The sequence below is a fragment of the Cupressus sempervirens genome, chromosome 1 (assembly GCF_028749045.1).
Source record: "Cupressus sempervirens isolate cs-2001-9-10 chromosome 1, ASM2874904v1, whole genome shotgun sequence".
Classification (NCBI taxonomy): domain Eukaryota; kingdom Viridiplantae; phylum Streptophyta; class Pinopsida; order Cupressales; family Cupressaceae; genus Cupressus; species Cupressus sempervirens.
In genome coordinates this window covers 771,069,264-771,141,352 of record NC_143118.1, presented here as the reverse complement: position 1 = coordinate 771,141,352, position 72,089 = coordinate 771,069,264, and the positions used below count along the sequence as shown (strand labels likewise).

Sequence of the window (72,089 nt, the reverse complement as noted above, 5' to 3'; positions counted from 1 at the left end):
AATAACTATGTCCAAAACTATTCACTTGACACTTGATGTCTCTATTACTCAAGATCCACTACATTCTTAATGTTGTAACTCATCTCCTGAATGACTCAGCATACTCTATTTACTTGGCTCATGAGTGACCTGACACTAACTATCTACTTGGCACATATTGTGCTTAACACTAACTATGTATATTACTTAACATGTATTGTCTGGCAACTAATGTTCAACATGCTTTGATCACTCGGCTCGCACTGATTACTCAGCTTGCTCTAATCACTCAACGTACACTATAAATATGACTTAGTGTGTTGTCACTTATTTGTCAAAACCAATCTGAGATTAATATGTCTTCTTCTATTGATCCACCTCTTGTACATTATGAAAAGTCTTTGATGACTATTAAGTTTTTTCCTAAGCTTATTGTTAAGGGTAACCCTGCAAACCCCTTAAATTATTTAATTGATCAAGATTTTTTTGCTCATTCTTATCACACTCAAAATAATCCTCAACCTATTGTTCCTATCTCTCTACCACCTTCTCAACCTATTCTTCTTCAAGCACCTCAATTACCAACTACTTCCTTCAAAGAGTATGATTTTGTGGAGCAATTGCAAGCTACCCATGCTAATATTTCTCTTTGGGAATTAATGCAAACTTTACATACTTACCATGAAGTTTTGCCAAAGGCTTTATCTACTCTTCCAGTTCCATTACCTAATGCAAATACCATTAATTCCTTTTTGGATTATATGTACACTATGTCATATGTTTCTCCTATTGTCTTCACTAAAGATGGTCTTCCTCCTCTAGAGATTTAGAATAGGTACAATGCTCTTATGGTTATTGTGTCTATTAATAGAAGTACCATAAATTGTACTTTAATTGATAATGGTTCAGGATTGAATGTTTGTAGCATGGACATGTTAAAAGATATACAAACTGATCTTTCAACTATTTAGCCTGATTATGTGTCTATTCTTGGATTTGATAACATTTCTAGACATACTTTTGGGATTATAACATTGCCCATTAAGGTTGGTCTTGTCATCTTAGAAAGCTCTATGCATGTCATGCCTAACCCACTAAACTATAACTGGCTCTTAGGAAGACCTTGGTTGCATGTTATGCATGTTGTTTCTTCTACACTTCATAGGAAGGTCCATTTTGTTCATAATAACCTCATGTATACTATTCATGTGGATGATGATCCTAATCCTTGTTTAAATGTTGAATATGCTCAAACTTCTTATACATAAGATACTACAAAAGTAGAAACTAAGGAAGAATTGACTAAGAATGAAAACCCTTCTTCTTCTCTTTTAGAGGATGATTGGGGGACTTTGGATTTTAATCCTACATTTATTGGAGAATATAAGGTATTGGTTTTATCCTTTATGAAGAAAAAAATAATCAACCTAAAAAATATATCTACTACACTTACAGGTGAGTTGAAAAATACATACGTATGTGCTTCTACTAAAGAAATTGTAGAAACTATTAAGCTTGACTCTTATGACATACATACTTATTAAGCACCTTTAATTCTTGAAAACATGGTTGATTGTTATGGTCTAAGATACACTATGGTGAAGAAATCTATATATAATGGAAAAGGTTGTGGGAAATTTGAACAAGGAATACAAGTTTCTTTGGATAGTAGTTTTCCTAAACATTCATTTGAATTGGGATACAATCCTTACAATAAACCTTCATTATTACCTTTGAATGTTAATCACATTTGCAATAGATCCCTTAAACTAATTAACCTCGATCTTTTGGACTTTGCCAAGAAAACTGAAATTGATGTTTTTCTTGATAATGAAGCTCTGATGGATTTTTTAGGAGTTTATGATAATCTTGCTTATTTTCATCATAAGAAGTGAAGGCTATATTGTTTAAACATTGATGGCTATTTTTGAGAAGATACAAACTATGAGAGTACATATGATGAAACTTTCCCTCTTGAAGATCATATGAAAAGTAATTTGCTCATAATAGAAATTGTGGATGTTCAAATGGATTTTATGGATTCTTAAAAAGTAGTTAAAATTAGAAAATGCTTAATGCGTGACAAAATTTTAGATTTGGATGTGTTAATAGTTTGGAGACTCCAAACACATGGAACTTACTATGATTGCTATGTAAGTAAGGGTCATGTTTGGGTTGCATTAAAATATAAGATTGACCATGATCCATATTATAAGGATGATTTAATATCTGAAAAATGTCTACAACAACTCCCAGTTACAAGTGTAGACATTTCAAGCATGCTAATGTAGACAATGAACATGAGCTCTCAACTGAATTTGGATTTCCATGTGGTGAGGATGAAAGTGAACATGACATAACATACTCGTCATCATTCATTACTAACTTACCAAATACACAACATGAGCTAGATATCATCAAAGAAACAATGCAAATAACACTCTTACTTCTTGGCCAGAGCTCGATCCTTCTCCAGTAAATGAATACAATACTGAAGGACATTTGGACATGGCTTTTCCCACACTTTTCCCAAATGGTGTTGCATTACCAATGCAGCCTCACTATCGACAAGTTAAGATGCATGAATATGTGTTGCACTTAATGAGATACCATGATAATATATTTGGCATCCACCCAAGGTTCTATTATTTTGTACTAAATCTAATGATGTAACATCGAACTCAAGGAATCTCTTCTATGTTTGTCAAGAAAAATCTAGAGGACTCCATCCCAACCACCATTGAAAACCTTCGTTTGCACATACAACAGATGCCCAACGCTTAATTGCCGAAGAATTGATGCACTTCAGATCTTCCTTGAGGGGAACACATGCATATTGGAGTAAACATCATGGTGAACTTACGAATATGATCAACTAGTTAGGAACCCCTATTTTGTTCTCCACATTTAGTGTTGCAGATACTAAATGGCCTAAATTGCAATGACTTTTTCCAACTGGCATTCCATTGATGTTCCGAACCAATAAAGAACATACAAACAACATTATTAATAACCCACATACAACTTCCCTATTCTTGCATGAAAGGTTCACAATATTTCGTGAAGAAGATATAGAAAAACTCTTTCATGTGATAGATTACTGGTATAGATATGAATGGCAACATCGAGGATCGGGACATATACATGGATTCATTTTGATTCCTGGAGCACTTGACATGGAAAAACTTGATTGGCATAATCATGCAGAGGTAGAGCAAGTGAGGAAATTCTTTGACAAATATGTGAGTGCATGGAATCCCTGCACTCCATCTTGTAGAAACAACACACAACATCAATCATTACAAGAAGATCCTTGCTTGTTGGAAACAAAGACCATCTTCTCTAAAGATGTGCATATTGACTATAAGGAGTTAATCAACCGTGTTCAACAACATACACAATGTACTGAAGCAACATGCCTATAGAAATGAGGTAATAATTTGGAGTGTCGCTACAAAGCCCCTTGGTTAGAAAGTGCTGGTTCATCATTGTCTTGTGATGAGTCTGGAAAAAATACATATGCTCCAGCTCGTAATGATGATAGGTTGAATATACACAACCGAGATATGATTTCAATATGGAGGGCCAATATGGATTGCCAACCAGTTGTATCAAAGTTGCTTGTTCTTAAATATATAGCAAAATACATAGCAAAGGCAAAAAGGAACTCGAAGAGTTGTATTGATATGCTATCACGCATATGCAAGCAACAAGTGGGTGAAGACCATGCACTATTAGCATATCATAAATGTATGTCTGAGACCATTGTAGATCATGATATTGGAGCACAAGAGACATGCCATATGCTACAAAAGCTACCACTTATTATTAGTAGTCGCTCTTTTATAACACTAAATGTTGGACGTAAAGTTTTACATCGAATTAACAAAAATCTAGGTGATAATACATTAATAGTGAGTTATCTATACTCTTACATAAAATGACCCATTGAGATGGAGCTAATATCATTGATTGAAACTGCAAGATCATTTTCATTTTTATCTACTTGTAAAGGGTGCAAATGGAAGGTTAGAAAGCATAAAGCAATTGTCAACATTTTTCCTCATTTTTATAGTACCCCTGACAAGGAATCTAAACACTTTGAGACTTTTTGTTGGAGTGAGCTACTTTTGTACAAGCATTATTGTAGCATCATTGTAGATATAGGTCTCACTAAAGATGACATTGTTACAAATTGGAAACAACTACAATTAAAAAACTATCGCGTCTAGCATGTGGACTGCCTAATAATTACGAAGCCTAACCCTAAAGAGGATTTAAATGATACAAATGAGATGGATCCAAGAAATACAAGTGGCCTAGATGAATGGGAGTTGTTATCACAGATGGGAGTTTCTGGTGGTGAGAACTTGAATGCCCTTGAAATACTTGGTCGACGTGACTTTGATAATAGCAACAATTGGGATGAATGTTCTTTACGTCCCCACTTGCAAAATAGTGTAGAGCATTTCATAAGTACAAAAAAGACATCCCAAATGGGTGACCACTCCGTATTACAAGAGCATGCTCTACTATATCCATTTACTCCCAAACAAGAACTAGCACTTGCAACTATAAAAGAACATTACAATGATAGTCCCTCAAAACAACCCCTCTGCATGATCATACAAGGAATGGCAGGCACAGGCAAATCATACTTGATACATTGCATCTGACATGCAATTTGGGTTTTAGCATCTAAAAATAAAAGTCCACTCCTTACTGTTGCCCCTACAGGAGTTTCATCATTCAACATACATGCCTCAACCATACATGCTACCCTTAGAATACCAATAAGAGAAATGTACCCACTACCTGGACAATCACTACTAGTCTTTTAGGAAGAAATGAGACATGTGCAATACCTCCTTATTGATGAATTTAGCTTTGTAGGGCCAAAATTTCTTTTGAAAATAGATAGTAGATTGCGTGAAGCTTTCTCGCATCAACAAAAAAAAATGCTTTGGTGGTACATCTATAATTCTTGTTGGTGACTTAGCACAACTACCCCTTGTCATGGATAAACCAATATATGCAGCACACTCACATGCCAAATACCTTTGGGATAAATTTAGGACGGTTATCACATTGACAACCATATTTTGCCAACAAGGTGACACTCAAACTCAAATCGACTTTTGTCATGTATTGTACAATATGCAAAATGCATATCCAACTGAACAAGATTGGGAATTACTTATGCAACGTACAAATAAAACAATATCTGTTTCTAAACAAAGAGCATTTGATTAGTCAATGCACCTTTACTCTACAAACAATTTAGTTGGGCTACACAATCAAAAAATGCTTAAACTACTCAATCTTCCAATTGCACTTAGTATTTGTAATGACCCTCACTATAAAGGCCACAGAAACCCTCAAACTGAAATTAGGAATTTTGTCAAACACTTGGCGTGTAACAGTAACAATCTTCAGAATATGGTAATTTCAGATTTGATACTTTCAGAATATAATCACAGAATTACAATATATATAAAGCCATTGAACTATATTTCAATTACAATGCTATAAATTCTGAAATTATTTTATTACCAATTCTGGACTGATTATTACAATGACTGTATGACAGCAAATTTACCCAAAAATTGACATATATTTTAGAATGCAAGAACCTGGTTTGAAGAACTATGGAAGAACACCACGTTTTGCTGCAGATCGTTGATGAAGACCTCCAACCGCACCCCCAAACTATCCTTAATTTGCTGCTGCTGCCCAAACTAGCAGGGCCGTACCAGGCCGTACCTGTACGGCTGCTGAAATAAAATAATATTAGGGTTTTGGGATCCCCAAATGCAAGGAAAATGGGCGCCTAGGGTTAGGTAGTAACCCTATAAAACCATAAAAAATAACTCCAAGGGGTTGAGGAGATATGAGCAATTATGTGGTTCCGAACCCTGCTTTGCCAATTCTGAAAATGCACTTATTCTGTCTTCAAACTCTTGTCAAATGCTTCTCCAATGATAGGGCAAATATGAAATCCTTATTCCAACCAAAAACAAACTCTAACAACGAATTCTCAATAAGCTCCAATGAGATGGCTGAATACCAACTCCAATTATGCAACAATTCAGGTGATATTTCACACCCTCAAAGTTGCCAATCCAAGGGAGTGATTCGTTCCCAAAGATCGAATAATTTGCAGATCCAAAGTCCACAAATGTCTTCACAATGAAGAAGTAGAAGAGTTCTCCAATCCAAGCATGTCCAAATGAGAGGCCCAGCCCTCTATTTATTCACTTTTTTAAGAAGTTGCTAGAACTTCTAGAAACATCCTTTATAATTTCTCATTATAATGCACTTTTTTATAATAAAGTAATAAAATAAAAAGTGCAACTCAAATTAAAATTATAACATGTGGGCCCCAATATCACATAATGATAAAATATAACCTCTTAACACTTCTTCAAGAGCAAGATATGACTATCTGATCCGCAGAATTGACTCTGTTTCCACACCATTTGCCTACGAGAGTCTAGAATAGGCAAATCCATGATCAATGCCATGTCGAACTAAAGAGGGGACATTACAGTCCACCCCTCCTGAAATTGCTTGGCCTCAAGCAATCTCAACGCCGGGTGCTACAAAATAGCCTCCCCCTCCCAAGTAGCATCCTCAACAGGTAAATCTTTCCACTTAACCAAGTATTCTCTGATCACCCTTCTACGAAGCTTCTTTTCTCTGCTCTCCAGGATGGATTCTGGTACTAAAATCAATTTTCCCTCATCGTCTAAAGGAGGTAATACTGCAGAAGGCACCACATTCTGACCCAACGCCTTCTTGAGGCGTGACACATGAAACACATTATGCACTTTGCTGTCTGCGGGAAGCTCCAACTCATAAGCCACTTCACCAACTCGCCTGATAATCCTGAATGGTCCATAATAGCGTGGCTTAAGTTTCTCTGCCCCACTCTTCTTAAGAGTAGATTGCCTGTATGGCTGCAACATGAGGTAAACCATATCATCTACCTCAAAACTACGCTCAGTTCTCTTCTGGTCTGCATACTACTTCTGCTGGTTCTGAGCTCTTGCAATATTGTCTTTGAGGGTAGCAACTATATCCTTACTCTCCTGTAATAATTCACCTGCACTGGGTACCCGGCTGTCGCTCAACAACAAATCCAAGAAACTAGGTGCTTCATAACCGTAAAGTGCCATGAAGGGTGTCATCTGTATAGTCATATGATATGTAGTATTGTAACAATACTCGCAGAGATATATCCATCTAACCCAAGCTCGCTGTTGAGCTGCCACATAATTCCTTAAATACCCTTCCACCCATTTGTTCACAATTTCTGTCTGACCATCGGTTTGTGGCTGATAGCTAGTGCTGGGTGTAAGCTCCGTGCCACATAACCGGAATACCTCCTGCCAAAAGTGACTCATGAAACGGCTATCCCTATCACTCACAATGTTCTGAGGCAAGCCGTGCAATCTGAAAACCTCCCGAAAGAAAACCTCTGCCACCTAAGCTGCTGAATGTGTAGTGGTGATAGGAAAGAAATGAGCATATTTCGTTAATCTATCTACCACCACATAAATACAATCTCATCCTTGTACCTTGGGCAAACCTGTGATAAAGTCCATGGAGATGCATTCCCACTTCCTGTCGGGAATCGGAAGTGGCTGTAGGAGCCCTGCCGGATAGCTGTGTTCTTGTTTGTTTTGCTGGCAAACAAGACACTCTCGAACATACTGCAAAACATCAGCTTTCAACCCCTTCCAAGTGAACCGCTCTCGAACTAACTTGTAAGTCTTGAAGTACCCAGGATGGCCTGCTGTCGGTGAGTCGTGAAGTGCTCTCATAATCAGTTGCTTAACCTTCGATCCTGGGACCAGGTAAATCCTGTTCTTGTAAATGATCAAATCATCCACAAGTGTGTATCTGGTATCAATCACTATTCCCTCTACTATATCGGAGGCCCATGTATCCCTGACATACTCTGCTATAATCAAGTGTCGCCAATCCTCTAATATCTGAACCATAAGAGTGAGGTGTGGCCTTCGAGATAGAGCATCTGCAACAACATTCTGAGTTCCCTTGACATATGAGATGTTGAAATCATATGCCTGCAACTTACTTACCCACTTTTGTTGGCGATCATTCAGGTCCTGCTGTCCCAAGAAATGCCTCTGACTGTTATGATCAGTTTTAATACAAAACTTGCTACCCACAAGATATTGTCTGAATTTGGCCAAAGCATGCATGATGGCCAACATCTCCTTATCATATATACTGAATGAACGCTCAGGGCCTCTGAGCTTCCTGCTCTCATAAGCTATGGGGTGCTTATTCTGCATAAGTACAGTACCTACTCCCTCTCCAGATGCATCACATTGAAGCTCAAATGGCTTCGTGAAATCAGGTAATGCTAGAACTGGGCATGTAGTCATTATCTCCTTAAATCTCATAAAACAGTCCTGTGCCTTCTGAGTCCACACGAATTCCCCTTTTTTCAGTAAATCTATCATGGGAGCTGCATGTTGTGAGTAGCCACTGACAAACCTGCGATAAAAACCACATAAACCAAGGAACCCCCTCAACTATGTAAGGTTCTCTGGTGGAGGCCAATCAACAATGGCGCGAATCTTTTCAGGATCCATCCGCACTCCCTCTGCACTAATGATGTGTCCTAAATATAACAGCTCGGTCATCCCTAAGTCACATTTGGACTCCTTTGCATACAAGGACTCCTTCTGTAGAATGCTCAACACCGTCTCCAAATGCTCTAGATGCTCCTGCCATGATCGGCTATAGATCAAAATGTCATCAAAAAACACCAGCACGAATTTCCTCAACTGATGGTGGAAAACTCTATTCATAGTGGACTGGAAAGTGGCAGGTGCATTGGTCAGACCGAAAGGCATGACTACAAACTCAAAGTGCCCACAATGACATCTGAAAGCAGTTTTCTCAATATCCTGTTCACGGACTCTGATCTGGTGATATCCTGATCTCAAATCAATTTTCGTGAAATAACAGGCCCCATGCAATTCATCTATCAACTCATCAATGCGAGGAATAGGATACTTGTTCTTAATGGTTCTCTTATTTAATGCCCTGTAATCAATACACATCTGAAGCGTTCCATCCTTCTTTTTTACCAAAACAACAGAAGATGCAAAAGGTGACTTACTAGGTCGGATGTGCCCCATAGCTAGCAACTACTCAATGGTCCTTTCGATCTCATCCTTGAGTCGCTTTGGATGTCGATATGGTGTGATCATGATAGGTTTAGCACCTTCCTCCAGTTCAATAATATGCTCAATACCTCTGTCCGGTGGCCTGCCTGGTGGAATCTCACTGAATACCTTTTCGTACTTAATCCTCAACTTCTGAATATCAGGATGATATTCCACCTTATGTTGCTCCTCCTGTGTAGGTATCAAAGTACAAACTGCTGCCCACTCTATATCATTATGCCTAGTTAATCTCTCCAGCCGCCTAAATGAGATAGTCCTGATGTCTCCATTACGGATAGCCTTTAGCACATGAATCCTACCATTCATTTCGAATTGTATCTCCATATCCTCTAATCTCAGGGTAACCACCTTCAATGAATGTAGCCACTGCATCCCAAGTACTATGTCCATGTCACCCATGTTGACCACATGATAATCCGCCTTAAACTCATAGTTGTTCAAGCACAAAGGTAAGTCTCGTACCATCCTGTCACAACGAAGAGTGTATCCATCAGCTACCTTGACTCTTAGTCCTTCGAACTCCTCAGTAATGAGTCCACGCTTCTCTACAAATCGTGCATCAATGAAATTATGCGTGGCACCTGTGTCCAACAATGTAATAACCTTCTGTCCAGCCAAGACTCCCCGAAGTCTGAAAGATCCCTCTCTCTGGATACTAGACGGTCGTGCTTCCTGTAAATGTAGCTCTGTTTCCTGCCTTTGCCCTGCACTGTCTATCTCCTGCTCTCCCTCTGCTTCATCAGGATCCTCATCATGATGTTCTGAACCATCTAAATCTGAGCCTTCGTAATAAGCCCACATTGTCCGGTTGGCCTTCCCTTTTGGCCTCATAGGACAGTCATGGCCGTACTCATACGGGCCTTTGCAATAGAAGCATAGCTTCTTCCTACGCAAGTCATTAAGTGTCTCCTTGTCCAGCCTCTTACTTTCTTCCTTAGGTAGCTGTGCCTCTCTATGAAAGGGTTTCCTGTCCTTATCTTTTCCTGAAGGGAAACTCTTTGCCTGAAATTTATTTTTAGAAGCTGAAGAGGAATCCATGTCACGAGCTTTCTTAATGGCTTCCTGCAAAGTGGGAGGGTTGAGAGCTTTAACCCACCCTCTCAACGGATCAACTAACCCATCCATAAATAAAACCGATAGCCTTCGTTCAGATACATCTGTTACTAACACTGCAAGTTTCTGAAACTCTGAAATGTATGTTTCCAATGAGCCCCACTGTTTAAGCTGGGCTAATTCCTTGAAATGGAGTTCTGGATCTTTCTTATCAAAACGTTCAATCAGTCTCTCCGTAAACTCCACATATGAGGTAATGTGTGCATGACCCATAGTGATCATACCATGATGCCACCATTCGTGTGCTAACCCATCCAGGTGAATTGCTGCATACTTAATAGCTTCTTCCTCAGACATAGGATTCAATTGAAAGTATGTGTCAAGCTTTTGAACCCAAGCTCTTGCTGTAGACTTCCCCGAGCCATCATAATATGGTAACTGTAGTTTTCCTACTTTCTTTCGTAGCTCATAGTTCTGAGTCCTGTCTTGTCCACGGGGCATATGCTTCATCCGCACATCCATATACTCTCTAAAGGTGATTGCAGCTGTAAAATATGGTCCTCCTGCTTCCCAATCTCTCCTTAGTTGATCCTGTATGTCAGTGATCTGGGGTTCTGGTACCGGCTGCTCTGGAGCTCTAGGAAGGAACGTAGGAATCATAGGCCTCGAACTTACTGTCCGAGCTTGCTGGGGCGCATGATCAAAATTGTTCCCAATTTGTTCGCCTCCATTATGTCTCTCATCCTGATTATTCCCATTCTGATTGTGACCATTCTGATTATTTCCTCCACCTATGTTAGCGTTCAACCCCATTTGTCGAGCCATCATCTGCATCATAAGCTCCATTCTCTGATTCTGTTCTTGTGCTCTTTGTTCGGCTAATCGCTGTCCTTGTGCCAGGGTGTCTAATAACTGTAAAAATCTTTCCTCTTGCGGATCTGGACTGGCATTCCCGCCTCTATCCATATTGTAGTCGTAGTCTTGATCAAAAAATACCTCCCCTGTGTCTGTATGACTGGATTCTATGTCCACATGGATAGATGAGCTAGACTGTTCGCTCTACAGGTCAGAAATCCTATCTTGTCTTGCTTTGGTATTGCGAAAATTATAAGGCCTTTGTCGCATGCTCTGATTTTAGTGTTTTGACATTTCGTCAAACACTTTCCCTCCTATCCAGCTGTTCCAAATTCCCTATAAGACCTCCACAGGATGGCAGGACTTATAGCTCTGATACCACTGTAATGACCCTCACTATAAAGGCCACAGAAACCCTCAAACTGAACTTAGGAATTTTGTCAAACACTTGGCGTGTAACAGTAACAATATTCAGAATATGGTAATTTCAGATTTGATACTTTCAGAATATAATCACAGAATTACAATATATATAAAGCCATTGAACTATATTTCAATTACAATGCTATAAATTCTGAAATTATTTTATTACCAATTCTGGACTGATTATTACAATGACTGTATGACAGCAAATTTACCCAAAAATTGACATATATTTCAGAATGCAAGAACCTGGTTTGAAGAACTATGGAAGAACACCACGTTTTGCTGCAGATCGTTGATGAAGACCTCCAACCACACCCCCAAACTATCCTTAATTTGCAGTTAGTAACCGTTACACCAAAAGCTCGGACTGTTAGTAAACGACACCTCCCCGCATTAAGGGGGCAACCCCAGGATAGCCTCGCTGGCGAGGACCCCGGACACGTGGTAGCGACAAACCGCATGGACAGACCTACGTCACCTTCCGTTAGGGGTCCACTCTGGGGACATCACAGCCCACCACGCTCCGCGGGTCTCGACCTCGAGACCTTCGGCTCTGATACCAAGTTAGTAACCGTTACACCAAAAGCCCGGACTGTTAGTAAACGGCACCTCCCCGCGTTAAGGGGGCAACCCCAGGATAGCCTTGCTGGCGAGGACCCCGGACACGTGGTAGCGACAAACCGCACGGACAGACCTACGTCACCTTCCGTTAGGGGCCCACTCTGGGGACATCACAGTATTGCAGTAAAAACACACTTACAACCAAACCTCGATAGTGATGTCAATCGACTTCCAAATGAACTATAGCTATGTAAAGGCCAAAGAATAATGTTAACGACAAACCTTTGGATTCAGATGGGCCTTGTAAATGGATCACTTGGGGAGGTGGTAGATATTGTGTACACACCCGGTTGTAAGTCCCCTGACCTACCTCTATATGTGGTTGTCCGATTCGATAATTATAATGGCCCACCTTGGGACCAAGGTGATCCAAATAGTTTACCTATAACACCTATAACCTTAGGTAATTATAGACAGGTCCCACTATCTATGTCATGGGCACTCACCATACACAAATCCCAATGATTACCACTTCAAAGAACAATAATTGATATTGGTACAACAAAATGACAAGCTCTAACTTTTACATCTATATCAAGAGTTAAAACACTCGACAACTTGCGTATAGAGCCACCATTCTCCTTTGATCGATATGCAAGAATGAAAGATAATCCATATACCATTATTAGAAAAAAGAAAGAGTCTTGATTGCAACAACTCCTCATATAGAGTGGACAGGTAACAAATGTAGTGCTTTCCTCTAATTAAATTTACTATGTCTCTGTGTACTTCATCAATCTTGACATTGGTACATGTATGCATTTAGATATCATTGTTTGCTAATGTAACAACTAATTTTGTTATAGTTATGATGAAAAGATACCATATATTATTAGTTGGATCCTCTACTCACAACTCACTTTGTATTTTCAAATATTATAGTTTATTTATGTGATTTCCTACAAACTTTAAGGATGCATAATGTCCATGTTTCCAATTGCACCATGAAGACTAAGGATACGTTTTGTCTATAATGGATGGGAAAACGTGTCATCGTTGAATATATCATTGATTGCATAAGCTATTCTAGCGGATGCACCTCGAAGTCCGTTGTTGTCAATAAGTGCAAGAACACCCCAATTCTATAGGCGTCATGTGTATTACATTGTCGATATCTATTATGTTTCTTTGTGATGAAATTGAATAATAAATATGCATTCTTTGTGGGAGAAACTATTGTTATCATTCTTTTACTTGTACCTCCTAGTCATAACTCACTTTGTAATTACAAATATTCTAGTTTATTTATGTGATTTTAAAAACGTTACACTTTAGTATCTTATCTTCACATGTACATTTTTTGGTATGCACGTGTTTAATAAACTAATTGATGGAAAAAATAAATGAAAATCAAACAAAAAAGAATGATCTTTATGCAATGTTTATACACATGTTATTATTCATCATAATTTTTAGTTGATGAAAAATATATAAAACTAATTGTATATTCTAATTTATTTCCTTTCTTGACTTTTCAAATATTTTGTATTGAGTGGTTCTTATTAGTTCTTGCCTCGGCAGGATACTATAGCATCCATTGCATGCTATTTTTATTTTCAGCTGTCCAATAGCAATTCAGAATTTTCAGCAACATGTACATTTCAGTAATGTTTCTAACTTTTTTGAATTTAAAAATCTTTTTTCAAAATCCTTTTTCTTTTTTCTGATTGGTAGATAGAATGAATAGTCATTGTGTTGGATACCTTTTCCAAACAATATTTTGAACAAAATATTCTTTTTTCAACAAGCAATCTACTTGGTTACATCAGTGCTACTATTTCCAGCTAATTTTGCAAGATTTTTAACCCTACGGAGGCCAATGGTCAGTGTGCATAATTAATGCATTCTTCAAGAAAAATCTCTCCTCAATAAATGCAGCTAAAGAGTTAGGAAGTTTAATTTAATAACAGAATTCTGGAACACTCAAGACATGAGTCTTGTTCACAGATAAGAGTGAGAAAGTTTTTTTCATAAATCATTCTTCATTTGGATGCATATTAATCACAACATTATTATTTTCAGTTTGACTTTTGTTAGGGTTTGCCTAAGGTTTTAAGGGTTGTGAAGAAAATATTAAGGCATGGCTCTTGTGCTATCTTCAACTTAGAAAGTTTAAATTGGTCCATGGTTCCAATTTTGTTGCCTCTTGTGACTACAGGAGTGAAAGACAAAGATAGACAGAAGTTTTGAAATCTACTTGAAATGAGGATCATTTCAATCAGATGTGATAGAACACGATAGTCTTTGAGTTTAGGTATGGCTGGTTCTGTAATTTTATGTTGTCCCCCAATTTATTGTTAAATCATTGAATAGAATCACCCAAAATTATTTTTCCATGCATGAATTGAATAGATGACTACACTCTGGACTAGAATAATTAGGTGATTTTTACATAAAGATGGTCCCCGTGGGAACCTTCTTTGATTGGGTTTATGCCATGTTATCATTTATGGTTTTACTAGATGTGATATCTTGTTAGAATTGTGAGTGGTCTAGCAATGTCTATTGCAGCCAGTATGGGTATTGTGGAAACACAACAGATTACTGTGGAGAAGGTTGCAGGGAAGGTCCTTGTACTACTAAGAGTTCTAATTCTTCCTTGGGGGAATTTAATATTCTCAATGACACCAAAACTAGAGATCTCTTGAACATTATTCTCTCTTGTGCCTTGGAAAGCTGTGAGGGTAAGGATTTCTATACATTTAAAGTACATGAGGGGAGAGTACCAGTAATTAGAATAGTAGTAGTGACAATAGTAGCAATTTTTTCCTCATTCCACTACATAAGAGACCTGGAAGGAGGTTTGCAGCAACGGCTATGTATTTTCTATGGCTCTCTCTGGTAAACTATTGATTATCAATTCTTTGCATTTATCTTTCTTACTATTTCTATTGCCCCTAATGCACTGTTCTTTGAGTAATTTGCAAGAAATGAGTACGGAATTGTGTTTGTAAGATGCATTTCAGGATTATTTGTGCTTGATGTTAGGAAGAAGGGAATTATATTTGGGTTTGAACATAGAGCTCGTAGGAATATCATTAATGCAACGAAAAGAAATGACTTGTAAAAACTAAATTAAAAACTTAAAGAGTACGCTTAATTCTCTCAACTCTCAAGGTAGGTGGGTTTTCTTTGTGCAGTAAACATATTATCTATTGGTACATTATGGTGCAAGTAGCTTCTTTGTAGGATTTTTTTATTTTGTAAATGTTTATCCTACATTTTTTTCTTGATCTTCTCTGACTATGTTGGGTTAAAAGGTTTTGAGTTGAAGTCTTAGATCTTACACTGTCATTTTTGACTTGTTCATGTCTAATTTCTTTACAATTGTATGAAACTCAGGGTTATGAATTAATCAATGCCAGCAAAGCATAAATTAAAGAAATTAAATAATTTATTTTGATCCCTATCACAATTATTGTTTTCTTTTCCTAGCCTAAAATAACTCAACATATTTTAAATTTGAGTCCATTATAAAAGACCAATCAAGCGTTCAACTCACTATTTACCTAACATTTTGACTATATTCTAATTATACAACCGCAAGTACTAGACGCTATGCGTCTTTGTTAGAATATAATTGTATGGATGTTACTATCTTCAATTTTTTTGTTCCTCTTATACATTTGTTATATGAAATTAAAAATATGAATGCAACTAATGTTTTTTTTTTCTTACATGCCTTTCATGTCGTATTAAATGCTTGACATTACCTTATATATACTTTCAGCTTTTGTCACTATCAGCGTACCCCTTGCTCCTTCGGTTGCAAGTGCTAATTTATAAAGTGTGATTGATGTTTGAAAAACAAGACCTTAAAATAGTTTGTCTCTTAGGGTTCATTGAAGTCCCTTGAAATTCAATAATCCAGTGGTGGCATGAGTGAATTAGGACAGCTTCTATCATGAACAAGTGTGTGCAGTCATGTCGATCAATGGATTCACGATCCAGTAACGTACATTTGACTTCAACACAAAGTGCGCATGTCGGCAAAACTTCCGGGCACTGCCGGCGGCCATACAGCTTGCCGTGAAAATTTCCCGGCGACCGGAGAAACCATCGCTTTCAACTCACGCCCGGCGCATGCGATGCACGGCATTGACCGTAAGACTTAGCTTGACCCCACATTTAACCCGGGCTGAAATTAAACCTTCACCTTGGTTAAACTAGGGTTGTACAGTCCTTTGAAAATTTCTTCCCATAATTGCATCCAGAAAGGTCTGTGAATGGATTTTTGAGCGAAAGGTGTGTTACGGATCGGGTCAAGGGTTCGAATTTCGAATTGCGGTGAAAACGGCATAAATTTCTGGTCACGCAGGTTTTTTCAAACGATTCTTTTCCTCAATTTTTAGTTTTGACCAGCGAGCAGAACGCTCAGTAAAGGCGGCGGAAATATATGAGGTGTTCGCCTATCTATGGTTTTCGCACCAATTTTAACGAGGAAAAATTGAAGGATTTATTTTCTTTTTTGAAGAAATAAATTTTGTACGAATAATTGCGCTGCTCGATTCATGCATCGTAGTGTGTGAAGTCGTTTTTAGGCGGCTTGAAGAAATGCTATACGTGTTTGTGGCATTACGGATGTTCAAAGCTAAATTTTCTGGAAATTTACGGTTCGTTTTGAGCATTTCGTCTTTTCCCCTACCTCCCACTTTCTCTGTTAGTTCTCAATGAATACGATTATCCGTCAAGGAAAATTACAGCTTTACAAAGGCCAGAAAAATAATTGTCGATGCTGTTCCACCGAAATTTTCTGAGAATTTATGGTTCGTCTTTTGCATCTAATTTCGGTTTTTTGTGTTAAAGAGATTTTTCCTGGAAAACTCCGGATTAAATTTTCCCTGTCACTTTAGTTGTTAAAGTTATGGGTTCCGAAAGATTAAGGTTCGTTTTGTATGTAGTGTCTATTTTGTTTTTGTAGGCTTTTTTTCTTTTCTAACTGAGAATTACTTATGTCTGTTCGTTTCAGCTACGTGAGCTCTCAATTTTACGAGAATATCAGGTTCTTTTCTTCCATATGCTGCCTTAATTTGTTTTTAGAGAATTTACAAAAGAACAAATTACTTGTTTATGTGCTATAGCTTGTGAAAGCCCAATTTTCCTAGAATTTTCGGGCGGTTCATGCATTTACTCTTTGTATTATTTGTGTCAAAACAGTTATCCCCAAAAACGGCTCATTTCCTGAACATTCTGCCCATTCTACTCCTTTTACGGTTCGTTTTGGGCTTGAAATTTTCCTTACTTAGCAAAGAAACTCTTTCAGTTTTTTCATATATAAAGAAAGTTGCACAGCAGGTATTTTAAGCTAGCTTTACCGAAGCTTTGTTACATTAATGGTTTCAGTTTGCATAGTTTGGGCTTTAAAAACCTTGAAGCAATGATTTGAACGGTCCAATCTACGTTTACAATTTCTTTTCAGTGCTCTGTATATCGTTATATGGTTTTGAAAATTTTGGTGCACAGAAATGTGTTTCACTGCTTTGTTGCATGAGTCCAGTTTATATATCTTGGAAAGCTTTTGATTTAGGTATATAATCTCATTAGTTCATTCGTTTATTTAGCGGTTTCAACTTTCGTGTCATATTTTACAGATACTGTCCGTGAAATTAATATTGTTTCTTTCTCAACAGTTTGGAAGAGTCCGGATATTTAGTACAGATGTTGTAAGACTTATTTTCGTTCAACCTGCACAAATATTTTGAACAGTGAATATTTGAACTTGGAAGGCCTCGCCTGCTTTGAATTTATGCCTTTATCTGATAATTTTGGTTTTCGGATTCTTTTATTGAAAAGTGGACGGTTCATTTCTAACAGTAAATTTAAAAAAAAAGGAATTGACCCTTTAATAATGAAGTTTTGTGTTGCCTTTACCGTTTTCTTACCCGCAAAGCAGTATCTCCCGACTCTAGGTGAGAGATTGTATCATTATTTTTAGCTTGACTTGCAGGATCTTGCAAATAAATAATCTGCTAGTATCTCATAGGAATATGCTAATAATTTTGATGAAAGTATCATCACGCTTTTCTAAAAAAATATGAACTCTTTCAGTGTTAACTTAGAAATTATAACCATTTCATTCTCCTCTTTTTTGTTGCCAAGTCTTGGATAACAAAAGCGAAAAGGTTGCAGTTCCACAGATGGGAAACTTGTGTTTTGAAAATGAATTTGCAATTTCACAAAAGGAAAATTGTACATCATAAAAAATAAGAGCAAAATGCTTGTGCCTGATGTGAAAATGTTTGTCTTACTTGTAAAATGTAAATAGGTAGCGAAATCAATCTTGGAATTTGGCAAGATACTTTCTTTCATTCAACTTTGTAGTTACTTTTAAGTTGAGCTGGATATTTCAACCTTTATTGGTTTAAAACATACCACTGCCTCTATTGGATGAATTTACCATGCTTGAAGTTTTGCAGTTTCTCAAAATTACAAGTTTGCATTTGCATGCAGATGTGTACGTCCCAATTTTATGTTCCCTACAGGAATTCTGTTGCAGGCTCTTGCACATCTAGGGCTGATAGTTTTTAATCCCCATTTGACAATTATGGTGAAATTTGGTTTGTCTTTACAGGATGATGGAAAACCTATATAAATCCCTCGAGGATATGTTTGTTCAAGGTAGAAATTCCTGGTCAGGTCATTATCTTACTTTTCAGGTTGACTGTTCAGAAAAAATATTGTACATGAGTATTAATTCATTACAGTTGCCGCAATTGAGAAGTTTTATGCGGGTCATGTGAAAAAAATTTGATTTTTGAACTGTTGAGATATAGGGCTCAAGGGCAAGCCTATACTTGGTAAGTTAGCAAAGTCTAAGCGCAGTTGTGGAGAAATTCCCCAAGTTGGGTTTTACACCAGTAGGAAGTTGGGTTGTGCACCTAATTGCTAAAGGAAATGCGTAAGCCCTGTAAACAGTAAAATCCCAGTAGTTTCACATGTTCAACCCTGCAAGAGGGTTTCTTATACCTGGTTAGGAGTGGGCTCTAAGTCTACTGAATGTTAGTTGGGTATAAAATAGATAAGGAAGCTATTTTTGTATTCCATGGAAGAGAGTGTCATGGGTGAGGAAGATGCAGCTGGGGATGGTAACAGAGATTGTCAGTATCCTAAGAAATTTTGGAGATCTGCTTCATGGTCCTCCTCATGTTCTGCACGTCTAACACTAGAACCTGTAAACTGTAGTAATATACATCCATCTGGGCAGATTGCAGAAAGGACATCAACTGCATTGCAAGGGCCCTGCATCCCTCTCACTCCCCGGTCACAGCAGACTATCAAGGCCAGGTCATGTCTACCACCTTTGCAGCCTCTTTCAATCACAAGAAGGTTTTTGGAAGAATGGCCTGAAGCAGGATCGGATGACATTGGAGAATGGCCATATTGTTCAACACCTAGGGGTAAAAAAGATTCTGGTAAGCTACTAAATGGTCCAGACATCACGATTGACTTGGGATCAGTTCAAAGGAATGTTGAGCCAACAGAGTTAAAGCAAAAAAGGGATAGAATTGCATTCTTTGATAAGGAATGTTCAAGGGTTGCTGAGCATGTCTATCTGGGCAGTGATGCAGTTGCTAAAAACAGAGAGGTTCTCCGTCAGAATGGTATAACACATGTGTTAAATTGTGTCGGTTTTGTTTGTCCAGAGTATTTTAAACCAGATCTAGTGTACAAGACACTGTGGTTGCAAGACAGCCCTTGTGAAGATATCACAAGCATACTATATGATGTGTTTGATTACTTTGAGGAAGTAAGAGAACAGGAAGGGAGAGTGTTTGTGCATTGTTGCCAAGGAGTTTCTCGATCAACCTCCCTGGTAATTGCATATCTCATGTGGAGAAAAGGTCAGAGCTTTGAAGATGCTTTTCAGTATGTTAAAGCAGCCCGAGGTATCACAAATCCTAACATTGGCTTTGCTAGCCAGTTATCACAGTGCCAGAAGAGAGTACATGCCGCACCAATGAGTCCAAGCTCTTTGCTAAGGATGTACAGAATGGCCCCTCATTCTTCATATGCACCCCTACATTTGGTTCCAAAATCAATCAACACTCCTGGTCCAGATGCATTGGATTCTAGAGGTGCTTTTATTATACAAATACCTTCTGCAATCTATGTCTGGATAGGAAACAGTTGCAATCCTTTCATGAAAAGGATGGCTGAGGTTGCTGCTTCGCAAGTTGTAAAATACGAGAGAGCTCAGGGTGCAATAGTCTTTGTAAATGAAGGGCATGAAAATAGTGAGTTCTTAGATGCTCTTTCAAAAGCCCCTCATTTATTAGATGACCATGATAAATCAGAGAGTACTACATCAGAAGATAATTTACAAGGATTTTGTTCTGGTAAAGATCAGGTTGATGCAACACATGGAGTCAGTGTTGGAGACAAGAGGGTAGAATCATATGATATAGATTTTGAGCTCTTTGGAAGAGCAATAGCAGGAGGTGTTGTTCCTCCATTTTCATTCCCAGGAACAGAAATTGAAACACATCTGCCAGCAAGAGAAACTGGCTGGGATAAGTTGCGGCGCAAATTTGGTTCTGGCAGTGTGAAGGAGCTTGTTACAGCGTCCAATACAATAGGTGATACAGCTGCTTCAGAATTGGATGGACAAAATGATGACAAAGCTTCTCATGGAGATAGAGAACTGTTGTCACCAGGTCCCATAAAACCTTCATTATCTCCCTGTCTTTCTCCTATGTCAACATTTTCAGATTCTAGAATTAATTCAAAGTCTCCATCACCATCACCTTCACTTTCCCCTTACCCTTCACCATCTAGTCTTTCATTTACTCTATCACCAAGTTCTTCGGCCTGGTCCCCATTTTCGTCATCTCAGTCACCATCTCCTGTCTCAAATTTATGGGAACCATCTGTCAGAAGTAGAACCATCACACCCTCTGAGATTATTGCAAAGCCAGTGTCATCTCAAGCCAAGGGTCCTCAGTTCTCTTTAGCACAACGCAGAGGAAACAATTCACCATCTTTAGATATACCAGCATTAATCAAGGTTTCAAGTAGTATACGAATAGGACCTTGGATTTCTTCTGATATCCCTCAAGAAAAAGGCAACAAGGCAATTGTGTCAGATTTTCAATTTAAAGTATTTGATGAAATTTCTCATGATTCAAATGGAGAGAAACAAGAGAAAAATCTGGAAGATCATGAACCTACTGAAATCAAAGATGTTTGTCATGATGAAAAATACAGGGGGCAGAAGCAGTTTCAGAATTCAACCATCCAAGCTTCATTACCTGAAAAAGATTTCTATGATTCTTCCTCAGAATGTGGGTCATCCTGTATATCAAGATGGGAAAAGAAGAATGTCCATAAGTGCACGAGTCCTGTATTGTACAAGTTGCCCAATATGGAAATGTTTGATGTCTTTAATGCAAATGATCTTGATCATAGAGCACTGTTCATTTTACTGGCACCAAGAAAGACATGTGAAGATATGAAGTTTTCTACTGTACTGTATCTGTGGGTTGGTTCTGATTTGGTTTTGGACAGCAGATTAGATAGAACTCTGACAATAGAGAGAGACTGGGACAAAGTTGGTCATGACTTCCTCAAGCAAATGGGTCTCTCACTGGATATTCCTATCAGGGTATGCATTGGTATTTCATAATTTACATGATGATAATAAATGGGTATCCACATTTTTTTTCTGTTGTTGCTTCTATTAAATAGGTTTGTGGTCCTTTCATGAGAAATAAAATTGCCACCAAACCATCAGGGAGGCTGTCCTTCCACCTACATAAAAATTATGAAGTAGTCATATAAATAATTACATAAATAGGTGGCTATCAAGCAATTATCAAAATTGGATCATAAAGAAAACAGCAAATAGCTATTATATAATCAACAAGAAGAAAAATGGTGATTTTTATCTTTTGCAATAATCTTAAGCCTAAGGCTATATCTAATAAGATCATGTATGAAGGGTCATTGCTACTCTCAAAATTTTATGATCTGGTCTGGTGTATACCAGCTTGAGAAATATAATTTTTAAAACAATTCCTCCCAATTTAGAACCAAGGAAGATTCATTTGGTATCAACAAATTACTCAGTAAACAGTAACATCTCAGAATGTATTAAGTTCGCTTACTTAATCAGCTCAACATCCATTAAATATTCAGGAACAAGACAAAGTGTATGTAATAAGCATATCTTTCTCAGACTAACAGAAGAATACAGATCAAATTACATGAATTTCTACCATCCAGAAAGCTTTTTCAGAGGCTTTGAAAGTAATGATATTTGTTTATCAACAGCATTTAGTAATATTCATACTCCAAATAGAATATCAAAGAATCATAAAGATGTAATCTACAGCAACTGTAAAAAAATAATTGCGAATAGCCACTTAAGATCTCTTAAATTATATTCAGATCTTACAGAAGCTTTTCAAAGTGCTTGAGCAAGCTTGAGCGGGAAGCAGATAATGAGCTCCTGGAAGTGGAACTTATGGTTCAGATATCAATAGACTGTTCTCACACCAGCTGGTACCCATAACATGTCAGCTTCCTTAATAAGCAGGATATGAGTGCCACTGTCAGCAGTGTTTATCTTCCTTGTGCATACAACAAAACCATCTGTGCTGTACAGGAAAGGTGGAGTGTGCTTGCCACTGTAGGATTAGTTTGCCACTTTTGACTTTGTGTTGTACCCTGTCTGGTGTAGGGCTATGTTCTACCACCAATCCGATATCCAAGTTTGTGTCTGAATATCAGGAGCATTCTTGCAATGCCAAAACACTGGAAAATACTTCGATGCCTTGATCAACAACGCATGCCTACACATATATAGGCTCACGTCTGGCAAGTCGGCAAGAATAAACTGACCAAAAAGAAAAACAGCATGACTTAAAATAAAGATTAAAAATAAGAATAGTATGTTGGTCCACAAGCGATTTATTAAAATGAATAATAATTACATTTATTTATAATTTATAATTGCAATAATTATTTGACTGGCAAAGAAACAGGTTCATCATAGTACCATTCCAAATTGCTTGACCTAGGTTGGAATGTTAAAAATCTCCACCACCTTCCATGTTGTATCGTCAAAGTGAAGTCCTTTCCAGTTCTCCAAATGCTTAAGAACGGCCTTGTTTCTTAACCTCTTCTCTTTGACATCCAGTACTGTGTCAAGTTTGAAGATCAATTTTCCCTCTTGGAGTTAGGTTGTTCTTGTGTAGGAGTGACTTGCTATCAAAGGGCCTTCTTAAGGCACAGAACATGAAATGTATTGTGAATTTTTTTGTCAAATGGAAATTCCAGCTCAAAGCTACTGCACCAACCTTCCTTACAATCTTATAGGGTTTATAAAAATGAGGTTTAAACTTCTCAGCTCCGCCCCCTTTGATAGAGGGATTTCCTATAGCATTGTAACCAGTGTTCGATGGGTACGTGCCCCCTAAACCTGAGGTTCCCAGGTATGGGGATGTTCTTGGGATGTGGGGATGACGCCCCCAAGTTTCCAACGGTGGTGCCCAAAAACTTTAGTCGCTGCCAAGGTTGGGAGGATGTCCAGATGTTCCTAGGGTGCTGAGGAGGACGCCCAAGTGTCCCTCAAGTGTTCCAGGGAGGCCTGGGCGCCTCCTGCAGTGGCAGCTTATCATTGCTGTGTCAAAAGTTTTCGAAGTATAAACTCGCTGTTTGGAGGGCAGAAATTTTTATATAAAATATAGCATTTAAGTATCTTATACTTTATAAGTTATATTTTATAGAAATACTGTCGGGATGTTTCAGAGTGGTTTTAGATCGCTTGGTGTTAAATGGAGGTTTGAGATTTTCAAAAATTCCAGACTTGTCCAAAATTTAGGAATCAACAATCCTCCCTCAATGTTTATCTTCCACAACTTTTCTTGAGTTTCCAAGATAAATTCAATTTTGAAACAAGGATTTTCCGAGGATTCTAATTTATTTCAGCACAAGTATCTTGACTCGAACTCCACATCCTTTACTAGCTTTGCCCAGCTCTCACTCATATCCCTGACTAACTTGACTACCTAGCGAGCCAAAGTTACTCAAACTCATTTGTAAGACTCAAGACTTGAAAACTACCACTAAACTAAGACTTCTTGGGACAATTACCCCATTGAACGAAGAAATTTGCTACACTCCGGGGTATTGAGTATTCTAATTTCTAATTAGTAATTGGATTATGTTCATTGTTCAATGTTCAAGTATTTACTATTTAGTATTTAGTATTTGGCATTTGCAATTTACCATTTTACTTCTTAATAAAATTGTCTTATACATCTTTTCATAACTAGCTTTTCAAGTACCATATGCATAGAATGTAGTATTATATACCACTCCCCTCCACTCCAAAACAAATAAAATAAATAAATAAATGTATAAACTAAAAAAAACAAAATTTGAGGCCCTTTGTCCCCCTGACCTGGATACCTGTTCCTGATGGTGGTGTAATTGTAGTTGTAACCCCAAAGGTTAATTTGGCAAGTGTCAGCAAATAGCTTTTGCTGATTTTGGGATTGCTGCAAATTTTTCTTGAAGACTTCCAAAATATCCTTATTTTTCTGTACCACATCCTTTCCACAAAGCACTGTACTATCAGCCGAAATCAAATCCATAAATGAAGTAGCATCATTAGTGGAGTTTGTAGCTGCAATATAAATCTTTATCTCTGGGCTTTAATTCTGTTATAGTCAACTTCAGCTGAAAAGGATGTCTATGATAATTGCAAGGTCACTGGGAGACGGGGAGACTTTGAGGTCTCCGGTACTAGAATGACAATTTTTCAAAAATAGGAGATGGGGTACTTGGAGACGGCAATTTTTTTTTTAATAGTTTAAAGAGTCTAATACTAAATACAAAATAGTGATATTGTAAAACTAAAAGACTAAAGTAAATAATAATAGTAATGTCACATTAATATAGAGTCAAATATTTCAGAACTCATATAATCGCATTACTATATCTCTCAGTCATACTTGTTTTCCAAATATTGCATATGATCATTATCATATCAGATTGATAATCTCTGAGATTATTATTACATATTCAAATTTTAAATTCAAAAAAGTATAGTTTCATGCAAAATTGCCGATATGAAAACAAAAATGAACAAACTTAGTGCAATAAAAAAAAACCAGAAATCTATCTACTACTAGTATGTTGATGGTACTGTCATCTACTCCTCAAGGTTGTGATCATCCATCTCAAGGTCTTCGGCTATCATGCTCTCCAAAAAATCATTTAAATTGTCATTGGTCTTAATTTTTGCAGTAAAAAAATTTAAAATGAGGGCTAAAATACATAAAATAATTTAATATTATATTTTACATTTATTTTTATCTGGAGACTCTGTGGATACCTCAATTTTTGGATTAGGAGATTGGGAGATTTCAGGGGACTTTGTCATGAAGTCTCCAACCTTTTTTGAGGTCTCTGGAAATGCGATAAGTCTCTGAGACGTGTCTCTGTCTCCTAGACATGTCTTTTATGGGGGAGATAGGTCTCACCGTAACCATGGATAATTGTAATAAATGCTAGAGGCATTCTACAATGGCAGAAAGGTTGGGTGTGATGTCATGAGTGTGTTAATTTTAACAATAATTTTTTTATCTTAAATTTGACAACCATCTACATGTCAAAATTTCAATATTTATTATAAACATAATATACTTTTAAAAATAATTTAATATTTACTAAAATTTTAAGTTTATAGTCAAAAAATTTAGCAATAAAAATAAAACCTTAAGTCAATATTAAAAAACAAATATAAATATTTTTTGAGAGGGTGCTTTCTTTCCTCTGCGGCGTGGGAAGAACTTTTGGGTTCTGGTGAGTCGGGTTTTTGGTGTTTAGCTTGGAGATTAAGTATTTTAGTCCGAGCATGGGGCATTCGGAAGCCCTTGGGGCTCAGATTTTGACTGAGGATCTGGATATGGCTGATACATCTTTTCAAATGCAAGGAGGGGCTAAAGGCCAGATGGACAATAACACATCTGGAGAGAACGTGGCTTCATCAAAAGGTTCTATCCGAATTAAGAAGATGAATGGGTGTTTGGAGAGATCTGATGATCGACCAGTGTTGGTTATTCAATTGGAGCAAGTTTTAGAAGATGTGGAATATTGGGGCAAGCATGCACTCATATGCAAGTTCTTGGGTCTCCGACTCCCTCTACCTGTGCTGGAATCATGGGCGCATCGGACTTGGAATCCAGAAGGGGATATGGAAATTCTACTGGCGGCTAACAATTATTTTATGGTTATTTTCTCATGCATGTCGGACAAGAACAAAGTATTCGAAGGAGGCCCATACTTCTTTAACCAAGTTGGGTTATTCATCAAACCTTGGCACACTGGATTCAATTCTGCTGAGGAGACCCCGTCTCGGGTCCCTGTGTGGATTCGGCTTCCACGTCTGCCACTGAAATTTTGGAGAGAGGATATTCTTCATACGATATCTCTTCTGCTTGGGAACCCAATTGGGTCTGCCACCCAAACACAGGTTCGAAAGGTAATTTCATATGCACGAATATGTGTGGAGGTTGATCTTACTAATCCGCTACCTGATTCTGTGGAAATTTGCTTAGGTCATTGTTCATGGATTCAGCAGTTGGACTATGAGACTCTACCCTTTAGGTGTAGGATTTGTTGTGAGTATGGGCACTTGCAACGCAAATGCCCCCGAAATAAATTTTCTCAATCATCAACAACCACGATGCCGACCCCTAAGGATGACAAGGGTAAAACCCCTATGCCAGCTGGTCCCTCTGGGGATAAGGAGGGTTTTATTCCAGTGAAGCCGCACAATAAAGGAAAGGGGCAGAAGAGAACTTGGACGAATAGAGAAGGTGATGACACCTTCAACAGGTTTAATGTGCTAGAGACCTTGACACAAGATGAAGGTTTACCTATTGTGACATCTCTAGGTGATGGCTCTTTTTTGGAACCCCAGCTAGAGGAAGTTGAGAATCTAGTCCAAATTCCTGAGGAAATACAAGGCCAGTCAGTTGGTGCAGATGAATTGGTTCAGAAGTTAGGTTGTGATACTCTTGGTGGTTCACATCCCCGTGACGGTCCAAATATCATAGCCTCTACCCATCCTGGCAAAAAAGGAGTGACCGACAACACAAAAGGCTCCAAAGCTACATCCGTATTGGGCTTACAGCAAAAGCCCTTTAAAAAGGGAACCTCAGAGAAATCTGCTAAGAGTGGAAGGAAAACGGATCAAGAGAAAGTTAAGATGATGCGTGAGACGTTGGTTGAAGCGGGGTTTGTGAAGCCCATTGACTCCCACTTCGCGCAATCTTCTAAATGATTGTTATTTCATGGAATGTTAGGGGGTTGAACAGTATCCCTAGACAAAAGGCTGTTCGTAGATTGATTGATTCTCACTCTCTAGATGTTTTTTTCATTCAGGAAACTAAACTTTCAGTTGACGAATTGAATAGTTGTGGGCCAAAGTTATGGCCCCATGGTAGCTGGCAGGCAGTAGGAGCTCAAGAGAGCTCAGGCGGTCTTGCTCGTCTTTGGAATCCTAAGAAGGTGACTCCCCTGTGGTGGATTGCGAGCAGATCCTCCATCTCTTTTATGGCTTCTCACTTTGAGACAGGTGACAAGTGCTTGTTTTCCAATATTTATGCTCCTATTGATTTAGTTGGCAAATCTCTTATGTGGTCACATATTATATTTGTCCGATCTTTAGACCCTTTCCTTCCTTGGATTGTTGCTGGAGATTTTAATGCGGTTACTAATCTTGAGGAAAAGAGGGGCAGGATTTCTTGATTGGGTCCTTCTTCTAGTATGCTTAGAGACAATATTAGTTCTTTGAACCTTATTGATGTTAAACCTGCTTCTAGTATATTCACCTGAAATAACAGAAGAAGTGGGATGGAGGCTATCTCTGAAAGGCTTGATAGGTTCCTGGTATCTTGTTTTTGGATGAATTTTAGATGGGCCACCAGTTCAGAAATTCTTGATTGGAGAGGCTCTGACCACTGGCCTATCAGGCTCTTTGTCTCTCCTTTCAAGACTTCTAAGAATCCCTCTTTCAAGTTTCAGCTGATGTGGTTGAGGGATCCTTCCCTTCAGAATCTCATGATAGCCTGGTGGTATGAGGGCAAGCCCCTTCACGGTACTTCCATGTACACCTTTGAGAAGAGGCTTCAGCATGTGAAATTCAGGCTGAAACAGTGGAATAAACAATGTTTTGGGAACCTTCAAGAGCATTTAAGAAGAGCCCAGGCTAGGCTGGACAGTGTCACTCGCCAGATCAGAGACCATGGAATGATTCCTGATTTAATGTCTGAAGAATCCTCAGCTCTGAGGGAGATTGAAGAATGGAAGCTTCGTGAGGAAATATTCCAGAAACAAAAGTCTCGGGTGGATTGGTTGCAAGAAGGAGATAGAAACACTGCTTTCTTCCACAACACTGTTAAAGCTCGTAGGTTTGGAAATTCCATTACTTCTCTTGTTTCTTCTTCTGGAGATCATCTCTCTTCCAGGGAGGCAATTTCTTTAGAGGCCACTAATTACTTCTCTCAGCTCTTCTCCAAGGAGGAACCTATTTCTTTGGTGGAGACAAGGGCTATTTTAGATTGCATTCCTCATCTTGTGTCTAGCAGTATGAATAGAGATCTGTTAAAACCTGTTAGGCTTGAAGAACTAGAGAAGGTGGTATTTGGTATGAAGAAAGGTAAAGCCCTAGGCCTAGATGGATTTCCCATTGAATTTTTCCAGGAGTTTTGGGAGATTATTAAATTTGATCTTCTAGAAGTTGTTCAAGAATCATATCAAAATAAACAAATGCTCAAATCCTTGAATGCTACTTTCCTGACTCTCATCCCCAAGATTGATGGAGCTAACAGTTTGGATCAATTCAGACCTATCGCTTTATGCAATGTCACGTACAAAATTATCACAAAATTAATTGCTGAAAGGCTTAAACCTTTTCTTGCCTCTTTGATTTCTGAGGAACAAGGAGGTTATGTTGGTGGTAGACAGATTCTTTATGGACTGGTTATTGCTTCGGAAGCTATTCATTCTATGGCCACATCCAAGGAAAAGGCTATGTTTATTAAGCTGGATTTGGCTAAAGCTTACGACCGAGTTAGTTGGGAGTTCCTTGGTCGTGTGCTTCTTGCTTTTGGATTTGATATGGAATGGGTGGATTGGGTTCTCAATTGTGTGAATTCCACATCCTTTTCAGTCCTTATTAATGGAGAACCTACTAATCTATTCTCTGCTTCTCGGGGGCTTTGGCAGGGGGATCCTATCTCTCCATATCTATTTATCATTATGGCAGAGGCTCTGGGCAGATTTATAAAATCTCAAGCAGAAAAGGGAGTTGTTCATGGCTGGAAGTGGCACAATGATTTTCCAGCATACACGCACCTCTAGTTTGTGGATGATATTGGATTGATGGGTTTGGCTACCATAAATGAAGCAAGGAACTTCAGAGCAATTTTGGATACTTATTTGAAAGCTTCTGGACAACAAATTAATGAAGGTAAATCATCTATTTATTTCTTTAATACTCCTCAGTCAATTCAGGTCAGGATTGCTAGAATTCTCAAGTTTCAGGTTACTTCCCTTCCTTTGATTTATCTTGGAGTTCCACTAGCTCTAGGTACTCAGCTGAAAGATTATTGGCAAGGTCTGTTGGACAAATTTCGTAGCAAGGTGAGTCACTCGACTCATAGATGGCTCTCCTCGGCTGGAAGAGTCACCCTCCTCAAGATTGTGATTTAGGCTCTTCCCATTTATAGGTGTCTGGTGCAAACTCCTCCCATTGGAGTTATGAAAGATTTTGATGCTTTGTCGCGACAATTCCTTTGGTCAAGCAATCTCCTCTCTTCCAAATGGAGCTTGGTCAAGTGGGACACTGTTTGCCTACCTAAGTTTGCGGGGGGATTAGGCCTTAAATGTATGGCTCTTGCTGTCAAGGCTCTGGCGGCTAAGTTATATTGGAGATGGTGCAAGAATCAAGATCGCGGTTGGGCTAAAATTCTGGCCCATAAGTATTTCCCAGGAGGGGATCTTCAGGATATTCCTAGACTGGAGCTGGATGGTAAGGGATCCTTTATTTGGGACACTCTTAAAGAGGTGCTCCTCTCATCAAGGACGACCTCTTCTGGATATGTAATGAGGGATCGAGTGTGTTATTCTGGCAAGACTCTTGGGATGGCTATCCTCCCATTCTCTCCAGCCATCCTCATCTTCAACCTCTATGTCTGATTTTTTCAGCTGCAGGATGGACCAAAGTTGTTCACTTCAAAACTATGAAGAGATATGGTTCGATGATTGTGGCTAGTTGGAAAGATCCTCAGGATTGGCCCCCGGGGGGCTCCTCGAAGATTCAAGTTGAGTTGGCCAATCTTCTCTCTCTTAGGCTGTGCAGTTCTTCTAAGGACAAAGATATCCTCGCTTGGGGTCCCAGCCCTAAAGGTATTTACAGTGTGGCCCAGGGGTATGCTCGGCTGGATAGTCAGTGTAATGAAATCCAAGAAATTCCCTGGTGGCGGAAGGTTTGGAATAGATTCTCATGGCCTAAATGTAATTTTTTTCTTTGGCTGGTTGCTCAAAAAAAGTGCCTTACTTGGGATAACCTCCAGAGAAGAGGATTTCAAGGTCCTTCGCTCTGTCCCCTCTGTAGGATGCAGGGAGAAGATCTTTCTCATTTATTCTTCTTATGCCCTCTCTCTAGAGAAATTTGGCATAAGTGGTGGAAGGCATGGTGTCATGGATGTATTCATGCTGAATCTCTTCTTGAGTTTTGGGATAGCCTAGGTAGACCCCCTTCGAAAACTTCATTCCTCCAGGTGGCCTGGGCTGCTGGACCTTCTTTCATTCTTTGGAATCTTTGGCTGGAGCGTAATCGTCGGATTTTTTGTAACTCCAGCCTGGGAGTCACTAAATTGTGGCAGGTGATCTTGAGCAGGCTTCAGGAAACCATCTATGCTAAATGTGATATGACGGAGCCAGTGGATCTTGATGACTTCAAGATAGTTAAGAATTTGGGATTGGTGGACAAAGGGTTGGGTAGTAGAAGCAATAAGAGATCTTAGCCTCTAAAAAGAAGAGTGTGTAGGACAGGGAGATGGAGACCTCCACCAGACGGTGTCCTAAAGATTAACACCGATGGCTCCTCTCATGGGAATCCTGGACAGGCTGGTGTGGGAGGGATTGGGAGAGATGCAGATGGCAAGATTTGTTTCATATTCTCTGTTCACAAAGGAGTTCATTCCAATAACGTGATGGAGGCCTTAGCCATTAAGGTAGCTATGGAGCGCACTTGCTCTCTTGGATGGAGGAGAATAGTGTGTGAATCAGACTCTCAGATTGTTGTGGACATGATAAGTAACCAGAGAATTGAGGACTGTAACTGGCATATTGCCTCTCTTGGTAGAGAGATTCTTCACTTGAGTAGCTTTGTAGATGAGATCTCATTTTGTCATATTCCCAGGGAATGGAATGGGGTTGCTGATGTCTTGGCTAAATGGGCTTCGGAGAAAGGAGCTGTTTGGGATATTTCCAATAGGAATGATCTTCCTGCTGATTATGTGGGGATTTTCGAGCATTTAGTGGAAAAAGATAGAACTTAATGGTTTTTGGGTAGTGGTTTGATGGATTGGGCCTGAGGCCTTTGTAATTTGGCTTTTTCTGAATAAATTTTTACCCCTTTCTCCAACAAAAATATAAATATTTTTGAGTGTAGAAAATTAAATTTCAATATTTAATAATTGATATTCATTGACATTTCTTAAGATACATTTATTCAAGATATCTATACTAGTATTAAATACAAAGACGTGTCATTCATCATGTGTTAAGTCATGGAAATACAAAGAGTTGTATTTGTAATAAAGAGTTGGGAATTTCAAGAGACCTTCTGTTGTAAAGTAAAGAGTCTCTCTTGTGTTATATATATTGCATCTAGCAAAAAGCATTGTACCCTCAAATTTCTTTATCAATAAAATAATATTTTGTTGTGTGTGGCTGGGTTTTTCCCTTCATTCTCGAAGTGTTTTCTTAGGATATTTCTATGTGTCTCTTGTATCTTTTGACTTCTCATTTTTGTTGAAACCCCAAAGGTTAATTTGGCAAGTGTCAACAAATAGCTTTTGCTGATTTTGGGATTGCTGCAAATTTTTCTTGAAGACTTCCAAAATATCCTTATTTTGCTGTACCACATTCTTTCCACAAAGCACTATACTGTTAAGCGAAAGCAAATTCATAAATGAAGTAGCATAGTTTTGAAAGTTTTATGAGTGTCATATCCGGTCAGATTCTTGGTAAAAGAAAAGTTGTATTTCACGAATATGAGTTATTTTTAAAACCCTTTTGTGAAGAAAATCAACATCTAGAATATGGAAATTGAGCAAATAGTGTGCTAGAAGACATTCAAGTAGAGAAAATTGATCTAGATGTTTGTGTGATTGATCAAACACATGATCATAAGGATCTTCCATCTAGTAAAGACCACAGTGTACCTGATGATTTATCAAAGGCTAAACAAAAGTCGAAAACTGAAGATTGCTCTTAATGAAGCAGAGCTAGTAAGTATTGCCCATAAGGATGATGCATTTGATACAGGTATGAAGTATAAGCAGCATACCGAGATAAGTGTCCTTGAAAACTCTATGATGATATTTGTTGAGAATATGCTTAGTAAAATGCTTTTCAGTTTACATCATAATTCTTTTGAGGATTTTTCTTCTATGCATACTGCTCAAATGAGTGAAGCAAGGGATCAGATGTTTGGAATAAATGATAATGAAATTTATTTCTTTTCAAATGATCCTGTTGGTAAGGCAAAGGTAAAATCTAATCTTAAACAAGTGATGAAGGAAAAACACATGTATGTTTATCACAAGGTTGTAGAAGAAAGTAGATGCACTCAAGCATTAGGTTTCCTTGGTCAATATTTGGATGAGTATTTGAAGAGTACTTATGACAGGTTGTTCTATGAATTTGGCTCAAAAAGCTAATTGTGCAAAGGAAGGATATAATACCATGATCAGAAAGGACAAGTTATCGCAGGTTCAGAATCAAGTATTTGATAGAGGAAAGGAATAATATTAACTTTTCACCTTGCATCATGTTAAGCATGGATGCTTGGTATGCTCCTCCAAAGATAGTTGGAATCTCATTATGCCCACAAGGAGTATATGTTCCCAATTAGAGCCACTGTTGGAGCCCAAATTTTTGCAAAATTTAGGCTCTCCATTTAAGAAACAATGTTGGAGACTTGGTTAAATATAATCATTGATGTCCTAATGAGTTTAGTGATAAGATATTTATATATAGAAATATTATATAAATGTTTGACAAGTGAAATTATAAAAGAAAGAGTATTAAATGAATTATCATTGAATAAGCTATGACATGGAAATTTGAATCCATATTACAAGCGAACTAGTTCATATCTACATACAATTCAGCACTATGCAAGTACCCCATATTAAGCATGTCACGCAAATCTTCCAAATCATTATCTAGTATGCAAAAGAATATTTCAGACCAGAAGGATATAGATTCATGAATAAATTTGTTTGAGCAGTTCAGGTCTTATGGAGGTATCTATTTATTGGATGTAGATGAATTCAACCTTCTATGAGGTTGAATGATAAAGCACATCCCTATGAATGAAAATATCCCAAAATTTAAATGCTCTCCAATCTGCATGAGCTAGATTAGATGGGAAGTGTTTATATTGATGCCTTTAAATTGTAGCTTGGGCAAGAGACGAAACATAAAAAATGTAACAAGTGGATTTGAAAACTTGACAAAGACTATTTTTCAGTTTACACGATGCCTGAAGTAATTGTTGGTTGAATAAAGCTACTGGAATTTGTTCTTGAAACACGTCAGAAGGTCAAAACGAACAGAAAAGTATGAACAATAACACATAAATAATTGATATGCTACATATTCCACAGACTACATCAGTATTAAAACTAACCTTAAAGAAGTGAGTAATGAAGCATATACTTGCGTGCACTAATATCAATGATCATCTTGTTGCCGTTGAAGATACATGGCATATGGAGTATCCATAAGAAGTAATGAAGTAATTATCAGTGAATTGGCTCTTACAAGAGGACCCGATAGTAACAATATAGATGGAAGCCACACAAATCGTTACCATGATAACTGATATGGAATATAAACCTTGAATCACTGCTTAGAAATAGTTAACTCTAGTACTGTTAGAGTTGGAAGCCACTGGAGGAAGACGCTAAAGGAAGCATATATTCATTCCGGAAAATTCTGTTAAAGGGAAGAAATAAGTTTGTTTCGAAGGGAAGAAAAGAAGATTGCTATGGAAGTATGCAATGGGAAGAAACATAAAAACGGAGGCCAAAAATAAATTGGCATGCCTAAATTAATTCCTTGGTACTCAATATCTTCAGTGATATGGGAGGACCAGCCATGCCTTTGGGAAATGGTTATGTTCGTTTTTGCCAAGAGGGACGATGATGTATGGGTGTTATGTGTTGCAAGAGGCCTATGGTTTGATGCATTGAGTCTGTACGGGGAAAATTAACAACAATAGTGGAAATAAGTCAAGCCCGTTAAGCTAGGCCAATGGAGGAAGTAAATAATGCAACAATAGAACAAGCAAATACTGAAGACCGTGAAGTGATAAATTATTCAAAGGATTCGAAATATCAAGCCCGTAGACAAAGCAATGGAGCAATGAAGCTTGTCCACACACACCTAGACCCTGAACAAGCCAGACATGGAATTCAATTCATTTATCTTCGTTTATTTCTAACTTTTCTTTCTTTGTTTGCAGGCAGTGAAGTGTGAGTGTTGTTTATAGCACCATGAACGATGAAGGAGATTTTGGTGCCCACTGCTTAGCATGTTGAGCATGAAGTCCATAAAGTTATGCATCGGGAGAGGAACGATTTATGCAAAATTCGAATGAGTGCTTCCTTGGAAGAAGTCCACTGCATTCATGGAATTGTTATTGGAGATGATTAGTGTTCAAGCTGCATATAAAGATGTTGTGTGTTCTAAAATGAATTGAGGTCCGATAACCATTGAAAATGCATATTAATAGTAAATCATCGGCTATTGAATTTATGAAGCGACGAAAATGCGCATCTTTTAAATTCTCGGGAGCCTTCAGAATTGAGGGATATATTTTTTCTAAACAAGACATATCAAGTATATGTCATTCTAGCAAACAAGGAAGAGGAAGCACCTGGGAGCAAGTTAGGATTTCACGGAAAAAACCTTTCTGCACAAAATGCCCACCTTGGAGATATACATGCCCATATTTCCGGATACTACGTAATGTTTTTTTTTTTGATTAGTTATTCAGTTTGTTGAATAAGTCAGAAATGCTATAATGTGCTCTAAGCCGACCTTGCTAATTATTGTTATTTGTTAAGTTCTCAGTTCATTATTATTTCAAAGCTGTTGCAATTAGGTACGGTGAAGGGGTTTGCCTTTCTGATTACAGTTTTCCATCTATGGATAAATATGAAATGTAAAAAACAAGAGAGACCTCACACAATTTCTAATTTTTTTTTTGCATACAAAAGCTATATAGGCATTCCTGATATAATATATTTTTTCATTGGCAAAGATTGAATATTGAACTAAGTCCATGGATTTTGGATCTTTAAATAAATTTTTGTATGTGACTTTGAGACCGAATTGTAGTGAATTGATCATCAGTAATGATTTTCTTCATTGCATTTTTATTTCAGACATAACCAATAAGAATATTTATTTATTTGCAAGCTTTAGAGTCTAAAATTTTATATAGTTTCATCCTTTATGAACATTTTTAAATTCTGTAAATAATTTAAATATCAGACAAGTAGATTGGATCATTTATACCATTTTAAACTTGAGTATCATAGATATAGTGAAATATTAAAGTGTTTAAAATTGAAGTTAAAGCGCAATTTGGACTAGTTTAAAATTGTATATATACATTTGATCCGTCGCATCTTGACTATTAAATTGATTATAGTTGAAGTGTGTAGAATTTTATAAAGTTGTAAGTTATAATATTGACTCTATGGCCCTTAAAATTTTGACACTGGTCTTTATATTGCTCATGATTCATAATCTATATGCTTATTTCATCTTTCCTTTGAAAATTAATATATTCATTTACTTCAATAATTTGCAATTATCCTTCGTTTCAAATACTCTATAATTATTTATTTTGTTTTCAATTCAGAATCTACCAGCTTGAAGCTTTTACTTTCAGAAGTCATCATTAAAGTTACAAAGTTAGCATTATTACAAAATTTTCTGCACTATTGTGCAAATTGAAAGTTTTCTATATTTCTTGCCCTCTAGGAAACTTTGTTGCATTCATATTCAAATTGATCTGCTATAAGCATCTTGGACCCAAGTGTTTTGTCCAAGATTAGGTGCACCGGCCTTAGTTTTGCAGAGCCAGAAGTGTAGGGGATTTGGATCATATCAATCAATTCCATTATGTTGGTCCTTTACTGTTTGGAATCCCAGCATCGAGTTGGCCAGACTCATAGGATTTCAATCTGTGGTTTTGAGAACCAACACACCTCACAGGGTTTTCAAATTTCTATTTTATTATTACCAGTTCTTTTTACCAAATATCTTATGTTTTTTTATTCTCTTCATTACAATGCTCTTTTCATTGACTAGCTCTAAAGTCAATGGTAACCCTAGTCAATATGTATGTGCTGGTTTCTCACAATCACCCTTTCGAAACATAATCCAAAGTCTCAAGCTGAGTAAGGATTTAAAACACTCATGTCTATAATTGTTCCTTCCAGAATTTTTTTGGACCAAGATTTAATTTCCTTCACTGTTATCCTGTGTCAAGTTTTAGTCTGGACTGAAACTTGCAAGAAGCTCCGAGGTTCAACATTATGCTTTTTGCATTATGCACTTCTCAACTGCATTTTCCATGTAAAATTTCTCCCTTTGATTTGTCTTTTTCCTTGCTGCAAACAGGATGTACTAAAGGGTAGGGATTTGTTTTGTAATTATGAGAAGCAGTAATACTCTTCAAATCTGGGTGTGCCCTTTCTGAATGTTGGGTGAAATAAATTGTAATATGTAATAAAAACGGCATGTATAGAACATTGAGACATAATATATTGCTTAAACCCCAAATTATCAAAAAAAGGTGATTGGGTGTTGGATGGTTTACTTGTATATACTACAGTTGTATTGATTGGATTTCTTTCTTGAAGTGAACTATATACTGCACTCCATTTCTATTCTCTAGGATTTTATCCTTGCACTTGTAGGTGCTATTCCAAGTACAAAAATGCTTGTAAAATAAGTTCATGGCTATGGAGAGATCTTTACCTTATTCCTTTTGCTTTCTTCTTATGTTGTATTTCAGATGGTTAGAGATGGGGAAGAGCCAGAAGAATTTTGGGGGCACTTCAATAACTGTTGAGGTTGGTTATATGTATTGAAAGTTTATAAGGAAGCTGCATAGTTCAGAGAAATTAGGATCTTGTACAAGTAAATGTTTATTTAGTTGGTTTGGATTTTGCCTACAGCCATCTTTCTCATAAGGTACATTCGAATTGCAGTTTAAATTTGTTTTCTAATAATGTTTTTTTTCTCCCTCAGTGTGGTGCATGTGAAATCACATTATCTCAAGTGTTTTCTGTTTTAGTCAGAAAGATTGAATCATGCTATGGTCTTTGGTGATGCTAATTGTTTTAATATTCACTAAATCTTCTTTCATGATGGCAGCAACTCATTCACCAGGAGTTAATAAGTGTACATAAGATGCAGTCTACTACAACTGCTTGTCTAAAGGAGTGGTAATCAATATGGTCTTACCAGAAGGATTTGTATTTTTGGTGAGTTGTTTTACCGTGTAAGACAATAATTGATCACCCACTCATTACACTTTACAATCTTTAGTACATTATATGTAGCTGATAACTTGGGTGACCATTGTAATCAGTGTCTCATCTTAAGCTAGATTACAACCAGATGGATTAAATTTTCTTGTTTATTTATTTTTCACTTAAGTCAAGATATTTGTTCAGAGCTTCATGGTTTGCCAAAGGCAATTGAAACAAGAGAGGTTTTTTAAATAGCTTCCTTTGTTTCTTCTGCCTGATTTCGTCATCAGTCAAACTAAATACTGAAGGAGGAAATTTTGGTCAATAACAAGGGGCACCTTATTTTTCTTTAAATTGTTGTGCTCTTGATATCCAAGAGAACAGGAAGCAAGTGACTTCAAAACAATTAAAACTGAAATTTGAATTGTATCATCTGTTTCATTTAGCTAGCTTCATTAGCTTCTTGTTTGAAACAAATGGAGTTAAGTATTCTACATCAGGTGAGCTGTTTCAGTCTACAGCTACCTTTGACTCCCAAAAAGAGCTATTTTACAGAAACATTGTCAAAATCATGTGAATCAAACACCAGGTTTATTAAATGTAAATATTTGAAACTTTTCTGCGGTTACTCAGAACTTTGCAGTGTGGTTATAAGATTTTTCTAGTTCCTTAAATTGTTGAATGAGTTAGAAGACAAATATGGAGAATCGATTGATGATTGGATGCATAGTTTTCTTTTCTCTATCTTGCATGCTACAAAACACTTTCAACCTTTTAAGCAGAAAATTTGATAGAAATATAATTGTGGATTCCTACTATAGAGTCATAGACTGAAGACTACATTGTATGAGGAGAATTCTTGCAATTGGCTTGAAGTTAGTGGTCTTTAAATATGTTTTTTAATGATATATATTTGTTTTAGAGTCTTTATATAGTATAGTTCAAGTGTAGGGATTGCTAGACTTAATTCCCTGGTTCTTGATACAAACCAAGGAGTTTGTGATCAACAAACTACAAATGGGTTCAAACTAACCATATTTGCAAATTACGATCAACAAACTACAAATGGTATGAACCAAGGATTTTGCCACATATTGCCACACTTATCTATTAAAATCAATGAGCTTTATCTAAACATTGAGAAGTAGAAACTATGCAAAATGCTGAAATAACACACAAAGATCCACCATATTTCAATGAAATTAGATTTCTAGTCTCTTCATCATCATAAACAAGTCTTTGCATCTCTAGCGATCTCTCTTGATACTCAACATCATTCAACTTTCAATTGATTGTGATGGTTTTAATTTCCAAACTGCTTCATCTTCACAAATGTCCTTCCTTCTTGGAATTCTTGGTCATCTTCATATAATCCATCCTCATTTTGGAAATTTTCTGCTTGGATATTTTCTTGCCTTGATCTTCTTGTAGCCATCAAGCAATCCTTATGTTGATCTTGGATTCTCAAGGGATATTAAAGATTATGATAGCATTCTTTATTTGTTTGTTTCCTTAGATATCTTGATTGTCTTTACACTTCATTTTATCTAATATTTTCATTATCTTGGAATCTTGCATGGCATTCTTGGCCTTGATGTCTTTGGATCTTCTTGTCATTGTAAATTCTACCATTTGAAAATTTGATTCTTTCTCCTTCCTCAACTTAAACCCTTCCTTTCCTTCGCATTGTTATTGATATTACAAAGTAATTGGTAAAATACTAGCTTGTTAGTAACAAAGACTGAGAGGTCGATATATACAAAAGAATGAGCGATGTTTCCTTAGGAAACGATTGTAAAGAATAGAAACATTCTATTATTCTAGCTATTAGAAAACTAACAGTTAACTACAAGCTAACTAAATATTAGAAACATTTTAATGTTTACAATAGAATACAAATAGATAACCATAAAATAATAATAGATAATAATAGAAGCTGTCTATTATCGTAATACCCTCCCTTAATTGTTAATTTATCCACTACACGCAATTGTCCTCTAAATTTGGCAAATTTGTTTGGACCAAGTGGCTTGGTGACAATGTTCGCAGTTTGATCTGCTTTAGGAACATACTACAAGTCTATTGTCCTGTCTTTAACTAGCTGTCATTTGTACTGACAATGAACATCCACATGCTTGGTTCGTTCATGGAAGACTGAATTTCGTGCTAACTTGATAATGCCTTCGTTATCAACAAACAAAGTGGTTGGTTGTGCTGGTTACATTTGCATATCCTCAAGCATCCGATGAGCGAATCAACTTCACAATCTACTTTGACTGTCCCTCTATTTTCAGCCTTTGTAAAGAGAAACTGCCTGCTGCTTCTTATTGGTCCATGTGATGACACCCCAAATTGAACACATATCTAGAAGTTGAATTTTTATCATCAATAAAGCCTGTCTAATTTGAATCTGTGAACCCACTAAGTCTAGGATTAGAACTCCAAGAGTAAAGAAGTCCATAATCTGGAGTGCCCTTCACATAACGAAGCACACACTTTGTTGCCATCCAATGATCAACCTTGGGAATTGTCATAAAGCGTGAGATGTAGCTGATTGCGGAGCTAATATCAGGCCTAGTAGCATAGAGGTAGATAAGGTTGCCTACTAGTTGCCTATATTTAGTATTATCAATAGGAGGAGAAACAAACTTGGTTGATATGAGACCTTTTTCAATGGGTGTAGATGCAGGCTTGCAATCCTGCATATGGAATTTGTCTAACAGAGCCCTAACATATTTGGACTGTGAGATGAATATACCAGAAGACTGTTGCCAAACCTCAACACCCAAGCAATAATGCATGAGCCCAAGGTTAGTCATATCAAAAGATTGGCATAAATTATGTTTGATTCCTTGAATCAAAGATGCTGAACTGCCAGTGATGATCAACTCATCCACATAAATAACGAGAAGGATGATGTCACTATTAGTAGTCTTGATGTACAAAATTGAGTTTGGTACTTATCAATTTTCATGTACCATGCCCTAGGGGCCTGCGTCAAGCCATAAAGAGCTTTCACTAATCTGATAACCTGATGTTCTTTACTAGTAACCTTGAAACTAGGAGGCTACATCATATAGACCTCTTCTTGTAGGTCACCATTCAAGAAAGCACTCTTGATGTCCATCTAATGGACCTTTTAGCAAAACTGTGCTACCATGGCTAGGACTAATCTGATGGTGCTCATTTGTGCAGTAGGAGCGAAGGGCTCCTCATAATCAATGCCTTGACGTTGAGGAAAGCCCTTTGCAACTAAACGAGTTTTGTACTTATCAAAAGTACTATCAAATTTGTATTTGATTTTGTAAACTCATTTGTAGCCAATTGGTTTCTTCCCTGGTGGAAGATCACAAAGGACCTAGGTGGTATTCTTCAATAGGCTCCGGTTTTCAAATGTCAAGGCCTATTCCTACTTTGGGATTTCTTTAGCCTTAGAATATGTTTAAGGCTCAATCACACTATGACTGTTGGTCGTAAGAGCAAAATTAACTGACTTTGTAGGTTAGCTCTTTTTCCAAGCAGTTCTCCCATCAATGAGGTCATCATCTCCAAGATCAAGTGTCTTAGCCCGCCACTTAGGCCGGAAAGGAGAATGACCAACATTAGTATCAGGAGATGCTCTATGACCATGTTCCTCACCAGAAGAATCTAGATGAAACTCTAGTGAAGCATCTACAAATCTGGGTGATCCTGTAGGAGAAGGTGGAGGTGTCTGTATAGGGATCACTGGTATAGCTAGAGCTTCAGGAGCCCTCCCATCAGGTGAACGTATTGGAAGCTTAACTCCCAAATCATGAGCCTTCATAGGCTGTTTTGCTGGATCAAGAACAAGAGAAACATGCATGAATGATCCTCACTTCTCATTAACAAGTACATCATGATTGTACAGGAGATGAGATGTCTCAATGTCAATCAAGCAGTAGGTTTTGTGAAGACTACTGTATCCAACAAGCATGAGTTTCTGAGTCTTGGCATCCGACTTGGTGTGTGATGCATTAGAGATCTAAACAAAAGCAAGAGAGCCAAAAACTGTCGGGTGATTGATTCTAGGCTTATCAGTTGACCAGGCCTCTTCCAAAGTCTTACCTTTGACCGCTATTGTAGGTGACCAGTTCAAAAGATAAACTACATTGTTAAATGCTTCTGCCCAAAACTTCTTTGGAACATGTCTGTGTTCGAGCGTGAATCGAGCCATCTCGGTGATTGTTCTGTTTCGACGTTCAACTACACTATTCTGTTGTGGTGTGTGGGGTGTGGTTAACTGGCATTTAATGCTATACTCTTTTTCAACTAAAGGTTTAAACTTCTGAAATACAGTAAATGTATCTGATTTCTTTTTAAGAAAATATACCCACATTTTCCTACTGAAATCATCAACAAACAACATAAAATAGTTGGACCCAAGAACAAGAGTGGCCATAGGGCTGCAGATAGCGGCATGAACAAGCTAAAGTACTTGAGGAGCTCACCATGAATCACCACTGGTGAAAGGTGTGCAATGTTGCTTCCTAACCTAGCATGCATCACAAACTCCAAGCTGTTGAGTTTGAATCTCTGGCAAACTGAGGACAAGTGCTTATTGAGAAAGCTAAGAGAGATAATGCACATTTAGTTGCCCATACCATTGATGCCAAAGTGTCCTGACAGAAGACTGCCGAGTAGTCATAACTAAGTCCTGAGAATCACCTGAATCAATAAGTGGGAAAAGACCATTATCCTCAAGCCTTACTGAAATAGTACACTAAGTTGCCCTATTAGTGATGGTACACTGATGTGAACTGAAGGTGACATCCAACTGTGAAGAGTGTTGCAACAACTGACTGATTGAGAGTAGATTTAGTTTCATCCCTGGAATGTAGTACACATTGAGGAAAATGAGATTCCTCCCAGTAGATTGAATTTGAATGTTGCCTTTGCCAACAACAGTGTACTCTTCTTTGCCACAAAAAATAATCGAATCTGAATAATGCGGGTAGTCAATGAACCAGTCTTGGCAATGGGCAAAATGATGAGAGGCACCTGGATCAATGTATTAGGTAGATGACTTAACATGATTTAGAATTTTTTTAGCCATGAGGGCGTAAAAGATAGATTTTGTCTGCTTAGTGTGCTTTGCATTGTTTTCTTTGGGCTGTGAACCTGATTGCTTAGATGGGGCAGCTAAGTGTTTTCAACATTCAACCTCCATGTGACCATACTTGTGGCAATAATTGCATTGAATGTTCTTTTTTTTGGAGCCTTCTGAAGTTGGAGCAGAAGACTTCTGCTGAGAAGACTGTTGAAACTCGCCTTTATCCTTCTGAAAGGATTTAGCAGCAAAGGCTTGCTTTGTGGAGGTGGAGCTAGAACTACTACCTAACTGTTGGTTCCACTGATCTTGCTGAAGCAAAAGTGTGCAGAGATTTGTTAACTTTAGATCAACACCAGTAGAAATGATGTTGAGAGTCTCGATAAAATATTCAAAGGACTTGGGCAAACTTTTGAGGGTTATGACCACATCCTCCATCTTGTGTCCAATAGCAAGCAACTGAATGAATTTCCTATATCCTATTCACGTGTTCCTGGAGCGATTTTTGCTCATCCATTATAATAGAAAATAGGGTGTTCTTGAGAAAGAAGGTTCTTCTTTTGTCAAAAGTCTCATGAAATTTCTTGAGATGCTCCCATATCTTGGCAGTTGTTTTGCCAGATGAAATCTGAGGGAGTTGGTCATTAGCTACGGATAATTTGAGAAGCATCACCGCCTCTCGATTATTTAGGTCCCATGTATCCTTGGAATTTTAAGATGTTTTTCACTTAAACGTTGGAATTTCCATCATCTTTTCTTTATTTTTTCTTCATTTTTGGTACTTTTATCATCAAAATTTTACTATCTCACACAAGGATTTCATACTTGGATTTTTTCGTTCTTTAGTCTTGGAATTCCTTAAGATTTCCTAGTTTCTCGTTACCTAACCACTTAGGGTTTTGAACCTTCTTATTCTAGGGCAGAAATTTTATATTCTCAAGGACAAATTAGCTTCATATGTTAGGAAATTTCACATGGAGAGGGATTAGCAGGTCAGTATATTCCAGTGTTACACCGATGCAGGGGTGTGGGGGGGTGTCAGAACGAGTTTCAGGGGCAGTAGAAAAAAGGGCCTCAATTTGGGGACAATGAATGGTAGGGGGGAGGTTGCATAGTATACATATATGACTGAAAATGCTAATTATGAAATGATACTTCAATATAACATACCAAATATAATTGAATATAGAAAATTGAAATGCAATTCATGAACCATAAGTTCAAACTTGAAACTTGAAATTTCATAACCATTACCAATGACCATTGAACTTAGTAACGTACTCATAGTAAAACTTTTAAGCATAATAATGATAATGATAAATGAAAAATATAAACCATACATAATACCATGTAAGTCAATCATTGACTATCAAATGACAAAGATGAAAGATTCAAAATTCATTGTTCAAATATTATATATGATAAAAATGCTCATGATGACAATGAGCCAAGTAGCATGAAATAGTGAAATGAAATAATGTAGCATGACCATATTAAAGTGAGTACAATCAACAAAATGTCAATAATGAGAATGTAACGGTGGGAGCTCTCTAATCATCCCCTATACCAAATTCCTTATTACTAGCCAAAGTCCTTATTACTAGGACTACAAGATTCCTCATGGGGTAAGATCCTGATCGTCCAAAGGAACACCAACGAGCTCGATATTGGCTTCTGCTACATTGTCATCCTTGTCAACCTGAGCCAAATCCTTTGGCTCTACATCCCATCATGCAACTGGGTTCTCCTTGTACTTGCGTGTCTTGCGATCTTTGAACTGCAAGAAACTATGTACATCAACAAACATCTCGGCTCTCTTAGAGGCAAGTTTGTTCCTATAAACAAAGTGGACGAAGCTATAGGTGGATGAGTTCCTGTTTGCGGCTGAGGAGCTAGAGACTTGAGATACCAAAGTTGAAAGTTACAACTTACAAATAGATCTTCGTACAATTTGTGACAAATGATAAATGATAAATGAATGAATCTTAAATCAGTAAAGTAAAACTTTTAAAGTTAAGATTATAAAGGGGTAGAACTACAAACTTGAGAAAGCAATCAGATGGCTAGTGAGGTTACCTTTGACTTTTGTGGTCCATGACATTTCCACCACAAAATAGGGTTCTTTTGTGCCATAGTTTTGAGATCCACCTTTGCAATATCTGAGTATCCTACAATTTACAAGTTTACAACATAAAATCAAAATAAGTTATAACTTATAAGTAATAATTAAAAGAACTTAGAACAACAAATCAAGAATTAAGGATTACCTGTAAGATTGGAAAATTCTGACCACTAGGTGCGAATACTAACAGTTAGCATCATACATCCTGGCAATGAACCAAAAGAACCCATTCTTCACCTCATCATCTTGAAGTGGTGTGACTCTACCTGGCTTGGGCATGTACCTCTTCATGTTCAATGCATAGGCAGGCATGTGCAAAGGAGTGTTCAACTTCTCCCTCATGCGGTGAATGATAGGTTGGATGTGCTCCATATAGAATGCTAGAGTGGGGTCTCTCTCATGCATAACAACCCTCATCTATCCAAGCATGGAATCAATGCACTCATAAACCTCTCCAAATCTACATCTCCATATCTAATCACTTGAAACACTAGAGTAATGATGGAAACTATGTATTTTGCATCACTCCAAAACTGATCGTTCTTCACTGTCTCCTTCACCCTCTTCCCTTGCTCTATTCTAGACTTGAGGCATCGATTCCATTCTTGTGTCATAACCATGAGTTGCAATGGCTCTTGCAATTCAACCATTCTCTCCAAGAGAATATAATATTAGGCATATCTGGTCTCAAATGGTTTCAACAACTACTTCTTTGCGAAGTCTCTGAAAAGTGCATGTGATGTATGGTAATTGCAGATAAACATCTGCACCTCTCTCCCATCATTAACCGCGTATCTAATCTAGTCAATTTTCCCCATGTCTTTGAGTGCATTGTTCATGGCATGCACACAACATGGAGTCCACCAAATATGCCTATAGGTTGCCTCAACAAGCCTCCCTGTAGCTTTGCATGTGTTGCATCTGTCACAACTTGGACTACATTTTGTGGCCTAGTCTCCTCAATGGATTCCTAAGCACATGAAAGTGAAAATCAGCATCTTTACGATGCCTTGAACTGTCAACTGCCCTAAAAAAGTATCGGTCCTTGGTGCATGTGACCATAATTTTGATGAGTGGACAATGATTAATGTCCATCCACCCATCCATGATAATGTTGCAGCTTGACTCCATCCAACATGCTTTCATTTGCTCCATCAAGATCCCAACCTTGTCATAGGCCTTATCCAACACCGTGGTCCTCAACTTGTACCTTGTGGCAAATATGATTGCCCTCCCTCTTTCACTACCATGGACATCATCCTCACAAAATAGGGAGATCGAACCACATGGGTAGGAATGCCATTGGCAAAGAAGAAAGCATCTATGACATCATCTAATTGCTCCCTTGTGTGCATGTTAACTAATTGAGCAATGGGGTTACTAACACTAGGACTTGCACTTGCTTTCTATTTCCCCCTGCTGCTATCCCTTGATGAACTGTGTGTAGGTGAGGAAAAGGATGGTGTAGGTGATATAGTCCTAGCTCTTTGATGCAAGCTAGGTGTAGATGTATCTCATTGAACTTGCAACTGCTGTATATTTTGTACCTGTTGCCTAGCAGCCAAAGATTTAGGCACTGGGACTGCAGTATCATCATGAATGCCGCATATTTTGTTCACTTCAATTCTGTAGTTCACGTTCTCAAAGTTTACCAAGAATAGGCATGAGTTCACACCATAACCAGTCCAAAAAAGGTGTGCATTAAATCTTGTAATGCTGCCAAACCATTTTGCGCCACACTTATTACACTTCCATTTCTGTGTGCCACCACCTGTAGTTGTAGGGCGTGTAATTCTCATTAGCAAATTGTTTAAGAGAGGATTTTGGATCATAAAGATCCCTAGCAAACTCTACCTAAATTTGTGAAGGGCAATCAATAGAAGGCACCCCTGGGGCAACATAAGGAGGCTTTTCCTCAAATTGGGCATCTACATCAGTCCCATGATCACTTCCCTTAGGCTTAGGCATCATATTCAGATGCACTTCCCTCATAAATTTTGATGTCTTTTACACTTTGATTGGATCTGGATGCCATTTAGAAAACTGCATTTTAGGAATCATGATACATTTCAGCCTAAGTAATCAATAATAAGTTAAAAAAATATTAAAACAAACTAATTTCAGCCTACTTAAAACTTAAGAAATTTGAAAAATAGTAAGCTAAATATGTTTCAGCCTATTTTAATAACAAAAAATTAATATAAAAATCATAGAACAATATTAATAATAAAAATAAAAACAGTAACAGTAACACTGAAGTTTAGAAATATCTAATATCAACAAGATTCAAGAATGAAACATTTGAAACTTAATTTTTAAATGCAAAGCTGAAAGTAAATACTAAATATAAGTTGATTTCTAGAACAAAAAAATAGTAAAATAAAAAAAACCCACCTTGAATTTGATGAAGCACTTGCAAAATCAAATCTTGTTGCTCCTCTTGATCTCCCTTTTAAAATCATTCACTAAGATCTCACAAACTCCAACAACCTCTCTTTCTCACTTTGCTCCTTGTTGCTCAAAAACAATGAAATGGAAATGTGAAATGCAAATGAGGTGTATTGGCCTTATTAAGCCTTGAAAGAGACCTCATAGGACCCACACCCAATCAAGGTTCCCATGCTAAAAAACCAACACCAAAAACTTTATTTACTTATACTATTTGACCATGTCGCTGGATGCACCCCATGTGTACCCCCACACTTGGAAAGCACCTGCATACGGTTCGGGTGCGCCAACCATGATTCGACGACAGTTGTGGAGTGTGATGTATGCGCACCTAGTGCGAGCAGGTTTTACCTCGGGTGCACACACCTAGCTAACATTGGAATATTCCTAAGTTACCGGTACGGGTACGGGCACGGATACGAATACGTGGGTATGGTACGTGGGTACGGCAACTTTTTGGGAAGGGGGTTTGGGTACGTCTGTACAAATATATATATATATATATATATATATATATATATATATATACATACATATGCATTTGTACAACTTGAAAAGTAGAAACAAAAGTTACAAAACTAAAAACATATAAAAATCATAAATATATATTATATATCTGTGCATGTATACAGGGTTACAGCTTGAAAAGTAGAAACAAAACTACCATAAATATTGCAGTAGCACATTTATAATGATTTACTTGAAGTCTAGTTTCATATTAATTTGCCAAAAATTGAATGTTATGATAGATATATCATATATCTGTATCGAATTCATTGTGCATTGGTTAAACTGTCAGAATATTACAATTAGACTGATTAGTAATCAGCATCATATGGGTCATCAAGAAAATCAAGATCAGTGGAACCACATGCAGCCCTAGTTTCACTTCCACAGCTAGAAGCACATTGGCTATTTGCCTCCACAGAGGGTAAAGATGGTGTGTTAACTGAAAAGTCCAGATCTGTTCTCTCAGGATCTACATCCCACAACATTGTGCGCCCTTCCTTTTACAGACTTTGTTTATAAGTAAGAAAGCGCAAGTTGGAATGCACATAAACCAATTCTTCTGCCTTACTTGCTGCCAATCGATTGCGTTTCACTGAGTGAATAAAGGAGTATGTACTCCAATTTCTCTCAGTTGAAGAAGAACTAGCAACCTATTGAACATTTGTCACAATGTTAGAGAGTTGCAACTATAAAAATAACTTTACTTCTGACATTAACAGACTAACAACGTTAGAGAAGTGGAACAAAAATTAAGAAACATACCTGTGATAGAAGTTTTATTGCAAGAGTTTGAAGGTGCGGTGCTGTATGGCCATTAAGGTATCACCAAGCATGAGCTTCCTTTCTGTACTTGTCACGGATAGCAGCAACACTTTGACCGTTAGAGGATACAAAATCAACAAACTTAGTTGTAACTAAATCCTCCATTGCATGATCACGAAAGAGTCTACTAAGTGCTGTCCTACATCCATCACTTACTTCTCCATCTGTGTATGGTGGTACCCTTGTTGGCTGAGAAAGAATTTCATCACTATAAAATTTTGGAGTCAATGCAAATGCAAGAAGATGTAATGGGGTGGTCATTTTGTTCCACCGTTCAACACAAATTGACTTAACTTCTTTGAAGAAAGTTTTTTTCAGGATCTTTCTCTTTTTTATTGATGACGTCTCTTATTAACTCAAAAGTTTTTTCAGGATCTTTCTCTTTTTTATTGATGACGTCTCTTATTAACTCAATCATTGAGTCAATGCCATCGTATGCCATTCCCAAACATGGGTGATCCATGTCAGCAAAACGGATCATGCTCATGATGGGCTCGGTGAAACTAAGAAGATATTCCACTCTTTCTCACTACGTGTCTTCTAGGATCATTTTCTTTACATTTGTTGCCCTTTCCGTATTGGATTGCCTCCATTGAGTCCAACTTTGACCAATAACCATGCCAGCAAGTGCCTCTCGCACCAACACAAGTCACCTCAAGACAATTGTGTTGGATGCAAATCGAGTCTCAGCAACCTATTCAAGAATTAAAAATCAAAATTAAAATACGAAGAAATCATTATCACATTTAAAAAGTAAATTCATATTAGTAGTAAAATGTAGAATTGAAAATTTGAAGTGTTTCGATTACCTTCAGCAATTCCAACTCTGAAAATGATCTAAAAATGGCTTGTGACATGTTATGGTTTGTGATGAACATCTGAATCTCTTCAGCCTCAGCATAGACTTGTTTGATCCAATCTATTTTCTTACCCAACTTTTGTAGCATTAGGTTGAGAGAGCGGACAGCACAAGGTGTCCAATAGATGTGTTAAAAACGTCTCTCAATCAACAAGCCTGCAGCTCGACAGTTCTTTGCATTGTCTGTAACAACTTGGACAACATTTTCAGGACCCACATCTTCAATGCATTGTATAAGGATATCAGCAATAAATTGTGCATCCTTCACCTCTCCCTCACAATCCACAGCCTTTAGAAACATTGCCCCTTTGGGGCACACTGCAATCACATTTATCAATGGTCGATTTTTGGTATCCTTCCACCCATCAAAAATAATTGATACCCCTGTTTGTTTCCATGAATTTCTAATGGGAGCCAATGCATTGTTTATGTTTTTGACCTCACTTGCTAGTAAGGTGGTGCGTACTTTCTCATAACCTGGCCCTATCCACCCTTGCGGAGCCTCATTTGCTTTTCTCAACATATCCTGCCAATATGGTGAGCGTACAACATTGAATGCCAAACCGTTTGCATAGATACATCTTCCAACAGCTTCATCTGCAATCTCCCTAGCATCATTGTTGAATGCTTTCTCCAATGGTCCCTTATTTCTCTTCTCAGCAATAGGTTCTTCTTCAATTATGTTCAAGAACGGGTGGTTCTCTACTATGATATCAGGAAAGTCACTATGAGATGGAGAAGGTGGGGGCCTTGCACTACTTCCTTTTCGTTTCAACAATGGATGGTTTGTGGCATGTCCCACTCTTGCCTCTGCTTTCTCTTGCTCTCAAATGAATCTTGTTATTTGTTGAGGCGACAATCCTTTTGTATCCGATCCTTCACATGCTTTGATACCCATTTGAGGAATGGCACATAAATGGGCTTTCACACGGCTATAGGAGCTAGTTTTCTCCACATGGCATAAATTGCATTCCCAAACAAATGTTCCACCTCCTTTTACTTGGCTTTTATCATGACATATTTCCATAATGGTGAATTGGGATCGGTCTTGAATTTGGGTCGAGCAGTAGAAGAAGCTAACATTATCCTGTCTACAAGAACCAACAAGTTAAAAATAAAAAATGTTATTAAATAATTAAATAATAGTAAATACAATATTAAATATAAAAATAAACAAATTCAATTTCTATTTGAACATTAAAAAACAAAATAATAAATATATATTAACAATTTAACATTATAACAAATATTATAATTTATTATATAAATATTAAATTAATAAACATTAAATAATAAAATAAAAAATACATTATTAACATTTATTATTTAATACTCTAGACATTATATAATATAATATATAAAATTTTAAAAAATCTTGGAAAACCTTCTATATCAATAATATATTAAAGTTATAAACTATATATAGTATTTAAAACTTTAAAAGTTTATAACTTCAAATAAATTTTTAAAAAATTAAAATAAACATAAACATATGAAACAATAATATATTAATAGTTTATAATATTAATATATTATTGTTTCATATGTTTATGTTTATTTTAATTTTGTTTAGAAGTTTATAACATAATGATAAAAGTTTAAAACATACATATGTTAATATAAAATAAACTATACTTAAAACTTTGTTTAAAAGTTTATAACCTTAAATAAATTGAAAAAAGATAAAAATAAACATACCTTCAGCCTGAAGGCAGAGCTTTGGCGCCAGTCGACTCCCCCTGCTCACGAGCTTCCGTCATCCCAGTTGCTGCTGCTGCCAGTCCTCTCCCGTCGTCGTCCCAGTTGCTGCTGCCGGCAATTTTTTATTGCAGTCTGTTGCAGTTTCTTTTCGTTCTGCGCCGCGGTTGTTGTCAATTCGCGTTAGGGTTTTTACTACGGTACAAACGAGTTAAAAACAAAGATTAACCAAATGCCGACCTGAAATATTGTGGTCAAACTGCCACGTTACCCTTCAAATCGAGTTAAAAACAAAGAAAAATCAGATGCCGACCCTAAATATCTTAGTCAAATTGCCATGTTAACATTCAAATCGCCGCATCATCCAAAAACATTTGGATTCATTGCAAAAAAAGTAGAAATCGAACCCTGTTCGATTCCACAGCGTATTTCAGACGTATTTGATTCCGATACGTACCGTACCTGTATATGAAGGCAAAAGGGGAAGTACTGGTAACGTAGATATTCCCTTTGATGAGGATTCTATAACTTAATTGTGGACTTTACTTCTCCAACTAAGGATTTTTCGTTTCTTACTTTGAAGTTCCTTGTCCCACTAAGGACAATTTGAAATTCCTTATTTTTATAGGGACTTTGAGGTGTCATGGATCTTTTATCTTTTTATCCTACCTCAAGAATTGAAGGGGAAATTTGACCTAGAGTTGAGTCAAACCCGGATTTTATGATTGGGATTCAGTCCTCGGAGAATTCACCATTCCAAACCTCAACCTATGAACTCTTGATTTTACTCTCCCATTCTCAAGAGCCAGGAGACTAAGAAACTCGAAAAATGTTGCCATACTAAGGACAACTAAAGGCAACACTAACCTAGAAAGTAGAATAAAGTGGGGGTACCAATTTGCAATGAGGTGTGTTTACAGCACAACACATACGACACTTTTTAAGGAAATCCTATTTTTACAATGTATTCAATTACATACATTTTGTATTTCTCTTGTTAGGAACAGGTATCCTCCAAATTATTTCTTGGAATTAGTGGTGCAACATTCTGCATAGCTCTGATTATTTTATAGTTTGTAAAATTAGATTTGACTTCCATATCCTTTCAGTACTTGTACTCTCTAGAGACCCTCACAGTAAATTCTATGCCTAAGTCGCCAGTCCTGGTAAAGTGATGGTTATTGGTGTGTGCGCTTGTGCGTGTATAAACTGTAATATTCAATAGTCAATCTAACTATAAGTGACCCGCAGGCTCGCATTTTCACAGTTTACAAAAATATAGAGAATGTAAAAAAATCATATAACTTCCACATCCAACATCCTTTTTATTATTGAATCAACACTTAAAGCATAGAAAGGATTTATCCATTATAGCCTGTTGGCTCTCTTCCTGACTGGTCATCCTCCCTAAATTGATTTATGAGAAAAGCAAAAATTACTATCAGAAGGATGTAAAAGCACATTACAGTAACTTTTTAATTCAAAATGAAACATATTGGCATTAATTTATAGTAAAACGCGGAGTAAACACAAGATGAGAAAGTGGAAACACTCATGATTTTGTAATGCTGTGCTCTGCAAATCTCAAAATAAATGTACAGTGGTTCAAGGAAACCTGCTGCAAAGATTAGATGGCTTACTCTTTCAGAAGTAATACATAAAGAAATGACAAATAAGATCTAGATTCATACAAACCCAAATTGAGACCAGAAATCGTATGGGGTCAATATTGCAGAGCATGGTAAGATAGTTCTATGATAGTATTGTATTCTCAGGGCTTAGCAATCTCTATCTATGCATCTACAGTCTTGACTATTAGTCTATTACACTCCACCAGTTCCTGTTGATAGTTACAACTTTGCTATCACTAAGGGTAAATATTAAATTCGGTAGATGTGATCACATTTGTATGTTAACTATCTTTCCAGTACTTAGATAAGCTACTGTTTTCCTTTTGTTGGGAATCTCAAGAACCATACATTCATTGCTCCAGCTTTCATTTTAGACTGCATTGCAAGACCTTTTGTAGAGTTCAATCCTGCTTTCGTTGCTATGATGCTATCCCATACTTTTCAAGTTTAAGATATCTTATCTGCGTTGAGCGAAGTCAGTGTATCATACATTTGTTAAGTTGAATTTCCAAATCTTGTTCGAATCTAGTTGTTTTATTTCCCATGATTCTGTGACCCTTTCAATGCTACCACATAATGGTTCGGATGAACAACTTTATTTGCGCTATCAGCTAAGTAGTCTTCACAGCTTCTAGTGCAACCCACAATTATCATGAAGGCAACAGAATCAAGTATTAGACAAATATGATTGATCTATAAATTAGCAGTGTCCCACAGCTCTAGAATGATGGTATCAATTGAAGCATGTTTCACTTCTGTCATCCAGGCAGAGCATCAGTTTTCACAGGGTCCCAGTGATTAGCACATTATCTAAGTTATATAAAAAAGTAGTTCACAATGATCACTTGTACTAGATGTGTTTATTTACCTATTCACTTAATAGTCTTGTTTGTTATCAGTGCAACCTTTGCTTTTCACAATCTATTCTGCTTTCAAGTTAAAAGATATCAAATTGTTTCATAAACATTGTCTGTGTAGTATTATTCTTGATCAGTCCTTATGATCCAATTCGTTTGCTTCTCTTAGGTGGTTGTGTTGAGCATACAGCTATACTGAGAGGGTGGGGGAGGGGGGTTTGAGTCAATATTCACCAATTTCGAGTTGCCTAAACATCAATTCCCGCTACTAACTTTTCCAAGCTCACATCCAATCTCAAACCCAAATCATTAGTAGCATCTCTAGTCTTTCCTATATTATGAACCAACTAATCGAACAATATGCGTTCATGCAATTGAACACCAGATTTATGTGGAGACCCAAAAGGGAAAAACCACAGTGAGAACATCTTCTTCAATCTACTGCCCAAGTCGAGCCTTAGAAAGATATAATGAAGAACTTACAATATGAAGTAAGCACCAGCCACTGGAGACACCAATAATGAATTGCATATGCAGGCACTAACCTACAGGAGCACCAATCCCCTAATCCAAGTTCTGAGCGTCAACTCAGCATGTGTAACACTAATTTCATAAAAAATATAAGAGATATTTAACGCGGACCTTCAATGCCGGATACTTAGCTTCTTCCTGATCTAATCAACTTCAAAACAGTTGTGCATATGGTCTTTAGATGAAACTGCACATACTGATCGTGCTACTCATTTAGCATCATCCACATGCTCGCACCTCAACTTGACAGTCTCCCTAGGAATAAACCTGGATCAACATTATATGTGCATTACAATTATTATTACATCCACATGTCCTAGAATATAATTGCAATATCCGCAAGGCCACAAACGCGTTACCCGACATCAGTGCAGAACATCAACACAGTCAGCCAACTAGCACAGTGAACTCTTTGTCACTTCTTTTTGTCTGTTGATATTCTGCCTCTGAAACTGTGGGAGACAATACTTCGTATGCAGCTCTGCTTTACTTCCAAACTGCAAGCCATAACTCTCAACCGTGGTATAATGTGGAGCTAAACACCATGTCAGTGCATCTGAGTGCACATGCTGTTTCTGAATGGTAGCCCTTACAAACATACCGCAGATCCATTTAGACAACAACACATGATAAACACTTAGGAGCAGCTAATATGGGGGCATAATGATAACATTAAGAGAATATTAAACATACATGACTCGTCTTTGTGGAACTCAGATGCTTTGATATATGGTGACAGGTTTTTGCAATCTCCTGAATGCCTTGACATGCATGACAACACTAACCAGCACCTCTGACTTCAATGACAATATAAACCACTACTTTTGACATCAATGACAATCGTTTGCTCAACATGCAAACCATGAAGACTGGGTACTGCTAATCTTAACTAATGATTCACACTTAAAGTTATTTGAAGTAAATGGATTGTAACATATTTTCTATTTGTTATTCAGTTTACGACTGTAAGTGGAAAGCTTTGAATTTGATTTTGCTTTGCCAATTAAATTGAGCTGACAAACTGCTTTATTCATGAACCCGTTGCAAAGCATGTTGTTTATTCCATCTGAGGATGGGTTGCGACTGCAGATAGTTTTCTAAATTTTGTTTGCAAATTCACAGTCAAAAGGAATTTTGTATTGACACTTGCAATAATTTATCTAGATCCCAGGAGCTATCTGTTGGATGATATGTTAATTGCAGAATTAATATATGTTGTAACTAGATGGTAGCATTCAGAAGTGTGTACGGAACTACCTGAGACAACAGAAAATTCAGGGAGAGAATTACTGAACTGTAATATAATTCAAAAACTCGTGATTTGGTTGAGGTGAAGTTTTTATATTCATCATCTTGTACTGAATATGACTTACAGATTTTATACACAGTTTGGAATTTGGATTGTTATATGGACAGAAACGAGATTTGAAATTATGGCTGTAGCTTTCAGTACCTTATACGCAAGAACTTGGTAGTAAAATTGCCGGAACTGTCATAGCAGGCACTTAAACTATTTGTTCACTGGTAGGTCATATAACGCTATAATTCCTTGATTTTATCTGTAACTAAAATCATTGCAAGGGCAAAGCTAGCCTTTATAGCCATTGACGACAGGTAGGTAGGTAAGTGATTATAACAGTTTCCTTATATCTCTAACACTCCATATTGCTCACATATGCGAAACATTTCTACCTATTACTCTCCCAAAAACCATCTTAACTTGCTAATGCCAAATATACATTGGATTTGAATCTATGTAACCATTTTTTTCCCGATAATTTAGAAGGGTTCAGGCACACCTTTAAATACAGCAAATACAGCTTCTTTTGATAGCTTTGAAATACAAGCATAGCGGAAGCATTTTTTGTTTCTCTAAATTTGTATGCTACCAAGGATTACCGTTTAATGGAAAGAAAAAATGTGTAAATACTCAATGCCAATGATTTTGTGGACACTACTTTAAATGCTAAGGCCTGCTCGTCATTAAATCAACTAACTATCCTGCTAACCACAGAAAATACGCGGGCGATTGGGTTGTCTTTTACATTGCAAAATTCCGGGAATTGATCAAATACTGAAATAGTTCTCCCATGTTCGAGTAATTAGCTAAAATACTAGATATTTTAGAGATAATTCCCACTAAAGCATGTAGCATACTTTTTTTTTTTTTAGAATCTATGTAATGAACACTGAGGTAACATGTGTGAAGTTTCTATTTGCTTGAAAAAAAAATGTGAAATCCCAAAAGAAAGGAAAGAAACAATTCTAATCTAATCTCCACTGATTAAAATCTAAAAAAGTTAATATAAGACCATTGTACCTACTCGTTATTGGCCATGAGTTGACACCCCTATTCACTATTTATGTCTCTATCAACTCTAAATGTTTTTATGCCATAACTGCAGAGGGGTTGAATCCAAAAAGAATATATTGCGCCTTTAAAAATGGATAAAATTATTGCCCTAAAAATTAAAGACCACATGCTAAGATATTTCCCACAATACCAAAAATCTAGCTTTAGCTCCGAAAGCCTCATATCATCTACTTTTGAGGAATGCCCGTCATAATACCTCTGCTCCTGTGAGATACTATTACGGAGCATCTACATATTGTCATGAATTACTCCATACATTCTATCATCTTAAATGTTCAGAAAAACAACAATGATACATGGAAAATTAAGCATATTGAATATCAACCCTCTTAAAACCATTAATCTTATTTTAAAATCGCGTTGAATAAAACATCATTATAATAATAAACACACCTCAATCTCACAATCCAAGTCAAGTAAAAAGTGAAATAGCACATACCTTACGTTAACTCGGTGATACCGACCTCTGCTTGTATAACCAAATGAAACGGCAGTTCGAACTGTTGATAAGGCCGGCTGATTTGTAAACATGCACGGTCGTATCTTGTTTCTAATAATGTGGTAGAACCTAAGTACATTGTTTTCAGTCATCACACTCCTCAACATCTTCAGGAAAACTTGATGTGGTAGAACTCGAGCCCTTTCCTTTTTCAGTTTGGAGTAGTTCACCAGTTTAGAGATAAAGCAATGCCCATGCAAGATAACACTGCATTCATGGTGAAAACCCTTTCTTGTTTCTACTGATTTGCATGCTACCAAGTATTATTATTTGATTCGATGGAAATAAGAATACTTTAAATGTTGATTCTGTGGGCGCTACTTCAAATGGCAAACGGAAATCCAGCCCACAGGATTAATCTATTTTTTAATTTTTTAATTGACGACAAAAATCAGAGTACAACCCATTTATATTTTTATTTAAATAATGAATATGTACAATATTAATTAATTGTTCCATTTAGTCACAATGACTATGAATTGATCGAGTATTTTCAATATATTGGACAAAGTAATTAAAAGAATTAAAAAACAAAATAAAAGCTATTTAAGTATGTCGATGAGTGATTCATGGACAAATCCAGCCACGAGAACTATGAAAAAGAACAATGAGAACTATGAAAAAGAACAATGACTACAGAAGTACAACATTTTATCATCACTCCACAAGGACTACATAAGTTTGAACAATATTAAACAAATCAAAAGTTACACTAAATCCAAACTACAATAATAATTTAGTTGATAGTATATTTTCCTAATTTGGTTGTTTCTAATATAATATTGGGCGCTCATTCCTTAGAGGGTGCGCACATTCATTGTTAATAGTAAACAAATAAAAATTCTGTATTTAAATGTTTGACATAAATTTTCATTGATGATATCAATATTTTTTCTTCAAAATTATTATATAATGTTATTTTGGTTAAAATGGCTTGGTAAACTAGTTCTCTCATTGATTATTAAATGGATTTAAGATCTAGATTATTCCATTTCAAAATCGTTTTGAGTTCCATTGCAAGTAATTCAAAAAGAAAAAAGATTTTCTTTTGGCTAATTAAACAATTTTTGAGTAAATGTACAATCAGCCTTTTAATAATTCAACACTTATAACATCATTAGAAATAAAGTGACATAATTTTAATGTTATGTTTTCAAATATGTATATATTGTCATTTAGAAAAAAGAGTTGGCTAAACTAGTTCAATCATACAAGTGAGTGATTTGGAGACTTTGGTATATCTATGATGGAGGCAAACTTCTGTCTATCTATGGATGGGAAAATCCCAAGTTTTGTAGGTTCGATGACAGTTAAAAGATTGGAGAATGTTTTCTCTCTAGACCATGAGGATTTTTGGAGCGCATTCTTGAAAATCTTTAGCTGGTAATTTTTACAGAATAAGTAGACTGAGATCAATTTTGGATGTTTCCTCACTCTTTCTTGCACTTGCATTAATGGGAGGCACGTATAGAAATGAAGTGAGGAGGGTGGCACATATGTGTTTGGCGTCAAAATGGGTTGGAGGTCTAGATGTAATTGTGGATAGGGTGGAGGTGTGTGGAAGTCACATGGGTGTGAGGAATTGGTGGAGGAAGTACTTGATTGCAGCCTCTTGTTGTGTGGCCTTCTGCATGTCCAAGGGAAGTGCAACTAGTGCTAGCTTAGAAGGGGGGTTGGAGGGAGCTACTTGAGTTTTTACAGAGGATGGAAAGGGCCAACAAGAATTTGAAATAAGAGCGTATGAGGAGGAAACAAACTCCAATCAATTCCATGACACCTATTGTTGTTGTTGTGGACATTTCTCTGCTTTCACGGCACGATGGAGCTTGTGCACATGGTGGAGGTCCTATTCAACTGGAGGCTAAGGTGGGTAAGCTATTCCCAACTTCATGCAAGAGGAGGTGATCCATTGGTTCAAACGATGACCAGGAATGGTGATAGTTCAAGTTTGCAATTTTCAATGTTTGGGTACTTTTTGGTATTGAATGTATTTTTTTGAACTATGTAATCTTTGTATTCATGGTGATATGTAAAGGGGGCCTAAAATGCAAGCGCATTCACGCTAGTTGAGTAGAGTGTCATTTTGTTTTTGTGATAGTTTGGGTGGTAAGGTTGTAGGAGGGAATAAGGTCTATCTATCAACCAATGGCTTTTTTATGAAATATGTAAGAAATGCTTTATCAACAAAATATTAAAAATTATTGATAAAAAAAAGATGATTTTTCTTAGTAATGTATTGATCCCCTTGTCTTTGTCTTGAAAATGTCTTATGTGTTGCATGCCCTGGATATCAATTTGATTGTTTTGCAAACCAAGTTTGCATTATAGGCAAACCTTGCATGTTGTAGATATACTCTTTTGTACAGATTTTCTATATAACTAGTGGATCTAGTTGGGATGATTGCACATCCTTGGGATGATTACACACTCTTGCAACTTGATTAACTTGGATCTTGCTTGTGCATAAGGGTATGGAGTGCTACCAAATATCTTGTGGAAGTTTTTGAGTCTCGTGGATTAAGTTCTCTTAATTGAAAAAATAATTGAAGACAACATAATTTGACGTATGTGTGTGTGTGTGTGTGTATTCTTCTTTTTCTTTAAACATTCTTAAGTAAAATATTTCTTGAATAACTATTTTTGCAATGCATTTAATTTTTAATTATTCTAAAATATGAATTGATATTTAAAGGAAAATTAAACACTTGAATGTCTTGCACATATATGTTTTAAATTTCAACAATTCATAAGAGAAATTTGTGTTGGACAATTCAATATTCAAGGGTACAAAATTTAGGCCGGTTGTAATGTGCCTAGTTGCTCTCATATGTTATCAAAATATTTGAACAAGGAATTTCACATCTCATAATTGAGGACTGATGTGGAATTATAGACTAGTAAATGAGAACATTGTGTAGCAATTGGTACAATATTGGATGCATTGTAATGTGTCTAGGTGATCATTAAATATAGATTAGTGACAAAGCTACATTTTGCACAAAAGCATCACATGTTGCAATATAATTGAATTTAATATATAATCTCAAAATGGAACCAAATGAGAATTGACATGGATATATAAATATGGCTACAACCTTTAATCAAGCATATCTTGACACTTGAAATGCACCATGTATATGATGTTTGTCTGCATGCAAATTTGCTAATTTTGAGATTTCAAAGGTTTTCTTCTAAGGTTTTTGTTATATCTTGGATCTAATGAAATAAATCTTTGGCTTTAGGCTCTCTAGTATCACTAAATACTAAAACACTAAATTTGATGTTAAGAAGTAAATACCACACCTCAAGCATATCTTACCACTTCAAATGCACCACGTGCATATGTTGTTTGTCTACATGCAAATTTGCTAATTCTGAGATGATGAAGGTTTTTTTCCAAAGGATTTTGGTATATATTTGATCCAATGAAATAAATTTTGGCTTTAGGTACTCTAGTATCACTAGATAGTAAAAAAATTAAGTTGATGTTAAGAAGTAAATACTTCACCACACAACCTAGTGGGGAAGGGGTGTTAATTTGTTGTGAATAAATATAATTAACTCCAAACTTATAAACTTGATTACCAACAATTAGAATAACAATGCATAATAATAAGAAACCATACACCATAACCTACCAATTTTTGTTCTCAAGGAAAACCCTTGATCAGAGAGAAAACCCCCAGTGGGGATGACACCCACGAAATGATGTACTATAATATAAGTTCCACGTGAAATGGTGTGACCTTGTTAGGAGCCAAATACAATGCATGTAGTACAATTATCCTTGTTAAAAGATAGATTCTCGTTAGGATACCTTGAACCCTTGTTAGAAGGTTCTAACCTTGTTAGGAGTTGATGAGAACAAAAAGCTCACTTCCCGATAACATTTCTCAAGGATTAAAGGTTAAGAAACCTTTACTTTAGGATAACAAATCCAAAAAACATGAACTGACATATCTACAACTTACTTACCAAAGCAATTCCTTTTTAAGTCCACTAAGAATTATAGATTCTACACGTACCTCTTCTCAAAGCATCTAACAATATCTCTCCTCTACTCTGACAATCCAACATCAAGGCTCGCATCTAGGCCTATCATTTCATTTATCCCATTTGAGGAAAATAACTTTCCTTTATACCAATTACAAATAAGCAATAATGTCAGCCTATTAGGGTATTCCCAATGCATACACTCCTTATCAAGCAATTATACAAACATTACATAAAGTGTTCCACATGTTACAATCATATTTAACACCTACCAATAATAATTTACATGTTACAATGATCCAGTCAGTTGCTAGTGAAATACATCTCATGTTACACATCAACAACCTTTCTAAAGATAACTAAATGACACAAATCCAAACATACACACATGAACAAGTCTTATATCAACATCTATGATCACCAACATTATTTCTTGCTTGCCATCAAGTTACAACCAAAATACTGCAACTACCTCTGCCATGCTTTCTTGTTCATTGGTTTCTACCATTGTTTGCTAAATCATCTATAACTTAACCATCACATCACTTAAAGTAAAATGAACATAGACATACTATCTACACTCCTTCAATAGAAATATAAGCTTACATATCCGAAATTGTCATCATTGCCTAAAATGAACTAATCAATTACCTTAAATATACATAATCTAAGTCTGTCTGTAGCCATAGAACAAATGTTAACATCAATCATAAAACTTATCCTTATATAACATGTATGCTGTCTAAATAACCACTCCAAGTGCTAAAAATATCTCCTAATCCCAATAATCAACCCCTTATAAACATATATACAGTGAAAAACCATCAATCCAAAAGTAGTTATCTCCCCCTCTTTCAAAATATCCTCAGCATATAAAATGTTCTAGCTTTTCATACCCGTATCTTCCTTGATGCAAGTTTTTTCACATGATTCTCTCCCTCTTTGATATCAATGACAAATGGTCCCAAAAATTTCAAGTATACACAATCTCTCCATGTCAAACATCACTTTCCTTAAGAAAGATATGCAATTCCTCTGATAAAATAGTTGCTTTGGATCTAACCAATCTACAACCAAAAACAATGTCAAGTGCAAACAAAAATTGTTACAAAATTTGATCAATTAGGAACTCTCGGATAGCTTTGTATCATGTGGCCACTCCCCTTAAGGAACGATACCAAACATCACATCTGGGTGAATGAATGTGCTATGACAATATTGGATTGATGAATCCCTACATCAATATTTCTTCATTAGGAGGGTCCATCACTCCAATCATGCCTCTGAGATATTCAAAGGTGTCCTTAGGCAAAGGCTTAATAAAGATATTTGTAACTTGTTATTTTGTACTCACATATCCCAATGTTATTTCCTTTTGTGCAATTTTTTCTCTTAGAAAATGATGTTTGATAGTTATGTGCTTAGTCTTTGAATGTAACACAAGGTTCTTTAACATGTTTGTAGTAATTGTATTACCACAATGCATGATAATAGCTTCTGAAAAAGATATACCGATGTCCTTCAACATTTATTTCATCCTCAATCAATTATAATTGTTTGCTACTACCACATATTATGCTTTTGCAATAGATTGAGCTATACAATCTTTTTTCTTAGCAATGAATGCACCTCCACTTGTACTCTTTTTGTCATCAACCTATTCTGTCCAATCTATATTAGTATAAGCATATAGGGTGAAATCATTTGATCTATCATACCATAAGCCAAATTCCAATGTTCCTTTCTAGTATTTGGATTTTTTTACTACTGCCAAATGTGATTCTTCAGTTTGTGCTTGATATCTTGCTACAATACCAATTGTATTTTCTGTGTTAGGTCTAGTGCGAGTTAAGTATTGTAATCCATAAATCATATATTTGCACCTTGTATGAAAAGTGCAAGGGTAATCATTGGTAGTAATCAATTTACAACCTATAACCTTAGGTGACCAAATTGGTTTGCAATTTTCCTTATCAAACTTTACTAGCAGTTCCTTAAGATATTTAGTTTGAGATATAAATATACCATCTTTATTCTAAGTTATTTTTTATTCAAGGAGGTATTTCATTTCTCATAACATAGACATCTTAATTCCACCCTTTATTCCTAAGAAATGTTAGTACTTCATTATTTCATCCAAAAATAACATAATCAACAAATATCTGAATTAAAAAAAAAACTAATTGAATTATTTCTTAGATATAAGTTATAGTCTACACTAACTTTCTTAAATCCCAAATGCAACATATGTTTATCTAACCTCAAATACCAAGCTCATGGAGCTTGCTTCAATCCATAAAGTGCTTTCTTAAGGTTACATACCATGTCTTCTTGCTTCATTAATAGAAATATATCAAGTTTCTCAATATATACATCTTCCTCCAATTATACATTCAAGAAAGTTGATTTAACATCCATCTAGTTCACTTTAAATTTCTTGTTAGCTGCACATGCCAAAAATTTGTCTAACTACTTCTAATCTAGCCACAAGAGAAAAAAGTTTCTTCAAAATTGTTAGTCATGGTTTATGCACCCCCCATTTTGAAACTTATCACTTTGCAAGTCCTAAAGTCCCTCGATAGTTGTCTTGTCCAAAGTCATTACCTACGATGTCTGTTCATCATGAATTCCATAAAGCCTGTTATATGCCAAAGATGTGACACACTTCTATAAACCCTTCTATCCAAGGGATCTCATTGATTAGAAACCTTGAATGACAACTTATAGCTTCCTATCTATGATATGAAAGAATTTTAAAAAAAGCGTGACTGTGGCTCTCAAATGAACCTCAGAAGGAGACCCTTGTGAGGTGCACCATAGAATGAGATTCAAAGATAAGAGCAATAATGCTAGTATCCAAGAACTTTTGAGTGAATGCAAATGCAAGCTAGAATTAGAATGTAAAACTAAGTTAAGATACAAATAAAAGAACAAAGAAAGTAAAGCTAATCTAACAAGATGAGAGTTACAATCCCCTTCTAATTAAGCTAGATTTGCTGAGCTAAAAACCATTTGAAAATAATGTACTAAGCTACTATGGAAGTAAACTAAATAAGAGTGAAAAGTTCTCAAGAACTCAAATGAAAGTGAAGCAACATAATGAGAGTCTAAGATATCAGAGAGTGAGAAGAGAGCCTCCTTTAAAAGAGAAATGGTTGGTTAGAGATTAAGAAGAGAAATCTACAGTGGATATTCGATCTCAAGTTGGCTTTTATGCACAATAATCTCGACAGAAAAAACTAATGGATATGTTTAAGAGGCAAAAAATGTGTCGAGGGGATTAAGAGGCAAAATATATTTTAGTCACCTTGAAAAGTGTGCATTTAATATGTAGTCAAGAAGTTTTTTTCTTTTATTTTTAAATTAGGAAATTCCTTTTATGTGCACACATAGGATAAAGGGGATTTATTTAATTAAAAGGGAGCAAGTTCTTTTAATTAAATAGAAACTTAGGATAAGGTTGTCAAACCTTAGGATAAGATTGAATAAATGATGACTTGATCAAGGATAAATGATTAAATAAATATTAAAAATCAATTAAGTGCATAGTGTAGTCAAGCATAGAGATTAAAAATGTTGCAAAGGGGGCTTATAGTTTACTAGACAATTATTGGATGATTACATTAGCCCATATATGACTAATGTATGAGAGATCTGGGAACACATAAAGTCAAAGACTAATGATGTCATGTTGATAGAGGTCTGACTTTGAACTAGGAGTGAATGATGTTCAACGAGAGAACCCAACTTTGAACTAGTAGTGAACTAGAGTTATCCAAGCTTATTCAAGATAAAAAAAGAGAATCTGACTCCGAACTAGCAATGTAAAAAGTAGAGAGATAACTAACTCCAAACTAGCAATGGATTGAATCCAGTTTCAAGGTCAATCAAGATTAGAGAGATTTAAAGGATCTCAACTTTGGATCAACAATGGACTGAAGTTTAGATGCCCCTAGCAAAGATTGATAGCATGTCATGATCAATTTGTAGATATATTATTCCTTCCCCCTCAGGGTCAAAATCAAAATGACATAGAGGAGATAAAAAAAAAAGAAATATATTTGATCAAATTGAAATAAAATAAGGTTCATGATGATTGACGAGCAATTTAGAGATCATAGAACCAAGTTTGACCACCAAGTGATGAGAATGTGCCCTGGTTTGACTAAGTTTGACACAAAAAGATAAAGCAGTGAAAGTAGGTCAAATTAAGAAGCAATGTGATGAAATGGTAAATAAGAGAAGATGAAGTAGAAATGATGAAATAACATTTGCCTCAAAAGATGTGAAAGATTTTCCTCGAAAGGGTCAGCTAACTACACAAAGAAAGAATTTTAAATCATGATTTTGACGATCAAGATGAATCTAGATTTTTATTTTGATCTTGAAAATGGATGTAAGACATCAAAATTAGGTTTCAAGCAATTTTACAGAAATTTGAGACTTTAAAAAATTAGGTCAAAATGAAATTTAGGGGTCCAAAAGGATAGATTAGATAGGAAGATATGATTAGCCCTTTGGATAACATGATACAAGATGAATGAGAGACTAGAAAAGAAACAAAGATGTGAGATTAAAGAGAAAGTGATTGAGCATAGTTGACTATTTGTCTAGAAATTGGTGAAGAAGACTCTGTTCTAACTCATGCACAACCCAACAATGAAACCCTAAAATTCAAGCTAACATGAAGATGCAAAGCACAAATTACAAGGGTCAATTAGGGCGGTCCTTGTTTTTATCATCAAACCTTATTAGGTACATCATAAGACCATATAACCATTACTAGTGTGAGACTATTAAGATATGAATATGATTCATATCGGATAGGATTTGGCAATCCAACCTATGCATCAAAGACATAGAGGTCAAGATGATAATGCAATTAGATTTCCTAAGTTTAATAAGCAATATTATGTTCACATTGAGACTCAAAATTTTGAGATGGCCATAAGCACGGTCTTGCATGAGAAGACACAATATAATAGACAAGGTTATAACCCCGATTCTCCTAAGTGTCAAAGGGGTTGAAGCAAGAGACTCCTAAGATCATCGAATCTACACCCATAGATAGAAGTCAAATGAAAGAATGCCCCATGCCCCTAGTCCTCTATTTGAGTGACATATTAGAGAGACTAAGGCAAGAACACACATAAAAGAAAAGTCATAACATGTCTCTATAATTTGAGTTTAAGAGTAGTTTGAAAGAGATGAGATAATTGATGACTCCTTAGGACTCATGCCTGCAAGTGAGAAATATCACACAATCTTAGATTGTGGTCAAAATGTAAGCTCAAGAGAAAGTATCTTGTTACCACTTATATTTTTCTCATGTCTTAAGGTAGTTCAATCATGAGTTATTTCGTAATTGTGAAGTTGAACTTGAAGTTTCATTTAACTTCAAGTTCAAGTTCGAGCTCCCTTCCATACTCCATATGAAAAAGTTCACTTTCTCCGCCCAAGTCAGCCTTGGTGAGGTTAAAGTCGAAGTTGAAGCCTGATAATTTCAAACTTTAACTTCAACTTTGATATTGATTTTGTATACTAAAGTTATGTTTTCATGCATGCATTCAATCTTTGAATTAAAAAAGTGAGGTGAGTCCCAATAAAGACACTTCCCAAGGCATGCGAGATAATAAATAAAATCATTAAGGTGGCACGTGTTCTGATATGGTGAGATTTGGTGAAAAGGAAAATTTGTCATTTCATAATGACATGGAGTATTAATAGGTGTGCGGATTTGATGGGCATTTATAACAAATCACTCAGAGGGTCTTTTCCTATGCATGACACACAAATAGTAATTATTATATTTACTTGCCATATATGTACTACGATTTCCTTTGTAAGTTATCTCTTAAACATTTTTATTTTTCCATTTCATTGCTCATTCTACCATTTGCAAAGAAAATTCCAGCATCATCTGGTAGGGAGAACGAGTCACAGGACATAGCTCTATCAAATTGTAAGTGCACCGCCATTACCCTCTGCAATTTTATTTGTGCTTGCTTTGTTTTGAAATATTTCCATTTGTATCTTTTAGACCCTATCATCCCATAGCAAGCCATGACATTATTTCACCCCAGAATACCCAAATTTGAAAAGCCATGTCTCCTTACCTCTTTGTTTGAAATTTATGACACATTTTTGGTTAATAAATTTTTTACTGATGTCATTGAAAGAGCCAAGAACACCCAGTTAGGTCCCATATACTAGAGACTAGTAAATAGCGGGTTGCTTGAAGCTGACGCCTTTCTTGCAACAATCACATGCCCAGAGCTAGTTATTGAGTGTGCAAATCATTATGATCCTAGTACAAGGTGTATCAAGAAAATTTATAGGGAAGTGATAGTTAAGATCAATAGAACCAGTGTTCATTCAGCCTTTTGGATCCCTTACAAAGAACCTTATGAACCATGGACGTTTGAGGAAGTAGAACGCCTATATACCGAAAGAAAAAACAATTATGATAATAAGGTAGCCCAGTCTTGGCTTCTAAAACTGACAGAGGGTGGGTCAAGGTTGCCCAAACCGTTAACCATTGAGCATTTCATCAAGGAAATTGTAGAATTTTACTCCTGTTGAGCATAATTAATGGAAATGAACATGCATTTCATTGGGAGACATGGATGTATTTCTTCATCCAAAAGATTGTAGAAGGAGATAAGTTCATTGATTGTGCAGACCTAATTGTTGTGAATTTGCACAAGGGTTTAGTGTCCATCAACAACTTTTGTCCATTTTTCTTGTATTCCTTTTTAATTTATGTCCTAGCAGTGTCTAAAGAATGGGAAAACCTCCCACACTCACCATGAATAGATGAAATGCCCATTCACCAATATTATAGTGACCTTCAAGAGGCCACTTTGTGTAAAGAATTTAGAAGGGTAAATGATGTCTTTTTGGGAAGGTTAGTCTTTGAACTTCAAGGTCATGAAAACAATAGACTGTCTGAAGAAGCCATGCAAGCTATTCTATTCCATGACTGCTTTTACATTCAGTTCCCTAGGTTCACATATCTCAAAGTAGGTGTTTTTTCTGGTGAACCATTGAAGTTGCCTCGTTACTACATAGACTCTATTGTTTTATCTGAAATGTGCAGACAATTTGTCTCTGTGATAGAGTCTTTTGACATTTCTAAGAGGTCTTCTTCTGTATTCTTTCCTATTGAAATCGGCCACTATAGGTGTCCTAGTCTAAAGCAAGCCATGTTAACAAAAACATCATTGACACATCTGTGCTTTAAAATATTCTCCCCTCAGGAACATTTTGATTATATAGGGTTTGTTAAGAACAATGTTAAAAATGCAATCTCTCTTGTTCACATCCCACAATTAGAAGACTATTGGGAAAATTGCCCTAGTGTGTTGGAAGTAAGGAAAAGGCTGTAGTTGAGGCTAACAGTTAAACAAATCAATATGTTTAATTTGGATCTTGATACATGTAGGTTGAAAGAGGAAGATTCTAAATAGATGCTTGACCCATTTTACATTTACTAGATTGAGTGAATGCCTATTCTCGAAATGATTGGGGAAGAAGAGAAGAAGATGATATATTCTCTCACACTAAGGATGTGCTAGCTAGGACTGCAAGTTGGATAAAATCAAAAATTGTTGCCACCTCTGACCTGACTGGGAAGTCTTCAAAAATAAAAATTAAAAAGGCTCCTCAAAAGCAAAAAGTGATCACTAATCAATACATTCATGGTCCTATTGCAGGTTCAATTGAATTTGAAGCTGAAGCAGTTCCATCACCACTTCAACTTCAAGTTCAAGAAGGGACCCCTAAAACTAAAAGGGTGACCCCTTCAAGCACAAGGAAGATATCAACAGCCAAAGGCAAGAGTACAATGATAGTTGATCTCGAGGTTACAGAAGAACCACCTATGGCGGATAGTGTACCTAAACGTCAGAAGTCCCTAGTGAGTATTGATGGCCAAGAGAGTAATCTCACCTTGGCCAAGTTCTCCCCTGCCACCAATAAAGAACCAGTCACACCTAAATGGTTGGAGACTTTTGTAGAAAAGAAGAAGACCATGGTTCCCCTTTCCATGCCAATTGATGATTTAGTCAGTAAATGCTTGGGAAAAACACCTAAGGTGAAGAAAGCAATGATAGAATCAAGGATCAGATTTGATAAAAAATCAGGGCATTGGTTGGCTAAAATATCCATGCCACTAGATGGAAGCTCAAGCGAATCCCTGGCTCCTCAAGACCACCAGATAACAAAGGTTGATTTGGGAAAAGGAAACCATGAAGTAGATATAGAATTCTTCGAAGCCTCTAACAAGAAAATTGCACATAGGGTATGGAAGGATGGACAAGATAAATAGGAGATAAAGGAGACAATAAAGAGTATGACACAATATATAAATGCCATCCTTCATCTTGAAGAAAAACCTATCAACGAGATGTCAGCGATTGTCGATGTGTCATCTCTAACCAACCAACAATCTCTTGATAACCTGCACAAATGCAAAGTAGTTGCAAAGACAACAGGGGAATGGGTACAAGGCATCCTAGATGACACTATGAAACATATAAGTCTCCTGGATAAGGCTTCGAAAGAAATATCAACCATCACTAAAATGATGGAACTAAACAATGAAGGATATGAGAAGAAAAGAAACAATTAGGCAAAGGTAGTGATATGGCTGGAAGACATCCAAGAATTTGGACAATAGAAGTTCCAGGCCAAATGTCCTATGGCAGGTTTAGATGAGAAAGCCTTGTACATAATCAAAGATTGTATTGAATGGAGGAATGAAGCATTAATACAAGGCGTAACTAAAATCAAAGACACACTACGAGAACTTAAGGTCATACATCAAATAATTTAGGGAGATCTTAAGTGGTTTGTCAAGCATTTCACAGGAAAAGAAGAAGACTCCGTTGTCGAATCTGAGGAAGTGATCAAAGAGGTTCAGAAGAAATTTCAAGAACTTCAAGACAAGAAAACACCAAGTAAGCAAGACTTTTGGAATGTAGCACACACTGAAGCCATGCTGCTAATTAATATGAAATATTTGTAAATGCATGAAGAAAAGATAGCGGAATTGAAGAAAGAAAAGGAAATCTGGAAGTAGTGGCTTGCCTACATTGGCCTACCACATTAGTCTGTTATTTCAACATTTTCAATTTTCTACGAAGCATGGAAAGTAGCAAGAAACGTGGCTAGTGGGGATGGTGCTACCTGATCAAAAGATGTAGTTACACATAGTCGCTTAGTTGTTCCTTTCTATTGTTTTACTTTTCTTGCATTTTGATTAGCACAATTGTGTCAACCAAAAGACTATTTTACTCCTAGCAGGGTAATTTTGGCAATTATCTAGCCCCATGCCTCATAAATATGTAATAATTAGTATGACATAGGGTTAATCTCTAGCAGACTGATAGACAAAACTATTTTTGTTTTGGGTTTAATCTTAAGTTTTAGAAGTAGCATTTCAGATTTCAACAAATACAAAGAAAACTCTACAGTTTGATTTTGTCAAAAGCTTTAGAAGTAGATACTGTTATCTACTTTTTTGAATCAGTATTTATGAAGATACCATTAATATGAAAAGCTTTTGCTATGTTTGTCGCCAATTCTGAAATTGCGAGTTCAAATTTTGGGAAGATGTGAGAAGTGAGTTTTATTGAATCTACTTGCTTGATTACTTAATTTTCAATTATGTGGATAATATTGATAGTTAAAATTAAGTGGTTCTTTAGCATAAAATTCTATTTTGTATTGATGAGACAGAATAAGTTGATTCAACATTGTCAGCAAATTGTATTTTGAAAATATTTTTCTGTTAAGTTTAAAGATCAAAAAATCATTATTTGCAATAAAGGTAGCTGCGCCTGTTATATTGAAGAAACTTTAAGAAGATAATTCCTTAGTCCTGTAAAGGAATTAATTTTTTGGTATACATTTTTCTCTATTTTGAATATAAAATCATTTGAGAAAAATTGTTTACTAACAGTTTTTGGCAACTCCGCCGGGGAAAGCTAGAAATGGTTTTACCTCATCAGGAAGTTTTCCTAGTACTTCAACTAGGTTTAGGGTTTGACAATACTCAAGAGGACATTATTTTAGATCTAATTGCACAAGCCTAGAAACTCAAAACAAGCCTAGAACAGTTTACACAAGTAAACCAAATACTCGAAAGAGAAGAAGAAAGGGACGAACTTATTAGACTTGTACCAATTAAAAATGAAGTAGTAGTTGACTGACTAGTTCCAAGGCCATTTGAGTATTGAATGTTTGTTCAATTGTGATAAACTAGCTAGTAAGAACTATACTCAGAGTGAAGAAAGGAAGGGGTTTATTGATCAATCTTACGAATTTGTAAAGAGTCTTAATTTTGCTCCTGATCTCTCTAATAAACGCAAAAAATCTGTTAAAAGAAAAACTAGACCAACATCTCCTCAAAAACCTACCCCTGTAACCATAAGCCTCTAAGCCCTAATCTTTCCAGGGACACTAAAACCTTCCCATTTTAATGCTAAACCTTTGAGTTTCATCCCACCAAGAATGGCTACTAACCCGTGGGGTGCACAAGTAGGTCCCTTGGCCCTTGGAGCTAACCTAAATCCTCTTCCTAAAGGTGTTAGAGAAGTATTACCCAAATTCAATGGAGATGGGAAGAAATCTACTAATGAACATCTCAATGCTTTTAACACCGCATGTGTAGTTCTTGCTATCACTCATGAAGATGTAGCTATAAGGCTATTTG

At 36.6% G+C, this 72,089-nt stretch overlaps 1 protein-coding gene across 12 annotated transcripts; it reads left to right on the top strand.

Moving 5' to 3' along the window:
• The first annotated feature begins 16,356 nt into the window (after positions 1-16,356).
• LOC149580161 (protein-tyrosine-phosphatase MKP1-like) lies at positions 16,357-59,611 on the top strand. 12 transcript variants are annotated; one of them, XR_016353375.1, is made up of 6 exons: positions 16,378-16,924; positions 17,128-17,160; positions 18,730-21,759; positions 37,501-37,679; positions 37,863-37,972; positions 58,776-59,611. XR_016353375.1 is itself a non-coding variant. In XM_089789797.1 (5 exons), exons 3-4 carry the CDS (start codon positions 19,201-19,203, stop codon positions 37,555-37,557), a joined length of 2,616 nt encoding a protein of 871 aa, XP_089645923.1. In that variant the 5' UTR covers positions 16,360-16,924; positions 17,128-17,160; positions 18,730-19,200; the 3' UTR covers position 37,558; positions 37,863-38,588. The 12 variants fall into 12 exon arrangements, 3 of the variants coding, with proteins under 3 accessions (XP_089645923.1, XP_089645935.1, XP_089645949.1); XR_016353381.1 differs by lacking the exon at positions 58,776-59,611 and adding an exon at positions 55,671-55,913 and having other exon boundaries at positions 37,501-37,558; XR_016353374.1 differs by lacking the exon at positions 58,776-59,611 and adding an exon at positions 55,671-55,913.
• The last annotated feature ends 12,478 nt before the right edge of the window (positions 59,612-72,089 follow it).

Coding starts and splice junctions, on each gene's coding strand:
- LOC149580161 (XM_089789797.1), top strand. CDS start 19,201: ATGGAAGAGAGTGTCATGGGTGAGGAAGATGCAGCTGGGGATGGTAAC. Junction 21,760..37,500: donor CACTGGATATTCCTATCAGG/GTATGCATTGGT, acceptor GTTGTATTTCAG/ATGGTTAGAGATGGGGAAGA.